Genomic DNA, 72,089 nt, shown 5'->3' with positions numbered 1-72,089 from the left:
ATAATCTAAACCGATTATTTCAAAGGGTCTAGCTTCTTCCACCCGCTCTTTAGGTAAGGGTGGTGGTGAAGGATAATGATACGGTCGTCCTTCTAACCTATTACATTTATAGGAGGATTTAACTGTAGATTTCACAACTTGTTGGCCTTTAGGGATCCAGAAGTTTTCTCGCAATTTGCACAATGTATCAGAAACACCACCATGCGAAGTGGTTTCATGAGCATATAGGACCAATAATTTCGTCAAATGTTGCTGTCTAGGCAACAACAGTGGAAATTTAGTGTGAAAGGGGAGACCAGCTTGGTCCAGCCTACCACTACATCTGATCAAATCATTGTGCTCAAATAAGTTTAAATATAGGACTACATAATAAATAGATAGATAAATAGATAGATAGAGAGACAGATAGAAGCAGGAAGTCAAACGATGAGAAGGTGTTGTGTTTGCGAGAAGCGAGCAGCGCTAAACGCTTACACGGGGGAAAGCTGACGACAGCGGCCAGTAAGATGATTCAGTTAGCTGTCAGCAGTCCTCTCGTGAGAAAGTTCTGTTGCCACGAGGAAGATACGTGACACACACACCCTACTACACGAGATGTGAGGAAAGAGAGTTTAGAAGGAGACAAGCGACCCTATAGAGAGGTCGAGACGGAGATTAGCTTGAGAACAGAGAGAGAGAGAGAGATAGCGAGACAGGGAGGTAGCTACCCAGGACTTATACTATTATACCTGTTTAATATTTCCAAGACAAATAAAGATAGTCCCATACTATTCTTTACCTCTCCCGTCACTACATGACATCTGGTGGGGAAACTACTACAAGATATAAAAGCCGCTCGACCACAAGTCTAACATATACTTCTCTACAATTAACTACAAAGTCTTTACGACATTTGGTAGCAGCGAACGTATACGAACCTCGTCTACGAATCAACATTAAATTCCTACAAAATATCAAGATTGACAACAACCAACAATATCAGCTCCTGCCCCTCCGTCTCCCAGATCATTACGCTGATGCAGAGGTCAAGAGATCACTCGACGCCTTGCAAGTAGCTTAACGACAAACCAGCAAATCTGCGGACATCGTCTCCGAATTAAAAGCAAATTTCTACAAAAGCAACCGAGACTACAAGGTTAGCTTCAGTTCTACAAAGTCTACAGCCATCTACAATCAACTACAGCCATCTACAATCAACTACAATTAACAACTCTACGAATAAATCACTAGAGAAAAGGACAGAGAAAACTTCCACATAGAATAAAGGGAACAAACAAACGAAGAGTGAGACACGATTTACAACTCATCTTACTCACTCGTCTTCACTCAAGTTACTCATCGCTACTCATTCACTCACCACAGCTACCAGTGTGGGAAGCCGACGTCACCATGTGCTGAGATGACATCACAACGCGAGTCTGCCATGCCAAGCAACGTGTGACGGACACCAGGCACTTCTCACCCACTACTCATTACTCATTATTCACATAGCTCCTACTCATATTCACTTATTTTCACAGTTAAGTTGGAAATTCGACGTTCTATGTTGAGGTTTGCCTGGGACAGCCGTTAACCACTACAAATACCAGGCCATGGAGTTTCCTGAGTAATATCGTCCATCAACACACCACTAGAATTATCAAGAGATCTTCAATCAAACCTGTATTTTCTTCCGAGATCGACTTTGGTATCGACACACCTCTACGATCTGTATCAAGTGGGTAAAATTATACTTGCTCATTTCTTCTCAGTGCTAAAATTAGCTATATTCAACTTATTTAATCATCTAGTTTGCTAGGACATAAATAAACAAGAGGCATATTTCATAACATCATATCTTAATGACAGGAATATTTTCGCAACCACCCACGTTAATACCAGATGACACACAAATTGCCACAACATCAGACTCACAATTAAGAGACAGCCCACCCATTGTACAACCCACACCACACGTTATAGATAAGGAAACAAATACGGGAGTTTCGGATGATGAGTGGGAAACCCCTTCAGATGTTGAGAGTATCGACTTCGCAGCTGCCTTAAATACGTATGCCAATATACTTAACAGGGTTCACCGGTCCGGTCATACATATTCTACCATTCCCTCACATAACGATAAACTCGTACAAGTTGAATTAACAGGGCAATCATTAAAGATGAATCAAGAAACAAATACTGCTGATCTAAAAACCACACCTCACGTTTTTGTGTATCACGAGGATAAGACTGCCCCAAAATTCTCTGGCACAGACAAGGATCGCATTGATGTCATTTCATTAATCAGTCAGTGCGAACAAATGTTCATCAAGCGCCATATACTAGATGAACAAGAGAAAATTGCTATTTTTTCATCTTGCATAAGCCAGGAAAGATGTCCAGCAAGCAATTTATTGCGCTCCGATAAGCTACATCGTGCTAGGACATATGATGAATTTAAAACTGAATTTCTGAAGAAATTTTCTGGAGGTATGAACTTCTTGCCAGGTATAATTCCAGAATTACATAAAATTGTAGATCTTGTAAGGGAGCACACTACAAACCATGTGCTCAGTGAAATAACTGCTGATGTCTCCACAATCAAGAGAACCCTATTAGCTACTCTGGAGAATTCTAAGTGGATAACAGATGATGGAAAGATGTCCCCAGACCTCGTCGTGGACATCATTGGTTATGTAGCTGCCTTGTGTAAATTACCTGATAGAACCCTTAAGATCGCCAAAACAATCGCGTACATCCCTGGAATGTGCTTACTAGACTTAATGAACGAGGTAGAGATGCAGTGCAGTAAAGCAGGTGTGGTCGACACACATGCACATTCTGGTAGAATCAGGGTACCTGAGACAGTATCAGCTGTGAAAACATCAACACCGACCCCAAACAGAGAACAAAATCGATCGCGACCTGAAATGAGGCAGCCCAAACAAGCAAAGACGCCTAGACCTCGTTCCCACACGCCTTCCTACAGGCAGTTTCATAAGTTTTCGCGCAGCCCGAGTAGGTCTCGCGCTATAAACAACACTTTTTATGGGAAATCACCTCGTAGGTCACAGTCAAGGGATAGGTCCATTCTGTGTCATTACTGTGCAAAACCAGGACACACAAGGTATGAATGCTTTATCAAGGCAAAAGAGGATAATCAAAAGACACAAGGGTTTGGTCCTTACTGTAGGCATCATAGATACCAAGGGCACTGGACTAGTGATTGCAAAACAGTAGAAAAAATTGTGTCTATGTTCAAATCGGGGGAAGACCAAGTCATGACAAAAAACGAACAAACATAAAAAAGAACAAGGTTAAACTTCACATAGGAGGCATGTTGGGAAATGAGTGTATCTTGATACCAGCTGTATGTGAGGATCAAAACGTTTCCTTATTTTTAGATACAGGCTCTCCAGTGAACTTAATAACACATGAAGAACTAAATAGAATTCTTAAAAATAAAAAGAAAGTAACTTTTTTGGATGAAGCTGATTTAGAATTAAACACAGTAGATGGTCAAGAGATTACAGTAAAAGGTATGATAAGATTAAATCTCAGTTTCACAGAAACTACAAGACCATTCTCTGCATTGTTCTATATCGTTGAAAACTTAGCAATTAAAGCTCATATGTTACTGGGCTTAAGATCCATGAGAACTGAGAACATAACTATACTCCCACAAATGAATGGAATAGACTTTGATAATGAATTTATAGAGGAAATACTTTCAGAGCCCTCACCGATTGGTAGAAGAGAGCCAAAAAGAATTGGTAATATTAAAGGCTTAAACAAACATACACAAACAGATGAGTGTATAGATCCACTTACACCAGCAACCCCATCCTCCAGAATTAGTGACCCAGCTAACAGTACTGATTTATCAATTTTTCCAGCCCATCTCACTAATGATTTGGTTATACCACCTAATTCATACATGAAGGTTACCATAAAGAGCAAATTACGGAATAGTACTGTTCTTGTCTTAGAAGAATTATGTAAAGTAAAAGGATTGTCAGTAGAAAACGCATTATGTCATACGAACGACGAAGGGCTAACTCAGATATTCATTATTAATCACATGAATGGGGAAGTTCAGTTGAAGAAGGGAACTTGCATAGTTAATATTGAAAAATGTTTCGCCCCTGTGAAGGAAATAAATATTGGTGGAGTAACAAGTGAGATAAAATCTACGGATAGAGAAAGAATAAAAGAGAATTTAATTCACTCAGGTGAATTTGACGAAGAAAATGATTTGTTAACCCTGCTGGAAACACACAGGGACACCGTAGCCTTGCCCGGAGAACGATTAGGGTGTACTAACTTGATTAATCACATGATTAATGTGCACCCAGAAACACCACCAATTTTCGTACCAGCTTATCGCATACCACACTCCCAACGTACACTTGCTAATCAGTATGTCGATGAAATGTTAAAGCTTGGAATTATTGAGCCTTCAGTTTCTCCGTGGAACGCTCCCCTTTTCTTTGTGCCCAAGAGAAATGGAGAAATGCGTGCGGTAGTAGATTACCGTAAACTAAATAATCACACCATCCCAGACAGATTTCCCATGCCATTGCTAAGTGATGTGCTACAGAATATTGGTCCTGAGAATAATATATTCTCGACCATCGATCTCCTAAACGGATACTATCAGATTCCGGTATCTCAGGAGTCACGTAAATACACTGCCTTTTCAACAAACAGAGGCCATTATCAATATACAAGAATGCCAATGGGACTGAGGACAGCCCCTGGTACGTTCCAGCGTCTTATGAATTACGTATTGTCCGGAATTTTAGGACAAGGAATATTTGTTTATCTTGACGATATTATTATCGCAACGAAGAATATTAAGGATCATCTCAGGAAATTAGACTTACTCTTACAAAAGCTTAGTGATGCTGGATTAAAAATTAAACTTTCTAAATGCAAATTTTGCTTTAAGGAAATAAATTTCTTAGGCCACAAATTAAGCTCTGATGGTATTCACACCACTGATGACAAAATACAGGCAGTGAGAGATTTTCCTGAACCCACTACGACTGACGAAGTTAGACAATTTTTAGGTCTGGCTGGGTACTATAGGTCCTTCGTACCACAGTTCTCTCATATAGCCTTCCCTCTATTCCAACTACTCAAAAAAGATGCTGTATTCCAATGGGAAGAAGAACAAAAAAGGGCATTTAACAATCTAAAAATTAAACTAACGAATGCACCTTGTTTAGCATATCCAGATTACACGAAATCATTTCTTATTTGTACAGACGCATCAGTTAAAGGATTAGGGGCTGTACTGATGCAGGAAGATAAAAGAGGAAAGAATCAACCAATTGCATTTGCCAGCAGACAAACAAGAGGTGCAGAAAAAAATTATAGCACTACAGACTTAGAGGCACTTGCAGTGATTTTTGCATTACAAAAGTTTCGAGATTTGGTATATGGTTACGAAATCCACTTATTCACCGACCATAAACCACTGGTGGGTATGTTTAAAGAAAAACTCCTTTCTGGGAGGAGAGCAAGATGGAAATGTACAGTTGAAAACTACAATGTACAAATACATTATATACAAGGTAAAATGAATATAGTAGCGGACGCATTATCTAGGAACCCGAACACAATTCAGGTTGCGGCGTTAGATCTCAAAGGAAATATCCCAAACCACGAGGATATCGCAAAGGCACAAAGACTTGACCCAGTATGGTCAAAAGTAATATACAAGTTAGAAAGTGGAGATGACATACAATTACCCAAACTGCATGTCCCACTTGAACAATTCACAATGGTCAATAATACATTATACAAAATTAACTCTAAACAACCAAAACGCCAAAGAAATACTAACCAGTTGGTAGTACCTAATGACATGATACCCCAAGTATTACGAATGATACACGACAGCCCACATGCAGGACACCCTGGAAAGGATAAGACATTCAACCAAGCCCAGCTATTATATTACTGGCCTTCATTACGAAGAGATATACACAATCATATAGACAGATGCGAATCATGTGCGAAACACAAAGGATACCCAATCACACCTGCACCGATGGGTAATTACCCAGTACCACATCAGCCATGGGACGTTGTCGCTGTTGATTTACTCAAGATGCCATTATCATACAATAATAACCTATACTTATTCGTAGCAACGGATCATTTTTCCCGTTATGTCATTTTAGCTCCAATTAAAGATAAGACAGCAGAGACAGTAGCAAAGGCAATAACAGATAATGTAATATGTCGCTTTACTACCCCAAAGGTATTAATAAGTGATAATGGAGGAGAATTTAATTCTGAGATCTTACAAGAAATATGTAAACAATACAACATTAAAAAGGTTAACGTTTTGGCCTATCACCCAGCATCGAATGGGTTGGTAGAGAGACAAAATAAAAGGTATTAGATGTGCTACGACACATTCTCAGTGAAAATTATGCAAGCTGGGATGATTGGATTCCCAGAGTAGAGGCCTCCATTAATGGGTCTATAAATAAATCCATTGGTGACACACCACATTTCATTATATATGGCACGGATAAAAAATTACCATATGAGCTCCTAGAAGGTGACAGCATGCCTATATACAATTACGATGATTACTCTAAACTCCGTTTACGTGAATTCCAGGACATACACAAAAGAGTGCAAAAACAATTAACGATGTCCAAGGAAGAAATGACGGAGGCATTTAACAAAAAGGCAAAAGATTCACCTATCAGCTTAGGAGACATTGTTTACGGAGTTATTCATACGAGAGACAATAAATTATCCCCTAAATTTGAGGGCCCATACAGAGTAATTAACATAAAGGCAAACAAAGTTTTAATTAAGTCACTTTCAAGTGGCGAGGAAAAACAAGTTCATATTGACCATTTAAAACGAGTTTCAAGGGAATTATCACATAATTATTCAGCCTCGGATACAACCGAACAGGTGAACGTACCTCAAGAAACCAAGCAAGAACACAACAATGATTACAAAAAGAAATTAAGGTCATATACCAAACAATCGAACATAGGTGCAACTATTCCAATGAAATCTACAGTACATCATTTACGAGAATTAAATATCGATTTAAACTCCTTCTATAAATGAAATAACAGCCAACCGTAACGCACATCATCACTATCATCAACCACAGCTTTATAGGAAATTAATAGATTTTTTTTTTTTTTCGGTAGGTTACGATGAAGGGACTTATGCTATGGATTCTCCTATACATAGTAAGAGTATATGCGCACCTAGACCCCAAGCATATAGTACGACAAGGATGCCTCATAGCTCCAACGGCCACGACTACAATCGTCAAGGATGTCATGAGTACTGAAATAAGTCTAGATTACTTGTATGACTTACCTACTTATATAGAAAGACTTGCGACGCCGATGCGAACTCTGGACTTCAAGATAGGGAATTATGTTTCACAATCACATATCACCAAGGAAGTGGATGAAATGGTGAAGTTAGCGAAATGGAAACTAGAACAGGCGAAGTCAACTATGCTCGTCATGATCCAAGATCTCCCATCTTCTGGAACAGAGGTGCTGAGCGACAGGAACAACATCACACGTACTCGCCAAAAGCGCGGTTTGTTCGATCTGGGCGGCGCAATTCTTGGGAACATCTTTGGATTGGCTACAGAGGATGACCTTAAAGAAATAAACAAAAAATTTAATAAGATAGCTCAGGTACTAACATACCAAGATAAATTCATCACAGGACAGAACTCAGCAATGAAAACAATTGTGAAAAATCTGAAACAAGCAGAAAACGTAGCTCTCGAGAGTATAGATAAAATAAATAACTTGGAGGGTAACGTTACCCTTTTCCAGCACTTCTCCATCATCACAGAACATATTGACACGATTCTACTACAATTAGAGAACACTAGAGATCATTTCAGGGCACTTATGCAAGGAATTTCGAATGCTGGTGATGGCAAGATCACAAATGACTTACTCCCAGTTCATGAGCTACGTCAGATAGTTAGTCAAGGCATACATACACATAAATTGAAGCCATTGTTCCGCAGTAGGGAATTTATGCAATATTACCCGTACTTGGAAGCAACACTAACACCAACATCAATGATAGTTCATGTACCATTCATCACGGAAGACCTGTTCACAGTATACCAAATACACCCCTTCCCCTATAGAAACAACAACACTTTAGTCATCATCAACATCAACACAGACACCGAACTCATTATGGTCTCCAAGAGACGAGACACTGTCACTTTCGCAAGTGAGTCAACGATTGAGCGAAAGTGCCGCACATCCTTACATGCTGTTCATCTTTGTCCTGCGTACATTTTCACGTTTCAGCCTACTGATACGGTCCCTTGTGAAATGGCTATCATCAGCAATAACAATATTCATCATCATTGCAACTTCACTTTTGCTCCAGATAAACTTGTACACCATCAACGCATTGGACACTCGCAGTTTTTTTATTTCCCTCATAACACATCAGTTTACATAGTCTGTCCAGATATACCACCATCTCATACATCAGCCTCAGGATTATACATAGCACCAGACTACTGTGCGGTATTTACACCATCCATGTCTACTTTTTCCACCATCAATCACTACGCCATCCTCAATCATACACACAAACATTTCCACCCACTGCCTGATATGGACTTAAACATGAGCACAAGTATTAAGCTGACTTCACCTAAGTTTGAAACTATGCAGCTGATCAATGAAACAATGAAGCCCTGGGAAGATTTGAGTTTGAGTATGTTCAACCCATATTATGTGTATAGCCAAGCACCTTCTGTCTTCATAATTATCTGCATTGTTGTTGCAGTATTGCTGTTGGCCATGCACAGAATGCATGCAAGAATTGCTAATTTGGAGTCATTGTTTAGTGGGGGGAGAGTTAACATCACAGTTAACCACCCTGAATGAAGTGTATATATTTTGTATATAGTATTAATTATATATATAAAAAAAAAAAAAAAAAAAAAAAAAATAATAATAATAATAATAATAACACAAAGAAGAATGACCCATATATGGCAGACCAGTACCATTATCTTTAAATGAAATATTAGTAACTCTTACAATATTCTTAATTTTAAACTATTTTTATTCTTGCATGTATGCAATTCACTATAATAACCCAAGTACATACTGTATTACAGTTAAATAATTTACTTTAATGCATTTATTCCAATATGTATTCAACTTATTTAAAATGTAATATTACTGAATAATCACTATTTACTATGCATAATATATGTATACAATATTCATACAATTATGTTACTTTACAATATTATGTATTTCACTTAATTAGCTTATAAGTTCATTATAATGTGTATGTAGTATGTATTAATATATTATAACTATTAAATGTCGATGGTACGTCATTTTCGCGCGGCCGAGCAAATATAGGACTACATAATAAATAGATAGATAAATAGATAGATAGAGAGACAGATAGAAGCAGGAAGTCAAACGATGAGAAGGTGTTGTGTTTGCGAGAAGCGAGCAGCGCTAAACGCTTACACGGGGGAAAGCTGACGACAGCGGCCAGTAAGATGATTCAGTTAGCTGTCAGCAGTCCTCTCGTGAGAAAGTTCTGTTGCCACGAGGAAGATACGTGACACACACACCCTACTACACGAGATGTGAGGAAAGAGAGTTTAGAAGGAGACAAGCGACCCTATAGAGAGGTCGAGACGGAGATTAGCTTGAGAACAGAGAGAGAGAGAGAGATAGCGAGACAGGGAGGTAGCTACCCAGGACTTATACTATTATACCTGTTTAATATTTCCAAGACAAATAAAGATAGTCCCATACTATTCTTTACCTCTCCCGTCACTACATGACATCTGGTGGGGAAACTACTACAAGATATAAAAGCCGCTCGACCACAAGTCTAACATATACTTCTCTACAATTAACTACAAAGTCTTTACGACATAAACTCTGAACCAAATCTGGCATCCTTGTTACAAGTGGTTTCTGAAAATATTGGTAAACTTCGGGGAAGCTACTCTTCTGTAAGTATAGCAACCAATATTGTTGGGGTTTCATTAGGTTTAGGGTTTTGTTCCCCCTAATCTTTTGCAAAAATTGGAAAACCAAACTGGTGATCTTTATTAACTTCTTCCAACTACCAACTCTTTCTGGATCAAACAAGGGTTCAAGTTCTTTTTCCTGAACTTCTAGGACAGTCAGCGCATTAGGCTCCATCTTTGTCTTAAATTTCTGTTCTGTCCAAAGATCTTTATTATTCAACCATTCCGGACCATGAAACCAGGAGTCACTATTTATAAATTTATCATAAGTTAGGCCTCTAGTTAACAAATCAGCTGGGTTATCTTTAGTTGTGAGATTGAGATAATAACAGTCAGGATCAGCATCTCTCATATCTTGTACTCGATTTTTGACATACAAGATGTTACTTTTATTGTTCACTACCCATTGAAGGGCTACTTCACTGTCTGACCATATATAGGTGGTATTAATCTTTATATTACTTAAGGTCTTCCTGATATACACCCCAAAATGGACTGCTACATACATGGCTGTTAGTTCTAACTGAGGTAAAGTTTTACCTTTTAGAGGAGCTACTCTTGCCTTAGAAGATAAAATTATAGGAACATCCTCATAATTACTGATGTAAGCAACTACTCCATAAGCCTTGGGTGAAGCATCACAAAACAGATGTAAATCATAGGAAGAACCTTCTTTTCCCACCATTCTCGGAAATTTAACACTTGCTAGGTTGTTGCATTATTTGAGAGGGTTTCCCAACTCTCCAGCAAGTCTGTAGGTAAAGGGTCATCCCAGCCTAATTTTCTGGTTCATGTTTGTTGAATTAGAATTTTTAAAGGAATAGTTAGGGGAGAAATTAGTCCTAGGGGATCAAAAATTTTACTAATGTTACTTAATAAAGATCTTTTGCTATCAACTGTATCCCACTCTACATTTTTTACATTAAGGACATCAATGTCTGGATCCCACCACAATCCTAATATTTTATTACAGACTTCAGAATCAGAATTTATTTCAGTGGAGTTAGATGTCCACTCCTGCAATGGCATGTTAGCCTCTTGCATAATCTTGTTGGCTATCAGATGAAATTTCTTTAGATCCTCCTCAGTATTTACAGTCCCCTGAAGATTATCCATATATAGCGAATCTTTAATTTGGTTAGCCACTTCTATATTTTCTTTTTGCTGCTCTAAGTGATAATTTAGCGTCATTTGCAACAAGAAGGGTGAGCTAGTGGCTCCAAAAAGGACTGATTTAAATCTGTAAGTTACCAGAGAACTGTTATCATCATGAGGATTACTTGGCCACAAAAATCTGGTGAAATCCCTGTCTTCTTCTTGAAGTCCTATCCGTAAAAACGCTTTGCTGATGTCTGCTGTAAAGGCATATTCATTAGTTCTGAATTTTAGCAGCACATCTAATAGATTTTTGGTTAGAGTTGGACCAGTGTACAAACAGTCGTTCAAGCTGTTAGTGTGGGAGCCTAATTTGGCACTACAATCAAATACTATTCGCACAGGTGTAGTCTTACTGTCTCTCATTACTGCCAAATGAGGAATATAATGAGTATTTTGTCCAACCTGTGCCTGCTTAACTTCCTCGATAAACCCCTTTTCTAAATGACTCTTGATTAACTGATCATATTTATCTAGTAAATCTCCTTCACCTTTAAGTCTCTTTAAATTTGAATTTAGGCGATTAAGAGCTAATTTATAATTTGTGGGCAAACTAGGTCGATTGACTTTCCAAGGAAGTTTTACCCAATATTGGTCATCATAGTACTGAACAGTCTTTTTATAATTTTCAATCACAAAAGCTTCTTCGTGAGTTACCTGTTCAGGTTTAATGCCAATGCTATCCATTTTCCACAAATTGGAAATGTCAGGCTCTTCTGAATTTAGTGAGGGCTGCAAGCATATATTCGTTACCATAGCAACCTGAATTGCTTTCCTTGTACTTACAAACTTGTCAGGAATATTGCCATATACAACTAATCCTCCTTGTACTTTTAGGAAATTTATGCCCTTGAATTTAATGAGACCATAAACTAATTTAGGATAGAAATCAGCACCAATAAGGAGATCTATTTTAACTATGTGATCAGTCAAACCAGGATCAGATACTTTAATTTGTTGATCTTTCAAATAGGTCAAACACTTCTCTAGACCATCTGTTCTTATGTTGTTAGGTAAGGTGTCTCTAACCACAGCCTCTAGTCTAGTGTACTTCCTGCCAGCTTTAACAGTAATCTTAACTAGCTGATGTTCTCTTCTCTGATCTTCACTAATGAAGCCGGACAGCTGTAAATTAATCGTACCACTAGGCTTTAATTTAAGCTTGTTTACTAGGTCCTGAGAAATGAATGTCCTCTGTGATCCTTGGTCATAAAGAACTTTTGCTTTAATTTGAGATTTATTCTTAATAATATGAACAGCTCCAACCGGTAAAGCAGTTGAGATGGTATGTTGATTTGTTGGAGTGACTGAGCAAATTTGTGAATTAAGTGTATTCAGCTTATCACACAAGACATTGTGATGAAACCCCTTTTTACAAAGGTCACATCTTTTCAAACTGAAGTTACATTGATCAGTCTTGTGCCTACAAGTACATCTACCACACCGTCCTATCTGTTCGAGTCTTTCTACACGATTAGAACGACCTGAATACGCCTCACATCTCTTGGACAGATGTGCTCCATCACACAAAATACACTTCAGCTGCTGAGCTGGCTGCTGACTAGCCGATGCAGAGGTTTGTGACTGAGCATTCTTGGGAGATGTGGGTGAAGATACTTGTTCTGAAGTGTGGTAAATCTTAGGAATTGATTTAGGAGATAATTTGACTTTATCAGGCTTCTCTTTAGTTAAAGCACCTTTAGTACTGGAATCTGATTTAGCTTCAGGCCCTTTGGACTCTAAATGATGAATAATTTTTAATAATGAGTCCCTAATTTCCTGTAGCTGGGGATAATCTTCATTTGTTACATGCTGGATTCTCTCAATAGTTTTACTGGGTAACTTTTTCATTACTAGTGGAGAGATAAGCCAACTGGAACTACTTAAATCACACCCCATTTTTTCCAATTTCCTAAGGGTGCATTCTAGATTAGCCCTAAATTCGGCCAAGGAATTACAAGTATGAATAGGAGTTTTAAGGTGTAGCAGTCGCATTGCAAGTTCGTGCTGTTTTCTCTTAGGATTATCAAAAGTTGCCTTAAGTAGCTGCACTGCACTGCTATATCCATCACTTTCCATACTGAAACCATCGATGAGTTTCTTCACGTCATCTTTTAACACTCCTCTTAAATAATTTAATTTGTCTACTGGACTAAGATCTTTTCTGGAATCAATACTGGCAACAAATTGATCCCAGAAGGAATTCCAATTAGCCGAAGTGCCATCAAACTCGGGTAGTTTAAGTGTGGGCAGCTTCGACTCAGCCCTTGGACAAGTTAAATGGGTAGACTCACTTTTCAGAGAGGAATTAATTTGAGCTATTAGTAGGCAAATTTTCTCTTCTTCGTTAGTCTTAGCTATAAAAATTTCATTAAATTCATCATCGTCCTTTGTGGCTTCCAATAAAGAATCATAAAGTGTTCCCATGACAGTCAACTGGTTCTGTAATTGCTGGCTCCAGGCCTTAAGTTTAGTGTAGTCTTTGTCAGAGGATTGGAATTCATCATTTACTTTACCACTGAGAGTGGTGACATAGGCCTTATGGCCTGCAATCCTCCTTGACAAGGACATATTGAACCAAGTCTGAAAATCAAAATTAATAGAATCACTAAATGTAGCCTACAGCAATGAAACCACTAGAATTAAATTAACTAAATATACATAGAAGAATTCAGCATCAAACAGCAATACTAAGAATGATACATAAATCTGAACAACTAAATTAATAGTACAATTAAATTTAGATTACAAATTAAAGCCTTCTAGGGGTTACTACAAAATTAATCCATATTTAGTTTGTGTTAGCAACCCACTGATCATAATGAAATTTAATAGCTCCTCGCACCTTGGCCCAAATTCTACATCTTCCTTCCCAAGTAGGGTGAATTTGGTCCATGACTCGTACCTCCAGAGGATAGGTCTTACCACCAAGCAAAATAATTTTCCCTTTTAGTTCCTTGGTTATTTTCTTATTAACCGCGTTCATGATCTAATATTAAACAATGGGATCCACATATCGAGGATGATTATGTGGATATTCCCTCTTTTCTACAGTGCATATCACACATTTAGCACCTGCATCTTCTATAGCCTCATTAATTTGTAGTAGTGTAGCCACTAAGTCCTGCACGTCAGTTGACTCATTAATATCGTTTCCCCCCAACATGACTATAACCAAATTATAGCCAGGTCTAAGTACTTCTGCAAATTCCTCGTACTCAAAAAACTTGTCTGCTCTGGCACCCCCTACTCTGATCATCTCCATGGTCACCAAGGGCCATGGTGAAGGCACAGACATCAAGGTGTCACAGGTGACCAAAGAGTGGCCTATATAAGCCACCCGATAATAATTTAATTCCAGAGCAGTCGCCATGTGGGAGTGTTAACAATCCGGTTCGAAGGACCACTTTGTTGGAGAAACATTAGAAAAATTTAGAATATACCCCCGGTAGTGTCGTAAATATTTAACTGGCTAATCACTTGCACTAAACAAGACAAAATAGGCCTACAACACTACATAATTTGTCCAGATATATATGTCTTACTCCCAGGACTCACCTGGATCGTAATGACGTGTAGGTTGTGTTCCCTACTAAGCAACTAAACGATCTATTTAAGGATCCTCAAATAAAAGCTGGAAACCCTGGTGAAATATTATTCGCCCAGTCTTTCGCCACTAAGGGTCATTTAGTTACTTAGCTTAAGAGTAGTAATGGAGAGGCTTGTAGGTTGTTGCCATATGGTCGGAGTTGTTGAAGATGTTGCTTGTTGCTAGTGCTTGGCGGATTACTGGAGGTTACGGCCTGGACCAAATACGTACTTTTTACGTAAGCATTACTATTTACACTATTTATAAATTAAAGTGAATTGATAATGTTCATTCCCATCTAGGAGGAAGCACTGTCGTAAATTAATTAATCAGTCCAGTCTGTCCCAACCGAATTCTCTCTCAATACCACGAGAGTGGTTAGACTGCTTCCAAGCGTGACTAAGGCATGACCGGGACTGCCTCTGACTCGACTCGAGATCATCTCAGACTAAGACTCAATGAATTAGGACTGAGAGCATGGTCGAGAGTCCGAGCAACTGAGGTCTCGAGACTCGTAATTGACCGAGGCCTAGCCGAGACTAAAAGTTAGACCTCTGGAGAGAAGAACAGAGGCGATCCACCAATCAAATAACTAAAAATGCATATGTGCACATTCCATCCATGGCTGGGAAAAAGACTATATTATGAACCATAGTATAAATATACGTAATCCTATATACCCATCACCCTGGGTTACGTATAATACATTATACTTCCAAAATACGACTGCCCATCACCAACTAAAATAGAAAATGGGAGGAATTATTCCTAAATTTCCGACAGTGAGTGGGGTGTGCCTGCTGAGGTAGATGAGAATGGGAGTGCGTTAGTGGACATTTGTGCTGGGAGGGGGTTGGTGATAGCCAATACCCTCTTCAGGCATAAAATGATCCACAGGTATACATGGCGAGTGATGAGAAGAGTGGGTGGTGAACTGAGTGAAAGGAAGGCAATGATTGATTATGTGTGTGTGGATGAAAGGATGCAAAGATTTATATTGGATGCAAGAGTTTATAGAGGTTGGGGGAGTTGACTTTCTGACCACTACTTGGTGGTGGCCAGAATTAAAGTTCAAGTAAGATGGAGGAATAGAAGAAGGGAAAGACGAGAGGAAGGAGTAGTTGCAAGGAGAGTGGAAAGGTTACAAGAGGATGAGAAAAAGGCAGAGTATAAGAGAGAAGTGGAGGAACGATTGGGCAAATATGAATTGGAAAGATGGGGGACGTTCAAGGTGTGTGTAGAATATTTACAGAAGAAATATGTGCAGCATGTGATGCGGTGTGTGGAAGGAAGAGAAGACGGAGGGGGGTGCAAGGAACAGCGTGGTGGACTGAAGAGGTGAAACGGGCTGTGACACAAAAGAAGAAAGCATACAATGAATGGATGAGAAATAGGGGCGTGGAAGAAGTTGACAGGCGGAAGAGAGAGTTATATGTAGAAAGAAAGAGAGAGGTGAAAAGATTAGTACGAGAGAGTAAGAAGAGAGTGGATGAGGAATTTGGAAGGAATTTGAGTGTAAAGTGGAGGAACTGTAAGAAAATGTTCTGGAAAGAGGTGAAAAGAGTAAGACAGGGTGGAAGTGAAGTTAGCAGGGGAGTGAAAGATAAAAATGGTAGATTACTAGTGGAGAAGGGAGAAAAAGTGAGCAGATGGAGAGAACACTTTAAGGAATTGTTGAACGTTTAGGATGGAAGTAATGTGAGTATAAGTGGTTGGGGAATGGCTGGGAGAAGGAGGGAGGTGAGAAGACAGGAAGAAATCAGTAGGATAGAAGTTGTGGAAGCAATGAAGAAAGTTAAATCAGGGAAAGCCCCAGGAATTGATGGAGTGTGTGGTGAAATGCTGAAGCATGGGGGAGAGATAGTAGTAGAATGGATGTGGAAGATGTGCAGATTGGCCTGGGAGGAAGGTAGAGTCCCAGAGGATTTGAAGTCAGGTATAATTATTCCCTTGTATAAAGGAAAAGGGGAAAAAGAAGTGTGTGGTAATCATAGGGGCATTTGTCTTCTTAGTATAATAGGAAAAGTGTATGGTAGGATACTTATTGACAGAGTTAGAGAAAGAACAGAGAAATTAGTTGGAGAAGAACAGGGAGGCTTTAGGAAGGGAAGAGGTTGTGTAGATCAGATATTCATTCTGAGATCTTTAGTGGAAAATTTTCTAGAGAAGGGAAAGAAGTTGTCTGCGGCTTTCATGGATTTGGAGAAAGCATATGACAGGATGGATAGACTAGGATTGTGGAAAGTGTTAAGAATATATGGAGTAGATGGGAAGTTGTTGAATGCTGTGAAGAGTATGTACGATGGTGCAAAGGCTGCCGTGCGTGTGGATGGTGAACTAAGTGATTTTTTCTCTTTGAAAGTTGGGTTGAAACAGGGATGTGTCATGTCTCCATGGTTGTTCAATCTGTACATGGATGGGGTAATAAAAGAGGTACAAGGTAGGGTAGTGGATGTTGGAGTGGCCCTGGTGAGAGAGGATAGTGTTTGGAAACTCCCTGTACTGTTGTTTGCAGATGATACTGTGTTGTTGAGTGAAGACGAAGGGGAGCTGCAAGGCTTGGTGGATGAGTTTGAGAGTGTGTGTAAGAAACGGAATCTAAAGGTGAATGTAGGGAAGAGTAAAGTGATGGTCTTTGAGAGAGGTGAAGTCAGTGAATGTACAGCGAGGTTGGATGGTGAGGAATTAGAAAATGTGAGTACGTTTAAGTACTTGGGTAGTGTGATGAGTAAGGATGGAGGTTTGGAGGGTGAAGTGCTTGAAAGGGTACAGCAGGGAAGAAAGGTTGCTGGTTCTTTGAAAGCAGTGATAAGAAACAGGGAAGTGAGCATGGAAGTGAAAAAGTTACTACATGACAGTATTGTGATACCAACTCTAACGTACGGAAGTGAAGCTTGGACGTTGTTGGAAGGACACAAGACAAGAGTGAGAGCCGTGGAAATGAGTTATTTAAGAGGAGCCTGTGGAGTCACATGGCGAGACAGGCTGACGAATGAGGATATAAAGGAGCGTTGTGGTGTTGATGTGGATGTGATAGGAAGCGTTATGAGGAACACACTGAGGTGGTTTGGCCATGTGGAGAGGATGGAGGGTGAAAGACTGACGAAGAGAGTGTATGTGAGTGACGTGGAGGGGGAAAGAGGGAGGGGGAGGCCGAGGATGAGATGGAGAGATGGGGTGGAGAGGTATATGAGAGAGGGGGGTGTGAGTTGGGAGCAGGGGAGTGAAATGGCGGGGGACAGGGCGACTTGGAGGCGATTTGTTTGTGGCCACCCCAAACGGGATTGAGGCGTCTGGCAATAGATAGATAGATTATTATTATTATTATTATTATTATTATTATAACCAGTTAAAGTACCTCATCCTTCAAAAGGGGTAAAAGTGGAGGATTTTTTTTTTTCTTTTGGCTGTGACATCTTTTATTTTGCCAAAGGGACCTGTAGTATGGGGCCTTCTGCTGATGTCTTATAGTTTATACTTGCAACCACCAGACTGTTATTAGGAGACAGCCCTCTCTGTGAAGAAATTAAGTCTATGTACAACCCCGTTTCCTACTACCTATTTATCTAAACTGCTATCTTTTCATATTCAGTCTTGAGTAGTAACAAAAGAGTAACACATGAATAATACTAGTCATTAAGAATTATGTAAATAATGCAGAACCATAGGATTGTCATGTTCTGCTGCAGTCCACAATCTTCCTTTCTGGGAATAAGGAAGTACATGAGGGACTATTACCAGGGAATTGAGCCAGACAAATGATGTAAAATGGATTTGTTCCTATTTGTTCTCATGTACTAGTAGCTGTAGTAGTTGCAACCCCAGGCCCATCAGAATATGAATTCAGTGGATGGCAGGCTGTTACCCTTCTGTAGTCCACCTTTCTCCTGTTGGGGGATAGGGAAGGCAATCTCCCCCCTTTCATCCTAGTAGTGCCACTCTAGCACCAATACATTAAGAGTTAACTAAGATCTGTATTGAACACCTCCACAGACAAAGAGTTAAATTATCAACAGAGCTGAGATTATCTCCTAAAAACCTGCCACATTTTCAGGGGCTGCCTGTGATACTCGTGTTGATGTTTCCGTTGTTGCTGTATTGGTGTTACCCTGCTGACGGGGTTAGTGATGCTGCGATTGATGTCGATGCTGCGATGGGGTTAATGATCGTGCGATTGATGTCGATGCTGCAGTGGGATTAGTGATGCTGCAATGGATGTCGTTGCTGTGATGGGGTTAGCGATGCAGCAATCAATGTTGATGCTGCGATGGGCGACAATGCTACATTGGGGTTGGTGCTGCAGGCTCCTTGTAACACAGTGGCCTTTAACCTGTGGGGAAATTAACTGGTCAGAAGAGGTTACCCTAGGGCATCTGTCTTCAAATCTTATCTACTGCTACTACTACACCTACCACTACAACTACGGTTATTACCGCCCTTCTGAAAAGTGAGTTAGAAAATTTTTGGTTTGTCCACCTTGACTTGGCAAAGATTTGTGTCATTTGCAGCCCAATCCCCAAAGCCCTGAAGCAGAGTAAGACAAGGATGGCAATACTGACTTTGCATCCTTTCTAAATCACTCTTAGCCAAGTTGAGATGTACAGAGTATTACAGTTGCTCCCCTACTTATGAAATTTTAATTGAGAATTCCTCACCCCATCCTTGGGTGGGAAAAAGAGGCAGAGCTGTTGATAATGATAATGCCTAATGATGAGATCTAATGATAATGCCTAATGATGATAATTAGGATTAGTGGCAGTGCCAGGCTCAGTAGGCTAAGTAGATCTTTCCACCACTAGAGTATACAGTGCCAGTTAACTTAATCTAGGTACTCATATTACTTACTCATTGACAACAGCGACAATGATGATGATGCTGATGATGATAGGATAGGATGCTGCAGTGCCAGGAATCAATCCCTGGCACTATGAGGCCATGAGCTTTGTAAGAATAATAACACAAGACCTAATAAAATCTCAAGCCTGAAGGGTGGTGGAGTGACTATTGTTGACTGGTTAGTAAGATTGTTGAATGTGTGCTTTGAGAAAGGTATGGTGCCAGTTGACTGGGCAAGTGCTTGTGTGGTCCCGTTGTATAAAGGCAATGGTGATAAGTATGAATGTACTAGCTTTAGGGGTATAAGTCTGTTGAGTGTTGTAGGTAAGGTGTATGGTAGAGTGTTAATTATGAGAGTTAGAGAGGGTACAGAGGGAGTGATTGGTGATGAGCAGTGTGGCTTTAGGAGAGGAGGGGATGCGTTGATGAGGTGTTTGCTGTGAGACAAGTGTGTGAAAAGTATTTAGCGAAAGGTAAGGATGTGTTTTGGGCATTTATGGATTTAGAGAAAGCGTATGATAGAATTGATAGGGAGGCTTTGTGGACTGTTTTAAGATTGTATGGACTTGATGGTAGGTTACTAAAAGGGGTGAAAAGTTTTTATGTAAAAAGTAGAGCGTAAGAGTTGGAAATGCTGTGAGTGATTGGTTTCCTGTGAGAGTGGGGCTGCGACAGGGATGTGTGATGTTGCCTTGGTTGTTTAATATTTACATGGATGGTGTTGTAAGGGAGGTGAATGCAAGAGTTTTAGGTGGAGGTCTGAGTCTGGAGAATGTTGATGGTGGAGAGTGGAATCTGAAGCAGCTGCTGTTTGCAGATGATACTGCACTGGTGGCTGATTCAGAGGAGAGATTGAGACAGTTGGTAGAGGAGTTTGGAAGGGTGTGTGAAAGGAGGAAATTGAAACTAAATGGGAAAAAGAGTAAAGTGATGAAGTGTACGAGGTTGGTAGATGGTAGGGGGATCAATATAGTTTTGAATGGCGAGTTGCTTGAGGAGGTAGAGTGTTTTAAATATCTAGGGTCACATGTTTCTGTGGATGGAAGAATAGATGCAGAAGTGAAGTTTAGAATAAATGAAGTAGGAAAGGTGCTGGGAGGAATGAAAAAAGTGTTTAGATGTCGTTTGCTTAGAATGGATGTAAAGAGAAGGCTGTATGAGGGTGTTGTGGTACCGACTGCATTGTATGGGGCTGAAACATGGAATATGGGTGTAGCAGAGAGGAAAAGTTTGAATGTAATGGAGATGAGGTGTCTGAGGAGTATGTGTGGAGTGACGCGTATGGATCGAGTGCGGAATGATGAAGTGTGAAGGAGAACTGGAGTTGTTCGGGAGATGGCTGGTAGAGTTGAGTAGAGGGTGTTGTGATGGTTTGGGCATATGGAGAGAATGGATAATGAGCGATTGGTGAAAAAGATAACTAGATCTGATGTGAGAGGTGTAAGGCTTAGAGGAAGACCACAAATAGGATGGATGGACAGTGTGAAGAGAGCGCTAGATGCAAGAGGGACGTCTGTTGAGCAAGGAAGAGTGGCTGTGCGTGACAGAAATGGGTGGAGAGAAATTGTGAATGAATAAGTGATGACGCGGCCCTGAAGGGATATTCTCCCCCATTTGGTCTGATCAGCTATTTCAGGTCAGGTGCGGGTAAGGGGATGAGTCTGTTATGATGTGGCAGGGGTAAAGCAGCTCTGCTGTCGGGCCCTGCTGCGGATGTCACTGATTGCATTGCGCAGTTGACCCTTGTGCAGTGTGGTGCGGTGAGGATCTGTCCGTTCTTCCCTTTGGGGCTAAGATGCGAATGAACGTGTTTGAATGGATGAGTAAATGGGGAGTGTGTCGTCCTGTCTCGGCTACCTCCCTTTCCTTGGGGGAAGCAGCCTAGGTATATAGATAGATTGATAGATAGTGTATCAGTGCCTGTGTGTATCAGTGCTTATTAGTGCCTGCGTGTCTTAGTGTGCGTGCATGCGCTGATCAGTGCTTGTATCAGTGTTTGCGTGAATGAATATGTGCGCACTCTTTCAGCCTCTTCCATTTTGGACTGAAAGAATCGTTCCATTTCCTCCACTTCCAAACCCCACATCCTCTCACGTTTACCTCATTCAGTTGCATGCACTCACCTCTGCATCATGTTCTCTGTCTCTGCCTCCTTCTCTCTGTCTCAGTCTCTCTCTCGGTCTTTCTACCCTTCTCCTTACCTGATTTCCTCTCCTCAGTTTTCCCTGTCCTTGTAACTGATCCAATCTCTCTCTCTCTAAAACTTACTCTGCCTGTGCCTCTGTCTCTCTGTTAGTCTCTGCTTCCGTCTGTCTCTTTCTTTGTCTGTCTCGGCAGTTCCACTTAAGGTGAAGAGTTGAGATGTCATAAGTTGAATAAAATCTCGTGGTAGTTGCAATAATTAAATCTAGTAGACATCGTATTGAAGGGGTTCATTATAGTGTGGATACCGACAAGCAATTTTATTCATTTAGGATGCAGACTTTCCTAATTGAAAGGGTGAGCTTTAGTCTTCACTTCCCCCTCATTACTGTTAGGTCATCGGATTGAAGGTTAGATGTCATAAGGTTTTGGCCTATATTATATGTGACTCTTGAGATTTCCTAACACGTTTTCCATAGCGAATTATTTTGTACATTACACCTTGGTGTCATTCTGAAGGTTACTGATGGAAATTCTCTATATGAAAACAATAAACGCAACATACTAACGAATCCTTAAGGTTTAATACACATAAATCCCTAAAAAAAAAAAAAAAAGTGCTATGAATCCTATGTCGCTTGGCACTGCTTCGGGAGTGTTTGTAAAGATATTATTGACTGACTTTAGTAAGTGGTTTGTCAGAACTGGTATGTATGTATATGTACTTGAATGTCCACACGTACTTGCTGCTTCTATCTATCTGTCTATCTATCTATCCATCATGCTATCTATTATGATTTGTAATTATAATATGGAGTCCTGACATATACACGCTACGTCTCCAATCCTGGCTGAAAGAATTAGAGGGTGTCAGTGTGGGTAGCACACACGTCTACATGTGTATTCTATTCACACGTACACACACACACATGCTACTCTACATATTCTGTTCACACACATGGTACTCTGTATGTGTATTCTGTTAACACATACAAACACATACGCACACACACACTACCCTATGTCTGTCCTGGCCTGAGTGTAAATGTAGTCTATTGATAAACCCACACACATAAACAACTACTGTGTGTGTCCTGGCCTTTGTGTGTATGCATGTGGATATCAGCCAATTACACACGTTTGCACACACACACACACACACACACACACACACACACACACACACACACACACACACACTACTGTTGAGGCATTTGTGTGTGCATGTGGGCATTACTCAAGTACACACAGCTTCAAGCACACACGAACACACACACACACACACACACACACACACAAAACCACGTCCACCTCGTGCGATACTTGACTTTGGAAGGACCGACCAACAAAAGACCGCAATGCATAAACCACTTTGACAATGCAGTAAATTTAGGCGTTTCGACAGGGACCAAGACTTTTACGAGAGAGTGAAATAGGGAGAGAAAGACTGAAGCCAAGACGTAGGTCACAGAATCAGATGGGAGGAGGGGGTTGTGTTTATAACGTTTTCTGAATCTTATTTTAGGCCAGTCTCGCCTAACCTATCCATATTTGCTGGAACTGAACCTGGCCCAACCTCGAGTGACCTAATTCAACCTAAAATAACCCAAACTAATCTAACTTAACCTCACCTAACCCAGTCTAATTGTATTTAACCTCACTATCTCACGTAACCTCCCCATACCTAAACTAACTAATTCTGATGCAGCCTGACCGCATCTAACCCTGCCTAATCCTACCCAGTCTCACTTAACCATACCATACCCGACCTAACGAAACCCACTCAAGCCTCAAATGACCAAATCCAACCAAACCTAACCCAGCCTAATAGAACCCGACCCAAAATATATCAAAACCGACCTATTCTAAAGCAATCTAACCTAATCCGTCTATATCTAGTCGATCTGAACCCAACCCAACCAAAAATTATCTAATCAGACCAAACCCTGCCCAAAGTGACCTAACCTAACTTTCGGTCGCCCATAAAATCGCTATATAAGAAATTATGCTCTCTGAAAGTCTACGGGTGTAACAGTCCAAGTTTCGCCGGTTCTGTGTACAAGTAGAAGATGGTGTGTGTGTGTCTGTCTATGTGTGTGTGTATCTGTGTGTGTCTGTGTCTGTGTCTGTGTGTGTTTACGGTGTGTGAATTGTGTTCGGTAAAGAAAAATTTATACTCTCTCTCTCTCTCTCTCTATGTATATATATATATATATATATATATATATATATATATATATATATATATATATATATCTTTACTCCAGTTCAGTTTAGAAGTGCATGTGTAAGTCTGTGTCTGACCTTTTACCATATACGTCTGTTTGATTCGCAACGGCTTCAATATATCATCTTGCCTGGTCATTACTTACAGCCTCGTATCTGCATCATAAACCGTGAAATATTGTAACTGGCGGACCGTGGCAGGAATACGAGAGAAAAAGAGGTGGGATAAGAGATAAAGAGCAGAGAGTAAAAACAAAAAGAACAGAGTATGAGATAAAGAGAGCAAAAGATTGAAACAAAACGCAGAAAGGCATGAATGGGGCCAGAAAAAGTGAAAAAAAGAAGAACGATAAAAAGAACACAGGATAACAGTAATATACGGCTTGGATAGGTAGCTCTGAGCTCTGATTAGGACTATGAGGAGTGCAAGTATAAGCAGACGAGACTACGTGGTTCAGAGGCTGATGAAGGCTATGAGAAGACCATGCATGATTTGAGAGAGTTGTCATCGTATAATCAGAGAGGACGTGTACGACTCCCAATATGGTGTATGTCTATCTATCTATCTATTGCCAGACGCCTCAATCCCGTTTGGGGTGGCCACAAACAAATCGCCTCTAAGTCGCCCTGTCCCCCGCCATTTCACTGCCCTGCTCCCAACTCACACCCCCCCTCTCTCATATACCTCTCCACCCCATCACTCCATCTCATCCTCGGCCTCCCTGTCCCTCTTCCCCCCTCCACCTCACTCACATTCACTCTCTTCGTCAGTGTTTCACCATCCATCCTCTCCACATGGCCAAACCACCTCAGTGTGTTCCTCATAACGCTTCCTATCACATCCACATCAACACCACAACGCTCCTTTATATCTTCATTCGTCAGCCTGTCTCTCCACGTGACTCCACAGGCTCCTCTTAAATAACTCATTTCCACTGCTCTCACTCTTGACTTGTGTCCTTCCAACAATGTCCAAGCTTCACTTCCGTGTAATCATCAGTAAAAAGCCTTGCACGAGGGTGGTCGGAATCTAAAAACATGCTCTTGACACATCACTAATAAGAGGAGTGTAATAGATAATAAACACCGTTGCACGAGAGACAGGTGGGAGGCTTTGAAAAACATACCATCAATAGATTACCAATAGGAGGTGTGTAATAGACACCCATGTAACAGACACGAGAGTACACCCTTGCCTGAGAGATGGGGATCTGTAAACACACCAGTGATGTTACCAATTGGAAGAGTGTAATAGACAGTAAACATCTTTACTTGAGAGGAGGCGGAAAGCTTTAGAAACATTCCAGTGATATATTAATCTCCATATTAAAGAAAGCACTGAGATATCTATTAACGCTTACCTTAAAAGAATGAACCTGAGTCTGTTATCTCGCAGCCACATACGAACAGACATAAAACAAGGCATATCCAATGACTTTCAGTACAGCAACGTCTCTTCAAGCTTAGTCTTACTTCAGACGATTTTATTCAACTTGGACAACGTATCTGCTAATGAAACTTGGGCTGGATATCTGGTAAACAAGGCTGTATCTACTGCATTTTTTCTAATTCCAGTATTTTCCACGACGCTCTTATATAATCGTCCACAGAGCGAAATAAACTGAAAACATTTGCTGTATTCATGAAGAAGCAATGGTATCCATAAAAGGAACTGTTCTTAAGCAGTTCACCTTTAGTCACACGAGACATACAAGCATATAAAGCTGCAGTAACACAAAGCACAAACAAAATATATAAAACAGACGAAAAACGCAGCAACAGTTACAGAAAACACATGGAGCACACACACACACACACACACACACACACACACACACACACACACACACACACACACACACACACACACACACACACGTATCCTTCCCCGCGCACACACAATCTGGCTGCAGCAGTTCAGTTTTTCTTCCTTTACTTTCAGCAACACTGATGTGGTTTGGTCATAGGAAGGTAATGGGGAGTAAGAGATTGGCGTGTAAAGAGAGGTGGACCAAGAGCAAGGTGGAAGGATAGAAGTGAGGGAGTACATAAGAAATATATATGAAAGTGGGATAACAGAGAGAAAGGGGACGAAGGCAAAGAACAAACTGAAGTGACAGTGTTCGATAATGAAAGTTCATGACTGCATTTAATACTTTCTGAGATTTGCTCCAAAAATAAAATCTCTGCGCCCGCCCAAGCGTCCCAACTCTACGGACGGACACCAGTAATAACATTACCCTCCACTGACTTTGGTGGAATAGATGTTCTGCTGTGGGATAGATAGTTGGGAGGAGAGACAGATTATAAATAATGAGGTGGTGGACAGACAAAAAGTCCGTGAGGGAAGGTGCATATGAGTGATGAAGTATAAAGGACAAAAAATAGTTAGGCCAATAACAACGTGGATGGAAAGAAAAGCCAAGGAGTACATGAAGGAGAGAGCATGTGAGTGAAGAAAGATGAATGAAAAGTTGGCAAAGAACTGGGTGAACAAACAATGTGAGATAGTACAGCACAAAGAGAAGTATGTATGAGAGTGTAGTGGTTGGAAGAAGAGAGGAAGGCCAAGACGATCGTGGATAGAACATGTAGGGAATACACAAGGGAAGATGTAGAGTGGAGTAGTTGCGAGGAGAAGAAAGGTTAATCTAGATCAAGGATGATGAAAACAGATGGGTAGTATAGGACGGAGAGGTGGACGAATGGTTGATGAAGAGGGACAGAGATGAAGGAGCTTTTTGGTTCGGATCACATTTCACTGGATGAGGTGTCAGACAAAAATCTCTATATATTCACAGTTCCTTGAACAACAGAAGGAAACGCTAAATAATTCGTCAAGCTGAAAGGTAGGCTGTTATTTCCAGCACAGTATCAAATCTGTTATATTCTGATCAGCCTCTAAGAATATTAAGCACATCGCTGCCGTGGATGCATCTGGGTATTTTAGTCAGGCTAATACAAGGTTATTCAGCTCTGAGAAGTCTGTCAGTATAATCGTTGTTAACTTTCGATTATCCTTAAGCTGGTATGGACACAACTATTGTATTCAAATTAACATCAGGTGATTATTTTTACCTGAGACAAGTCATAACATTCCAAGGATAGATCGCCGCAACTTACACAGATTTCGTAATTATAAATTCCATCAGACTACTCACAGTTTTTTAGGTATTTCTTTCTATTTGCAGACGATTTTATCCAACTGAGAATACCGTTGGATTTTTTTTTTTTTTTTTCTTGGGGAGGTGTTAATGAAGGTTATACGAGTATCAAACCCCTCTTGAAAACTCTCTCCCAAACTGAACCATATCGTTTGAAGTTAGTAAAAATAAATTAATTGGATACAAATATAATAGATGCTGGAGCTTCAAGACCCATTGATTATGCCTTTGGCATCATGTGGTAAGAGAGAGTGGCTTTGGATGGTGTGGTGTGGCCTCGCTCATGTCGCCGGGAATGAAGTACCTCGCATCCCAAAACGTTAATGAGACAGACACACACAACCTTTCCTTGAGATGCTATCGCGTCCTTTTTAAGCACTCCGGCCTGAAAGGATTTTACCTCTCCTGTGAGATGACATTTTTTCTTTTATTCCACTCTTACTGTCTCCATATGATGGCTTTGAAGAGACTTTTAGATATGAAAGGGTTTCACACACACACACACACACACACACACACACACACACGAGACCGTACTCTAAATGGCACTCCAGCTTTGTAGCACACGTTTCTTGGTGATCTGTTTGGCCCGCTACACTATGACATTATCTTCTTTGTTATTTGTGTTGCTTTAATATCAACACAATTGCATTAGTAGTATATATTAATGCAGTTGAGGTGTGATGTGCAGAGTAAATCACTAGATATGCTACAACATCACTAAAACAACTTATAATACGACGGCAGTGGTCTGCAGCATTTAGAGAGGTAGTTGGACAGACATACAGGCAACTCCCAGGAGAAAGAGAGAGAGAGAGAGGGAGGGAAAAAACGAGGCAGGATATTCTAGGTTAGTTAGAATTGCCAGAACGTGACACACATGTTCAGTGACAGAAAATAGTTGGACGGTGAAACCAGTAGCGAAAGGAAAGAAGTAAAAAGTTGGAGCTCGTAGAGTAAGGGGAGACTTAATTGAGGTTTTTAAGTGGATGAATGGTATAAATAAGGGAGATATTAGCAAGGTACTTAAAGTGAGCATACAGGATAGAACTAGAAATAATGGTTTCAAACTAGAAAAATTCCGTTTCAGAAAGGAAATCGGTAGAAATTGGTTTGGTAATAGAGTAGTAGACGAATGGAATAAGCTGCCTAGTAAAGTAGTTGCTGCCTCTTCCATTGAGAGTTTCAAGCATAGGCTAGATAAGCATATGACAAATAAGGGGTGGATATAGAATAAAGAAAATATTATAACCAATACTAATTCAAAAATAAATTTTCTTTTCAGGTTACACTATGATAGTCTCTATTCTCCTTTCACACTTTCCTGTAAAATGTCCACGCCAGTTTTTCTATACGGCGTGGTGTTCTTTCTGACTTTTTCCTGCCGGCTTCGGCTGGAGGGTTTGGAGGGCGGGGGAGAGCCTTCTTCTTTGCTATCCTTATCTCATTCTAGTAGTTCAGTTACTCTTCTAGGAGCTGCCTAGCATGGGCCAACCGGCCTACTGCAGTTATCCTCTCTTCTTATGTTCTTATGTTCTTATGTTATACATTTATCGCCCCGAATTTCTCACATGGTTCTATACCCTATGTCCTCTCTCCACCAGATGCATATATTCATAGGTTCTCCCCTCACTCACATGTACAGGCTACCCCGTGGAGAGTGTGCCAAAAATCAGGAAGTTATGCTTGGACTAATTTTGAGTCATAAATGATATAAGAGCGTGAGTCTAGTTCTTAACCTGTACAGAGAGCTATGATTTCGCCAAGACGAGCTTCAGGATTGGCATATAATTTTTACATTCAACGACTTCAGCAAGCCTCATAGCTCCAAGATACTGACGTGATGCTCTTGAACAACCAGAACTAACTACCCTATTTTAGCTCTTCCGCTAGTTAAATGGTGGGCTGAAGGTTTGGCAAGTGAATAAAATCCTCTATTCTGATTAAAATTATTCTATCAGCAATATGGGCAGACTCGACACATTACGTTTAGTTATATTACTCTCATGTAGCACAAACTTTGCCTTATTCCAGTGTTCCATGTTCGGTATCAAATCCATGTTGCACAGTTGCATTGTTGAGATTAAAAACTCTCATATCATATTTATTTTCCTTTAACCTTTTATCAACCCCCTAAAAGTCTCTCCCACACGTACGGTACCTTTTCGCAATCTTTGCACGGAATTTTATACACACCTGCTTTGTTTTTTACATATTTGTTAGTTTTCTGACTAACTTGCCCACAGTCGTCTTTCCTGCTCTGACTACCTGTATTCCTGCCATATTCATACAGGGAGAAACAGTGTCCGCTACACAGGGTGTGAGTACTGTACTATTATTCTTTTCTCAGGTTTTTCTTTTTTGTATTTACTCATGTGTATTTTAGTGACACTCTTTCTAGTTCTGTGGATAAAATATGGAGGGTATTTTAGATCACTAAGAGCTTTAAAAATGTAAACATGTTCATCCAGTGAGGATCTGTCCCTTCTCCCCCTTGGGTCTAAGATACGAATAATTGAGTGTGTTTGGATGAGTAAATTAGGAGTGTGTCGTCCTGTCTCGGCTACCTCCCTTTGTGTGGGGGAAGCAGCCTAGGTATATAGATAGCTAGATTAGTTAAGTTTAAATGTAGATATTGTATTTGTGTGTGTGGTATGTATGTTGATTTGTGAAATTATAGGAAGGTCTTTGTATTCAGGGGTGTGTGAACCCTGAACGTGACCAAGGCTGGGTGGGGGACTATTTTAAACGTAAAGTGTGGGGGTGAACCCGTTGGTGTCCCACGCCACAGTGGACACCTGCTGGCTCCCACACACCCTCACACCTCCACACCACAGCATCCCACCACACCACAGCAAACCACACCACACCACATCGTACTGCACCACACATCACACCACTACACCAGACTGTCACACAACATCACACTACACTGCCTCACACCACACGGCACCACGCCACTAGGATAAGCTCGCCTCAGCGCAGTACCACATCACTAAACTCACCCCAGCGCCTCACCACACCACACAGCATCCTACCACAATTCACCGCTCATACCACCCGCATGACACCACACTCATCACACCACACCACACGCCATTGTACCACAGTGCACCACACCACATCACGCGACATCACATCAAACTAACCTACACCACTCCTCACCACACCACACTTCAACACGCCTGACAATACCTCACACCACCTCACGACACCACAATACAACACACTGACCTACACCACGCTCCGTTACAGCACACCACACCACACTACACTACAACACGCCACTGTGCACTACATCACACCAGGCTGACTACACCATAAAACACTGCTCAGCACCATACAATAACGCACCAAGCCACACCACACCAAGCCATATCACATCATACTCTACAAACCACACCACACCACACCGAACCGCACCACACTGAACTGCACCGCGTCACACCACACCACTCCACACTGCGCCACACCACGCTGAACCATACCACGCTGTACAACACCACATCACACCAAACACCAAACCACACCAAATCAAACCACGTCACACCTCAAAACACCACACCGCAACGCACCACACTGCACCAAACCGCATGTCATTGTACCACACCACAACACAGAACAACACAACACAACACATTGCACTAAACAGCATCACACATCACCGCTCACCCCGCCCACATCACACCATACGTCTCACCTTGGTCACACCACACTACACTGCGCAGCACCACACCATACCACACCCATACCACACACCATACTACACCACACCACACATACCACTCATCACGCATAAGACTGTATCGACTGCAATCTTTGTAATTCTAGTACTTTCCAAGAAAGTCTTATACAATCGTCCAGAGAGCGAAATACACTAAAAACATTTGCTGTATTCAGGAAGAAATAATCGTTACTATAAAAGGTACTTCTCTTAAGCAGTTCACCTTCAGTCACACGAAACATCTATCTATCTATCTGTCTATAGCCCGACGCCCTAATCCCGCAAATAGTGGCCGCAGACAAAACGCCTCCAAGTCGCTCTGTCACCCACCATTTGACTACCCTCCCCCCAACTCACGCCTCCCTCCCTCATATACCTCTCAATTCAAGCACATAAATCTGCAGTAACACAAAGCACAAACAAAATATATAAAACAGACTTAAATCGGAACACAATAAACAGAAAATACATGGAACACGAAGCACACACACACACACACACATATATATATATATACATATATACATACACACACACACACACACACACACACACACATACAAACAGGCACATGTTCACAAACACAGACACAAAGACAACCTAACACAGAACCACACCAGCATCCCACCACACGTCCAGGCACACAGCCACACCTCTGCAAAGTCTCGCCTCCAAGGACACACGCCATCCCTCCACACAAACACCCACTCCTTTACATATCCAAACCTCCACACGTAGCCCTATCTCCACCTACGTAACCCCAACCTCACTTCCACACACGTAGGTCCACCTCAACAGACGTAACCCGCATCTCCAATCATTTCTACACTATGACATCTCCACAAATGTTGATTCATATACACATAGACATCCATAAATCGACACACAAAGTTCTATTTCTATATACATAGCTATACCTTCATATACATGCAGCTGTCCCTGAACACATAAGGCCACACCGTCCCACACACTACTGCACTTACACACATGCTGCAGATTCACCTTAGAAACTGCTATATCTCCCCCCCACACACACACACACACATTTATTAACATGCATACCCAAACCTCCATCCACAAAGGATCACTATGAACTCGGCCATCCCTCCAAACGCAGTGTCCCTCCACGACGCATACACAGGCTCTCCTGCATACACACAGACAATTCAACACACACACACACACACACACACACACACACACATATATATATATATATATATATATATATATATATATATATATATATATTGCCCAAGGTATTCTGTTGAAGGCTTACATGTTTTTATGCTCTCGAGTTCCTTTTTCTTTCTCTTTTTTTCCACAGTGTTGTAGTTCTCGTTGGCTTTGTGTTTGGTTTTTGTTCTCTCTCTCTCTCTCTCTCTCTCTCTCTCTCTCTCTCCCTTTTGGGGTGTTTATGCTCCTCTCCTGAACAGCTGTCTTCCTGAACTAAATCAAACAGAAAGGTAACGAACTCTCTCCCATCCATGAAACTGAAACCAAACAGTATATTCCCATACATTTCAGCGTGTATGATAGTTCTGAGTAGCCAGAATATATGTTTATGCTAAAAAAAAAAAGTTTAAATATAATACATTTCTTGAAATGTGAGGTGCATAGTTATTTCACAGCTCTGTCTTCTGTTCAATTGTTAAAATTTAAACAGAAAGTGTTGTATTTCACAGCTCTTCGCCTTACTTCAGAATGCAAAATATAGTGGGAGTGTAAATATTCTTTGTTTACCTCGCTATCACTGTTCAGATTTCACTGCCTGACGTCTGTGTTGGTACCAGGACACTATCAAGCATTGTCTTGCCTTCCATGTATGCATTTCCTGCTTTCAAATCACTATTTTCCACTGCTTCCCATTAATAATCTTTTGTCTTCCTGTCTTCCACATTTGCATTTCTTACTTCAATTCACCATCTTACACTTGGTCATTAAGTAACTTATTTTCTCCTTCCTCTTTCTTGCTCCCATCATGCGCACTCTTTCAGCCTCTTCCATTTTGGACTGAAAGAATCGTTCCATTTCGTCCACTTCCAAACCCCGCATCCTCTCACGTTTACCTCATTCAGTTGCATGCACTCACCTCTGCATTATGTTCTCTGTCTCTGCCTCCTGCTCTCTGTCTCAGTCTCTCTTTCTGTCCTTTTACCCTCTCCTTACCTGATTTCCTCTCCTCAGTTTTCCCTGTCCTTGTAACTGATCCAATCTCTCTCTCTCTAAATCTTCCTCTGCCTGTGCCTCTGTCTCTCTGTTAGTCTCTGCTTCCGTCTGTCTCTTTCTTTGTCTGTCTCGGCAGTTCCACTTAAGGTGAAGAGTTTTGAGATGTCATAAATTGAATAAAATCTCGTGGTAGTTGCAATAATTAAATCTAGTAGACATCGTATTGAAGGGGTTCATTATAGTGTGGATACCGACAAGCAATTTTATTCATTTAGGAAGCAACCTTTCCTGATTGAAAGGGTGAGCTTTAGTCTTCATATCCCCCTCATTACTGTTAGGTCATCGGATTGAAGGTTAGATGTCATAAGCTTTTGGGCCATATTATATGTGACTTGAGATTTCCTAACACCTTTTCCATAGCGAATTATTTTGTACATTACACCTTGATGTCATTCTGAAGGTTACTGATGGAAATTATGTCTATATCAGGAAACCATTTACTATACTGGGTTGTAACCATATAACCAGATTTTGGCGCCTGGTGGGTTAGTGGGTAATTGTGATGTTCCAATTGGATTGAGCCGGTGAAGGTTTATATCCAAGGGGTGGTTGGTGTTGATTGCTTATGTAATGCCACTCAGGAATGAGTGAGGCTGGTCACTCTCATCTTAAATGTCGGAACCAGTTGCCTAGCCCTGGGCTCCTATGCTCCACATGGGGCAATGTAGGATTGGATGATGGATAGATGGATGAATTATTATTAAAAACATCTTTTTTGGTATTGACAAGTTATTTAACTCATGTTGTCTCCAGATGATAATATTCTTGCTGCCAACAAGCTACTTTTGTTAATCAAGGTTTGAAGGAAAGAACTAATGTATAGTATATTTTCAGGTGTGTGAGTTGACTGAGCCATGGAAACCGCCTACAGAGAGGGAGCAGGGGGGGGAGAAGAAAGCCAAATTAATACCAACCAGCTGCCACATAAATACCAGCCAGCTGCCTGGACAGGAAACCAGAAGTTTCCTTTCTCCTACGGTCCACCATCCTCCTCATTTGGCATAGGGAGTTGAGGGAGAAGGAAGGGGAGACTGAGGATAAGGTAGGAATGGAGAGGTATATGAGAGGGGGGGATCAGTGAAATGGCAGGAGACAGGGTGACTTGGAGGCAATTTGTTTGTGGCCACCCCTTACAGGATTGAGGTGTCCTGCTATAGGTAGACAGGTAGTGTAGATTTATTCAAACCAGAGACCAGTATCTCATTTTGGTGTGTGTTTGATTTTTTTCTGAGCAGATAGATGATGATTGGATGACATTTGTATGGGGAGTACATGATGAGGGTTGACAGCACTTATTTAACTTGAAAAGTTGGATGGATTATTGGATGGGTTTTATGAAATGGATGTGTTTCGTTTTCGTTTTCGTTTTTAAAGGCTCCAACATGCTTGCATGTGTCGACCTTGGTCACCTAATGGAGGCTCTCCACACTGCATGATCCATTGCAGCCTCCCTGTTCAGTCCCTTAACCCTAAGGTCACACTTCATGACCTCGTCCCATGTCTTTCTCGGTCTACCCCTCATAACCCCACCCCTAATATTAACACTTCTCACCTTCCTCACCCAATTATCATCCCCCATCCTCTCCACATGTCCAAACCACCTCAAGCTACCTCTCCTCATCACAACACCAATTCACTCCAGTCCCATCCTACCTCTCAACTCTTCCATTGTAAACCCAGCCCCTCCAGGCCTTGGACGCAGGGATGCACTGCAAATCCACCTAATCATTGTCATTTCTGTATGTCTGAGCCGGCGAATGTCTTCCTCCTTCACTGCCCAGGTCTCACTGCCATACAGCATTACACTCCTAACACATGCTGCATACAAAGACCCCTTAGCACGTAGGGAGAGCCCTCTCAATGTCAGGAGAGGCAAGAGCTCCCTGAACTTCTTCCAACCACTTCTCACCCTAGCCACAGAGCTAGCTCCAGCCTCACCTCCAGCACACAACATGTCTCCCAAATAACAAAACTCTTCCACACACTCAAGAGATTCACCGGCAAGTTCAATCATTTCACGTCTAACAATCTCCACTTGCTCACCCCTGCACGCCGTACACATAAAATCAGCATTATCTCGCAGTCTACCTCTGATACCACTACATCTCTTATGCACCCATTTATCACACACACCGCACAAGATGGAATTACTTCCCCACGCCCTTATGGCAAACTGCACATGGCCACTCTCCCTCGTCTTTGACAGTACCGCCACCAACCCTAGATATCATCACTTTTGTTTTATCTGCATTTACCCTTAAACCCTTTTGCCCCATACTATCTCTCCACTTCCTAAACCTTTCCTCCGCCTCCCTTTCATTCTCTGCAATCAACACCAAATCATCAGCATACAACAACTCCCACGGTAGTCCATTTCTAAAGTCACGTGAAAGGGCTTCAAGTACCATGATAAGCAACATGGGACTCAAGACTGACCCCTGATGCACACCAACATTCACGGAAAACTCATCACTCAAATCTCCATTCACTCTCACCTGGGTGTGAGCACCCACATACATGGCCATAACCACCCTAACCAGCCACTCCTCGAAGCCAAGCTTTCTCATTGCCCACTTCACCACCTCTCTAGGGACTCTGTCGAAGGCCTTTTCCAAATCAACAAAAACGAAATAAAGATCCCTTCTCCTACCAATGTATATTTTTCCTGAAGCTGTCGAACAAAGAATATGGCATCAGTGGTCCCCCTACCTGGCATAAACCCAAACTGCATCTCATCAATATTCACTCTTTCTCTAATCATACCTTCTAAAACTCTCTCCATTACCTTCATTATCTGATCTAAAAGCTTTATACCTCTGTAATTTCCTCTTTCCAGGGCATCACCCTTCCCTTTATACACATTTACAATTACACACTTCAGCCAATAATCTGGGACAACACACTCATAAATAATCCTATTTATCAGGTCAGTGACTAGACTCACCCCTATATCGCGTGAGGCCTTCAACATTTCGGCAGTCAACCCAGACACACCTGCTGCCTTCCCCACCCTCATCCTGCCTATTGCCTCACTCACAGTAGCAGTATCAATGAAAGGCCAAGATCCAGGCTCCAAACCTCCCTGTCCCAGTCAAACTCCTCATTCAACAACAGGTTATAATGCTCTCTCCATGCATCTTTAATATCCTCACTGTTCACCACTACCTTTCCTTCATCATTCTTCACACACTGCTCACCTATGATATCCCGATTATCTCTCTTCACCTGACCTGCCACCCTAAATATATTTTTCCTTTCCCCATGATTTAGGTTATCAAGTAATTGTCTGTGTGACTCAGACTTTGTCCTGTATACCTCTCTCCTAGCCCTACGCTTGGCAGCCAAATATTCCTCTTTGCTACCACCCTTCTTCCATTCCCGGAAAAGCCTTCTTTTCTCCTTAATTGCAGCTTCTACACCCTCATCCCACCACCAAGTTACTTTATGTCTTGGTGGTCCTCTTGTCCAGCCGCATGTTACATCAGTAACTCTCAAGAACTATTTCTTGAGGGCTCTGTACTGTTTATTAACGCCTCTGTCTACAGCTCCCTGTTCAGCCACCACTCTCCTCAACTCGCTATAGAAGGCATCCCTTACTACTTGGTTTTTCAGCTTCCATATTTTCCTCCTAGGTACATAAGTCCTCTTTTTCATCACTTGTTCTTTAAGCACCATATCACAAATCAACAGTTTGTGCTGCTGCACACACTCCTCACTTCCTATAACTTTAACATCCCTCATTAACCTCCTATCAGCCCTCCTAACCAGAAAATAATCTATCTGACTGCTATTTCCCCCAGACTCATACGTAATTAACCTACTGTCTCTTTTCCTAAAATATGTGTTGCACACAATCATGTCCGTTGCCTCCCCAAACTCGAGTATCCTTTCCCTTTCTGCATTCCTTATACCATACGCACATCCCCCATGCACTCCTTCATAACCTTGTGCTGCTTCACCTACATGACCATTTAAGTCCCCTCCCAAAATCACTATCTCATCATCCCGCATACCACCCACTACACGTATTAAATCATCCCAAAATCTATCTTTCTCTGATTCATCCAATCCTGCCTGTGGAGCATATGCCGATATAATCACAGCTATCTTTCTTCCCAACAGAATTTTCACTACCAATATCCTATCGCTTACTCTCAAAACATTCATAACATATTCCACTCATTTCTCCGCAACCATCACACCAACACCTCCATATCCATCTGTCCCCCCCTGCCAAAACAACTTATAGCAACAGTCCTTCCCAACAATCTTTCTGGCTGATCCACCCCTGTACCGAACTTCCTGCCAACACGCCACATCCACCCACCTCCTACTGAATGCCTCAACGACTTCCCCTGCTCTTCCCCTCAAACTTCCCACATTCCATGAACCCACCCTCATCCCCATGGATGATTTACTGTCCTCAGGCTTGCTTTGAAACTTATTTTGTTTTGTCATCTTCATTATTAATAAAGGGGGACAGACACAGCACAGGTCCCACTCACTGCACAGTCCCAGGTCCAGGCAATGGATCTGGGACCCCTAGCCCACCAGCTTACCAGTGGCTGTGGTAGTGGCCTCGGGCACCCTGCCAGGACAGCTGCAGGGACACCCTCCAAGCGCGTCTTGGCACTGCAACTATCCCGCCATTATACACCCACTGATAGGGCAGCCTCCTGGGGCGCTACTCCCAGGTTCGGGCCCCTCTCTATTGGGCGTAAGTGGCAGCCTGGGAACCGCAATGCCCTGTACCCTCTAGCACAGGCCCGAGCCCCATCTCGCCCTGGACCCATAATCTATGCCGGCGGAACCCCTGCCACACCTCCTCCCAGAAGTCCACCACTAGGTAACGGGGACGAAGTTTTCTGGCCGCATGCCCTTGCTGGCGCCAACCCCTGTAACGTAGTGGGATACGTTGTGTGAAATGTAAAGTGCATGTGGTGTAGTGCATAGATAGTTAGAGGAAATGTTTGGGAGAGTATGCTGGTCTACTCTCCACGTTACTGTCACACTGAAAAGGTCAGCAAAGGGGGATGGTTAGACAGCTAGTGAAACAGGAGCTCCAGCTCTCCCTATCACCAGCAATCCCATTCCCCTCGGGAGTACTACCCTGTTCAGCCCGTGCTACGGCCTCCTCCTGTGTGTGGATAGTTATGCCTGTGTTGTGGTATCAGGATTTCAGGGGCTTGAATGATGTGTGGGGATGTGGCCCATTAGGCATGCCATTGAGACTTAGAGTAGTTCTCGTTATTCTTAAAGTAGTTATTATTATTACTATTATTATTATTTGTGGTAGGTGGGGGCACTCAACATCCACTCACTCAATGTAGCGCTGTTCTCGGGTGTCTGCCCTTTCCTCTCCTCCATCCTTCTTTCCTTCTATTCTCTTCTGTCTTTGTTTCCTTCATTCTTTCCTTGTCCTTCTGCCTACGGGTGACTTTACATTCCCTCTTCTGTCTTTCTTTCCTTCATTCTTTCCCCTTCCTTCAGCCTGTGGGTGACTACACTGAGTGACAAGTCAAATGGTTTCCTGTGCACCAGGAAACCATTGACTATGATGGGTTGTAACCATATAACCAAATTTTGGCGCCTAGTGACTTAGTGGGTAATTGTGATGTTCCAATTGGATTGAGCCAGTGAAGGTTTATATCCAAGGGGTGGTTGGGGTTGATTGCTTATGTAATGCCACTCAGGGATGAGTGAGGCTGGTCACTCTCATCATAATTGTCGGGACCAATTACCTAGCCCCGGGCTTCTATGCTCCACATGGGGCAATGTAGGATTGGATGATGGATGGATGGATGAATTATTATTAAAAACATCATGCATTTGGTATTGACAAGTTATTTAACTCATGTTGTCTCCAGATGATAATATTCTTGCTGCCAACAAGCTACTTTTGTTAATCAAGGTTTGAAAGGAAAGAACTAATGTATAGTATATTTTCAGGTGTGTGAGTTGACTGAGCCATGGAAACCGCCTACAGAGAGGGAGCAGGGGGGGGAGAAGAAAGCCAAATTAATACCAACCAGCTGCCACATAAATACCAGCCAGCTGCCTGGACAGGAAACCAGAAGTTCCCTTTCTCCTATGGTCCACCATCCTCCTCATTTGGAATCGGGAGTTGAGGGAGAAGGAAGGGGAGACTGAGGATAAGGTAGGAATGGAGAATTGTATGAGAGGGGGGGGATCAGTGAAATGGCAGGATACAGGGTTATTAAAGTACTTATTATTATTACTTTTATTATTATTTGTGGTAGGTGTGAGCACTCACCATCCACTCACTTGATGTAGAGCTGCTCTCGGAGGTCTGCCCTTTCCTCTCCTCCATCCTTCTTTCCTTCCATCCTCTTCTCTCTTTCTTTCCTTAATTCTTTCCTCATCCTTCTGCTTACAGGTGATTTTACACCCCCTCTTCTGTCTTCCTTTCCTTCATTCTTTCCCCTTCCTTCTGCCTGTGGGTGACTCTACACTGAGTGACAAGCCAAATGGTTTCCTGTACACCAGGGAAACATTTACCGTGCTGGATGGTTGTATCGGTACACGGCTAGCACTAAATATCGTGCCACCACTAGCACCAATAAATATTATGTGTTCTGCTGTTTTAGTATAACTAGACCACCGTGTTGGATCAACGACACTGTCTGTAGTACACGTCAGCTACTCGCCGTCATTGCCCGACACTTCCCACCAAAGGTCCTCTGCCACTAGAAGGTGGAAGCTGGTCTGTTATTAAGTGGTAGCGTAAGGTGACAGAAATGAGCAGATTAAATCTCTCTTTATTGGGTACAGAATAATATAACTGCGACCCGAGAGCTATGTAAGAGTGATACCACCTCCCTTTATAACTATAAAACGGCTTCTGACGCTGAACGCTTTCCGAGCCGACTAGAGTGCGGTGCTGAGGTCAGCTAAAAAGTGAGGTGCCGAGCATTTACATATACTCTGGGCTTATGCAAAAAGTAGAGATAAATGACAACTCTACTAGCACATTATACACCTCTATATAATGGTATTAAGTACATTCACATATACCAACATAATAGATGGTTCCCCAGGACTTTACACTTACGCACTATTCAGATATCTTTTCACTTCTCCTAACCTTCATTTTATAATTGAAACAGGGTGGCCCTTATGGTCTGCCATCCACCTTCTTTCTATACCACAGCTAACAGCGAAATGATATTTGGTTGTTCATCATTCACACTTCATTACACACTGTTAATTATGACTAAACAGCTCTAAAAATTATTATGTACAATGTGTGATACTACAACTTCATAGGGAAAAAGATGTTGACACCAGAACATGGTAATCATATAACCAAATTTTTGTGCCTGGTGACTTAGTGGGTAATTGTGATGTTCCAGTTGGATTGAGCTGGTGAAGGTTTATATCCAAGGGGTGGTTGGAGTTCATTGCTCACGTAATGCCATTCAGGGATGAGTGAGGCTGGTCACTCTCATTTTAAATGTTAGGATCAACTTGCCTCATTGGCCGATGTAGGATTGGATGATGGAGGATTTATTATCATTATTATTATTATTATTATTATAACCAGTTAAAGTACCTCATCTTACATGGGGGGAAAAGTGCAGGATTTTTTCTTTTCTTTTGGCTGTGACATCTTTTATTTTGCCAAAGGGACCTGTAGTACGGGGCCTTCTGCTGTCATATAGTTTATACTTGCTACCACCAGACTGTTTTATTCATATTAGGAGACAGCCCTCTCTTTGAAGAAATTAAGTGTGTCTACAACCCCGTTTCCTACTATCTATTTATCTAAACTGCTATCTTTTCATATTCAGTCTTGAGTAGTAACAAAAGATTAACACAAGAATAATACTAGTCATTAAGAATTATGTAAATAATGCAGAACCATAGGATTGTCATGTTCTGCTGCAGTCCACAATCTTCCTTTCTGGGAATAAGGAAGTACCGTACCGTACATGAGGGACTATTACCAGGGAATTGAGCCAGACAAATGATGTAAAATGGATTTGTTCATATTTGTTCTCGTGTACAAGTAGCTGTAGTAGTTGCAACCCCAGGCCCATCAGAATATGAATTCAGTGGATGGCAGGCTGAGTTACCCTTCTGTAGTGCACCTTTCTCCTGTTGGGGGATAGGGAAGGCAATCTCCCCCCTTTCATCCTAGTAGTGCCACTCCAGCACCAATACATTAAGAGTTAACTAAGATCTGTATTGAACACCTCCACAGACAAAGAGTTAAATTATCAACAGAGCTGAGATTATCTCCTTAAAACCTGCCACATTTTCAGGGGCTGCCTGTGAAACTCGTGTTGATGTTTCCGTTGTTGCTGTGTTGGTGTTACCACTGCCGACGGGGTTAGTGATGCTGCGATGGGGTTAGTGATGCTGCGATTGATGTCGATGCTGCGATGGGCAACAATGCTACATTGGGGTTGGTGCTGCAGGCTCCTTGTAACACAGTGGCCTTTAACCTGTGGGGAAATTAACTGGTCAGAAGAGGTTACCCTAGGCCATCTGTCTTCAAATCTTATCTACTGCTACTACTACACCTACCACTACAACTACGGCTATTACCGCCCTTCTGAAAAGTGAGTTAGAAAATTTTTGGTTTGTCCACCTTGACTTGGCAAAGATTTGTGTCATTTGCAGCCCAATCCCCAAAGCCCTGAAGCAGAGTAAGACAAGGATGGCAAAACTGTGACTTTGCATCGTTTTTTAATCACTCTTAGCCAAGTTGAGATGTACAGAGTATTACAGTTGCTCCCTTACTTATGAAATTTTAATTGAGAATTCCTCACCCCATCCTTGGGTGGGAAAAGGAGGCAGAGCTGTTGATAATGATAATGCCTAATGATGAGAGGTAATGATAATGCCTAATGATGATAATTAGGATTAGTGGCAGTGCCAGGCTCAGTAGGCTAAGTAGATCTTTCCACCACTAGAGTATACAGTGCCAGTTAACTTAATCTAGGTACTCATATTACTTGCTCATTGACAACAGCGACAATGATGATGATGATGATGCTGATGAAGATAGGATAGGATGCTGCAGTGCCAGGAATCAATCCCTGGCACTATGAGGCCCTGAGCTTTGTAAGAATAATACCACAAGACGTAATAAAATCTCAAGCCTGAAGGGTGGTGGAGTGACTACTGTTGACTGGTTAGTAAGATTGTTGAATGTGTGCTTTGAGAAAGGTATGGTGCCAATTGACTGGGCAAGTGCTTGTGTGGTCCCGTTGTATAAAGGCAAGGGTGATAAGTATGAATGTACTAGCTTTAGGGGTATAAGTCTGTTGAGTGTTGTAGGTAAGGTGTATGGTATAGTGTTAATTATGAGAGTTAGAGAGGGTACAGAGGGAGTGATTGGTGATGAGCAGTGTGGCTTTAGGAGAGGGAGGGGATGCGTTGATGAGGTGTTTGCTGTGAGACAAGTGTGTGAAAAGTATTTAGCGAAAGGTAAGGATGTGTTTTGGGCATTTATGGATTTAGAGAAAGCGTATGATAGAATTGATAGGGAGGCTTTGTGGACTGTTTTAAGATTGTATGGACTTGATGGTAGGTTACTAAAAGGGGTGAAAAGTTTTTATGTAAATAGTAGAGCGTAAGAGTGGGAAATGCTGTGAGTGATTGGTTTCCTGTGAGAGTGGGGCTGCAACAGTGATGTGTGATGTTGCCTTGGTCGTTTAATATTTACATGGATGGTGTTGTAAGGGAGGTGAATGCAAGAGTTTTAGGTGGAGGTCTGAGTCTGGTGAATGTTGATGGTGGAGAGTGGAATCTGAAGCAGCTGCTGTTTGCAGATGATACTGCACTGGTGGCTGATTCAAAGGAGAGATTGAGACAGTTGGTAGAGGAGTTTGGAAGGGTGTGTGAAAGGAGGAAATTGAAAGTAAATGGGAAAAAGAGTAAAGTGATGAAGTGTACGAGGTTGGTAGATGGTAGGGGGATGAATATAGTTTTGAATGGGGAGTTGCTTGAGGAGGTAGAGTGTTTTAAATATCTAGGGTCACATGTTTCTGTGGATGGAAGAATTGATGCAGAAGTGAAGTTTAGAATAAATGAAGTAGGAAAGGTGCTGGGAGGAATGAAAAAAGTGTTTAGATGTCGTTTGCTTAGAATGGATGTAAAGAGAAGGCTGTATGAGGGTGTTGTGGTACCGACTGCATTGTATGGGGCTGAAACATGGAATATGGGTGTAGCAGAGAGGAAAAGTTTGAATGTAATGGAGATGAGGTGTCTGAGGAGTATGTGTGGAGTGACGCGTATGGATCGAGTGCGGAATGATGAAGTGCGAAGGAGAACTGGAGTTGTTCGGGAGATGGCTGGTAGAGTTGATTAGAGGGTGTTGCGATGGTTTGGGCATATGGAGAGAATGGATAATGAGCGATTGGTGAAAAAGATAACTAGATCTGATGTGAGAGGTGTAAGGCTGAGAGGAAGACCACAAATAGGATGGATGGACAGTGTGAAGAGAGCGCTAGATGCAAGAGGGACGTCTGTTGAGCAAGGAAGTGTGGCTGTGCATGACAGAAATGGGTGGAGAGAAATTGTGAATGAATAAGTGATGATGCAGCCCTGAGGGGATATTCTCCCCCATTTGGTCTGATCAGCTATTTTAGGTCAGGTGCGGTTAAGGGGATGAGTCTGTTATGATGTGGCAGGGGTAAAGCAGCTCTGCTGTCGGGCCCTGCTGCGGATGTCACTGATTGAATTGCGCAGTTGACCCTTGTGCTGTGTGGTGCGGTGAGGATCTGTCCATTCTCCCCTTTGGGGCTAAGATGCGAATGAACGTGTTTGAATGGATGAGTAAATGGGGAGTGTGTCGTCCTGTCTCGGCTACCTCCCTTTCCTTGGGGGAAGCAGCCTAGGTATATAGATGGATAGATAGTGTATCAGTGCCTGTGTGTATCAGTGCTTATTAGTGCCTGCGTGTATTAGTGTGCGTGCATGTGCTGATCAGTGCTTGTATCAGTGTTTGCGTGAATGAATATGTGCGCACTCTTTCAGCCTCTTCCATTTTGGACTGAAAGAATCGTTCCATTTCGTCCACTTCCAAACCCCGCATCCTCTCACGTTTACCTCATTCAGTTGCATGCACTCACCTCTGCATCATGTTCTCTGTCTCTGCCTCCTTCTCTCTGTCTCAGTCTCTCTCTCGGTCTTTCTACCCTTCTCCTTACCTGATTTCCTCTCCTCAGTTTTCCCTGTCGTTGTAACTGATCCAATCTCTCTCTCTCTAAATCTTCCTCTGCCTGTGCCTCTGTCTCTCTGTTAGTCTCTGCTTCTGTCTGTCTCTTTCTTTGTCTGTCTCAGCAGTTCCACTTAAGGTGAAGAGTTTTGAGATGTCATAAGTTGAATAAAATCTCCTGGTAGTTGCAATAATTAAATCTAGTAGACATCGTATTGAAGGGGTTCATTATTGTGTGGATACCGACAAGCAATTTTATTCATTTAGGAAGCAGACTTTCCTACTTGAAAGGGTGAGCTTTAGTCTTCACTTCCCCCTCATTACTGTTAGGTCATCGGATTGAAGGTTAGATGTCATAAGGTTTTGGCCCATATTATATGTGACTCTTGAGATTTCCTAACACGTTTTCCATAGCGAATTTTTTTGTACATTGCACCTTGGTGTCATTCTGAAGGTTACTGATGGAAATTGTGTCTATATCAAAACAATAAACGCAACATACTAAAGAATCCTTAAGGTTTAATACACATAAATCCCTAAAAAAAAAAAAAAAGGGGGTGCTATGAAACCTATGTCGCTTGGCACTGCGTCGGGAGTGTTTGTAAAGATATTATTGACTGACTTTAGTAAGTGGTTTGTGAGAACTGGTATGTATGTATATGCACTTGAATGTCCACACGTACTTGCTGCTTCTATCCATCTGTCTATCTGTCTATCTATCTATCCATCATGCTATCTATTATGATTTGTAATTATAATATGGAGTCCTGACATATACACGCTACGTCTCCAATCCTGGCTGAAAGAATTAGAGGGTGTCAGTGACGTCTACATGTGTATTCTATTCACACGTACACACACACATGCTACTCTACATATTCTGTTCACACACATGGTACTCTGTATGTGTATTCTGTTAACATATACAAACACATACGCACACACACACACTACCCTATGTCTGTCCTGGCCTAAGTGTAAGTGTAGTCTATTCATAAACCCACACACACAAACAACTACTCTGTGTGTCCTGGCCTTTGTGTGTATGCATGTGGATATCAGCCAAGTACACACGTTTGCACACACACACACACACACACACACACACACACACACATACACACACACACACACACACACACACACGACTGTCCTGGCCTTTGTGTGTGCATGTGGGCATTACTCAAGTACACACAGCTTCAAGCGCACACGCACATGAACACACACACACACACACACACACACACACACACACACACACACACACACACACACACAAAACCACGTCCACCTCGTGCGATACTTGGCTTTGGAAGGACCGACCAACAAAAGACCGCAATGCATAAACCACTTTTACAATGCAGTAAATTTAGGCGTTTCGACAGGGACCAAGACTTTTACGAGAGAGTGAAATAGGGAGAGAAAGACTGAAGCCAAAACGTAGGTCACAGAATCAGATGGGAGGAGGGGGTTGTGTTTATAACGTTTTCTGAATCTTATTTTAGGCCAGTTGCGCCTAACCTATCCATATTTGCTGGAACTGAACCTGGCCTAACCTCGAGTGACCTAATTCAACCTAAAATAACCCAAACTAATCTAACTTAACCTCACCTAACCCAGTCTAACTGTATTGAATCTTACTATCTCACGTAACCTCCCCATACCTAAACTAACTAATTCTGACGCAGCCTGACCGCATCTAACCCTGCCTAATCCTACCCAGTCTCACTTAACCATACCATACCCGACCTAACGAAACCCACTTAAGCCTCAAATGACCAAATCCAACCGAACCTAACCCAGCCTAACCCAACCCAATAGAACCCGACCCAAAATATATCAAAACCGACGTATTCTAAAGCAATCTAACCTAATCCGTCTATATCTAGTCGATCTGAACCCAACCCAACCAAAAATTATCTAATCAGACCAAACCCTGCCCAAAGTGACCTAACCTAACTTTCGGTCGCCCATAAAATCGCTATATAAGAAATTATGCTCTCTGAGAGTCTACGGGTGTAACAGTCCAAGTTTCGCCGGTTCTGTGTACAAGTAGAAGATGGTGTGTGTGTGTCTGTCTATGTGTGTGTGTATCTCTGTGTGTCTGTGTCTGTGTCTGTGTGTGTTTACGGTGTGTGAGTTGTGTTCTGTAAAGAAAAATTTATACTCTCTGTTTGTCTCTCTCTCTCTCTCTCTCTCTATATATATATATCTTTACTCCAGTTCATTTTAGAAGTGCATGTGTAAGTCTGTGTCTGACCTTTTACCATATATGTCTGTTTGATTCGCAACGGCTTCAATATATCATCTTGCCTGGTCATTACTTACAGCCTCGTATCTGCATCATAAACCGTGAAATATTGTAACTGGCGGACCGTGGCAGGAATACGAGAGAAAAAGAGGTGGGATAAGAGATAAAAAGCAGAGAGTAAAAGCAAAAAGATCAGAGTATGAGATAAAGAGAGCAAAAGATTGAAACAAAACGCAGAAAGGCATGAATGGGGCCAGAAAAAGTGAAAAAAAGAAGAACGATAAAAAGAACACAGGATAACAGTAATATACGGCTTGGATAGGTAGCTCTGAGGTCTGATTAGGACTATGAGAAGTGCAAGTATAAGCAGACGAGACTACGTGGTTCAGAGGCTGATGAAGGCTATGAGAAGACCATGCATGATTTGAGAGAGTTGTCATCGTATAATCAGAGAGGACGTGTACGACTCCCAATATGGTGTATGTCTGTCTATCTATCTATTGCCAGACGCCTCAATCCCGTTTGGGGTGGCCACAAACAAATCGCCTCTAAGTCGCCCTGTCCCCCGCCATTTCACTGCCCTGCTCCCAACTGACACCTCCCCTCTCTCATATACCTCTCCACCCCATCACTCCATCTCATCCTTGGCCTCCCTCTCCCTCTTCCCCCCTCCACCTCACTCACATACACTCTCTTCGTCAGTCTTTCACCCTCCATCCTCTCCACATAGCCAGACCACCTCAGTGTGTTCCTCATAACGCTTCCTATCACATCCACATCAAGACCACAACGCTCCTTTATATCTTCATTCGTCAGCCTGTCTCTCCACGTGACTCCACAGGCTCCTCTTAAATAACTCATTTCCACTGCACTCACTCTTGACTTGTGTCCTTCCAACAATGTCCAAGCTTCACTTCCGTGTAATCATCAGTAAAAAGCCTTGCACGAGGGTGGTCGGAATCTAAAAACATGCTCTTGACACATCACTAATAAGAGGAGTGTAATAGATAATAAACACCGTTGCACGAGAGACAGGTGGGAGGCTTTGAAAAACATACCATCAATAGATTACCAATAGGAGGTGTGTAATAGACACCCATGTAACAGAGACGAGTAAACACCCTTGCCTGATAGATGGGGATCTGTTAACACACCAGTTATGCTACCAATTGGGAGAGTGTAATGCACAGTAAACATGTTTACTTGAGAGGAGGCGGAAAGCTTTAGAAATACTCCAGTGATATATTAACATCCATATTAAAGAAAGCACTGAGATATCTATTAACGCTTGCCATAAAAGACGGAACCTGAGTCTGTTATCTCGCAGCCACATACGAAAAGACATAAAACAAGGCATATCCAATGACTTTCAGTACAGCAACGTCTCTTCAAGCTTATTCTTACTTCAGACGATTTTATTCAACTTGGGCAACGTATCTGCTAATGAAACTTGGGCAGGATATCTGGTAAACAAGGCTGTATCTACTGCAGTTTTTCTGATTCCAGTATTTTCCACGACGCTCTTATACAATCGTCCACAGAGCGAAATAAACTGAAAACATTTGCTGTATTCTGGAAGAAGCAATCGTATCTATCAAAGGAACTGTTCTTAAGCAGTTCACTTTTAGTCACACGAAACACGAAACATACAAGCATATAAAGCTGCAGTAACACAAAGCACAAACAAAATATATAAAACAGACGAATAATGGGGCACCAGATACAGAAAACACATGGAACACGAAGCAAACACATGCGCTCACACACACACACACACACACACACACACACATGTATACATAAAATATTCACACATTCACTCACACGTGCACCAGGCAAGCATATATATAAAAAAAAATGTTAGTGTACACCATGCATGAGATAACATGTACGTGCAGAGATATTCGCAAAGTGGAATGACAATTTTTTATGCCTTATTCTGAGAGAAATCCACATTTATAATATTAGTTTTATGTAGCCATATAATGTGCAGTTATACTAATCATTCCATTTTCCTTGCAGGGACAGTGTGTACCGTCCTCCTCTGTTTTCACCCATCTCAGGATCTTTGGTGAGTACAATGAATATTGAGAAAACTACTTCATTATATAGCACAGTACCTAGTAAGTAAGTAATTGATTTATAATAAGTTAATTCTGATAAATATGATGAGTATGCCATTAGTTCGTCCATACATACTTAGATATTTGGGTTTATATATCAACATAGGAACTAGATGAGAGTCGTGTTGTCCTGGTTAAAACCCATAAAGTACATGTATAAGATATCGTTACAGTACGTCTTAATTCTGATCAGTGTGACAGATATGCCATTAATTCAGACATTATGTTAAGCATTTGGAAGCTTCCGGTGTTGCTGTTTGCTGATGATACAGTATTGTTGAGTGAAGATGAATGAGAGTTGCAAGGTTTGGTGAATGAATTTGGGACAGTGTGTAGGAGGAGGAATCTGAAAGTTAATGTAAACAAAAGTAAAGTTACGGTATTCGAGAGGAATGAAGTCACAGAGTGTGCAGTGAGGTTAGTTGGTGAGGGTATGGAGAATGTGAGTGCATTCAAGTACTTGGGTAGTGTGATGAGTAAGGATGGAACTTTGGGGGATGAAGTGCGTGAAAGGGTACAGCAGGGAAGGAAGGTTGTTTTTACACTGAAAACAATGATGAGAAATAGGGAGGTGAGTATGGAAGTTAAGAAGTCACTGCATGATAGTATTGTGATCCTTACCCTGACGTATGAAAGCGAGGCGTGGACCTTGCAAGAGGGGAACAAGTCAAAAGTGAGAGCAGTGGAAATGAGTTACTTGAGAGGAGCATGTGGAGTGACGTGGAGGGACAGGTTGACGAATGAAGAAGTGAAGGAACGTTGTGGGGTGGATGTGAATGTGATTGAGAAGATTAGGAGAAATGCACTGAGGTGGTTTGGACATGTGAAGAGTATGGAGAAAGAAAGACTAAGAGGGTGTATGTAGGTGTGGTGGAGGGAGGGAGAGGGAGGAGTAGACCGAGGATGAGGTGGAGGGATGGAGTTGAGAGGTATATGAGGGAGGGGGGGGGGTGAGTTGGGAGGTGGATAGTCAAATGGATGACAGAGCGACTTGGAGGCGTTTTCTCTGTGGCCACCCTTTGTGGGATTAGGGCATCGGGCTATAGATAGATAGATAGATGTTAAGCATTTGGGTTTACATACCAACATAGGAACTAGACGAGGCCCATGTTCACGATATAACCATCTCAGTGTAAGATGTCGTTACAGTAGGTCTTGATTTCACTGTGTCGATAACTATTCATATGGAAGAATACGATTCTGGTCGGACTTAATTCGTTCTATTATGGCACTTCCGACAATTTCACTGTGTGGGTACAGTATCTTTTATAAGTTACAGTAGGTTTCTTTTGTGTGGATAATAATGACGTAAAAAAAAATAAGAGGAATGGGGAGACTGTATTAGAACACACACACACACACAAAACTATCTATCCGTCTACTTGTCTATTTCTACCTATATCTATCTATCTATCTATATATCTATCTATCTATATATATATATATCTATCTATCTATATATATATATATCTATCTATCTATCTATATATATATATATATATACTGTATATGAGAGAGGCAAATAGACATAGAGAGAGAGAGAGAGAGAGAGAGAGAGAGAGAAAGAAGGGGAGGGGTGGATGTAGGGAGTGAGGACAGGTGAGGTGAGGAATGGCTCCCAATCCCCAAGGAATTACCTACTCAGGTCATTTTGACTAGGGCAGACACACACACATACACACACACACATATATATATATATATATATACCCAGGATGCTTCCCCCAAGGAAAGTGGGGTAGCCGAGACAGGTCGACACTTACTCATCCACTCTAACACGGTCATTCGCATCTTAGCCCCAAGGAGGAGAAGGGACAATTCCTCACCGCACGAGGGACAATTGCGCCGTGCAATCAGTGACATCCACAGCAAGGCCCTACCGCAGAGCTGGTTTACACCTGCCACATCATAATAGACCCATCCCTTTACCCTCATCTGCCTGATCAGCTGATCAGACAAATGTAGGAGAATATCCCCCCAAGGCTGCGTCATCATTTATTCATTCACAATTTCTCTCCATTCATTTCTATCACGCACAGCCACTCTTCCTTGCTCTACAAACATCCCTCTCACATCCAGGCAGAGGAACTCCTTGAGAGTGAAATGGCTGGGAAGCATGCCGGCACGTGACTGGCTACAGCATAGCTGGGTCTTTCGGGTGTGGGCAATCAGGCAAGTTAGCTGCCTACTGCGACTGCAACACAATGGCGAGGTGTTCAGGAAGTTAGCCAAAGAAACCTTGATGGACTCTGAAAGAACAATAATGGCCCCCAGTCCCGTGCAGCCCTTAAATGGGCAGGGGGTGCTAAGAATCTCACGGTTGCCTCAATTACAATCTAATTCCTTTGTTAATGCAAAAAATACAATTAAAATTGGTAACTGGAATGTGAGAACGCTAAATCATGACGGTAAAATCGATGAGTTAGTGAAGGTTTTTCAAAATTACGGACTTGATATTTGTGCTTTGACAGAAACTAGATTAACTGGAGTCGATAAGTTGGATTTGGAGGATGGTATACGTTTATTGATATCTGGCCGACAGGACGGAATGCATTATCAGGGAGTGGGATTGTTGCTGGGTTGTAAGGCAAATAAGGCTTTATGTGGGTGGGATCCTATAGATGAGCGATTGTTATACGCACGGTTTAAATCAGATCATGGCAACATCAGTCTGTTTGTGTGTTATGCACCTACTAATGATGCACTCGATGAAAGGAAAGACACATTTTATGAAAAGTTGCAAGAAGGAGTAGGAAGGGTACCTAGACATGATGTTTTGATCTGCGTTGGAGTCTTTAATGCAGTAATGGGCTGTTCAAATGAGGGATTTGAGGCATGTATGGGTAAGATGGGAGTTGGTAGTAGGATGAGTGAAAACGGAGTGAGGTTTGAAAGCTTCTGTCTAGCAAATGACTTAGTCATCGAGGGCACACTCTTTCAGCATTGCAATATACACAAGACAACTTGGGTGTCGCCATGTGGAAAATATAAAAATCAGATTGATCACATCGCTATCAGTAGGAGGCATAGAAGTTCTCTGCTAGATGTTCATGTTAAACGGGGAGCGGATATTGGTAGTGACCATCAACTCAGCATTGCAAAAATAAGGTTTAAACTTAAAAATCAGAAGAAGGAAAAATCTGGTGTTGGTAGATACGATATTGTTAAGCTTAGAAGGGAAGGAGAAGAAAAGGAGGAATTCAGATTAGAATGCAGAAATAGGTTTTTGGTGTTGGAAACGTTGGAAGAGGGGGAGAGAAGTGTAGATGAGATGTGGGAGGATGTGAACAAAGTTTTGCATGAGACTGCTGAATGTACGATTGGAAGGAGACATAGATTCAGGAGAAAGAAATGGATATCAGAGGAAACGTGGGATATGATAAAAAAGAGAGGTGAGGCTAAATTGAGGAGTGAGATGCAATGCGTTGATGAACGAGAGATTGAATTAGCAAGAGCTGCGTACTGGAGTTTGAATTCAGAAGTAAGAAGGTTAGCTAGGAGAGATAAAAGAAGATGTGTGGATGAAAAGGTTGCAGAGACTGAAATCTTAATAAACAAAAATGATGGACAGAGTCAAAGAATAGCATATGAATCGATTAGAGAACTGAGTGGTAATGCAGGTAAACGCAAGGAAATACCAGTTAGAGACAGGGAAGGAAATTTATTGACCAAAGATGGAGATATTAAAAATAGATGGAAAGAGCATTTTGAGACAGTTCTTAATAGACCAATACCACCAGAAGAGGATATACCGTCTGCTCAGGAAGATTTAAATATAGAAACAGGAGAGTTGAGGCTTGCAGAAGTGGAGAAAGCAGTAAAACAGTTAAAGAATAATAAGGCACCAGGGGAGGATGGTTTATTTCCGGAAATGTTTAAAGTGGAGGGCATAGATTAATAATGATCTTGACCAAGCTATTCAATAAGATATGGGTGACGGGGTTACTACCATCAGTTTGGAAGAATGGTGTAATTGTTAAAGTTCCGAAGAAGGGAGACCTGAGTGAATGTGGCAATTGGAGGGGAATCTCTTTGTCACCGATAGCTTTGAAAGTTTTCAGTAGAGTGTTGTTAAATAGGTTGGAGCCGGTGGTTGAGGGTATTCTGAGGGATGAACAGGCTGGTTTTAGAAAGGGACGTGGTTGCAATGATCAGATCTTTATAGTTAGGCATTTGATGCAGCAAGTTAATGAAATGAGAGTACCGTTAAGTCTTTGTTTTGTTGATTTTGAAAAGGCTTTTGATAGTGTTTCGAGAGAGACTATGGGGAAGATCATGAGACATTATGGAATACCAGAGGAGTTTGTGAGGGTCATTATGAACATGCATGAGGACACATTTTGTAAAGTGATGGTTGATGGTTGTCTGAGTGATTCGTTTGAAGTCAAGTCCGGAGTAATTCAAGGTGGTGTTCTATCGCCTTTACTATTTATATTGGTCATTGATTACATTATGAAACGCGTTGGAACAGAAACCGGTGCAGGGATACTTTGGGGAGAGAACAGGAAACTTTTGGATTTAGATCATGCAGATGATATAGTTTTGATTTGTGATGGGCCAGAAGAGATGCAGAGAGTGTTGGACTGTTTGGTGAGTGAAGGTCGCAAGGTGGGTTTGGTTATTAATTGTGGAAAAACTGAAATAATCAATATGAATATGGAAAATGCGCAGGAATGTGTAATTGGAGGTATGGTTGTAAAGCAAGTTGATAGGTTTAAATATTTAGGTACTTATTTAGCCAAGGATGGTTCTTTGAACTTTGAATTCGAGGAAAGGTTAAAGAAGGCTAATCAGGCAAAGGGAATGCTTAAAAATATTTGGAATAATAACAATTTTTCTCTGCATACAAAAATCAGACTTTATAAGGTAATGGTTAGGAGTATCTTAATTTATGGACACGAGTCTTGGTACAGCACAGTGACTATGGAAAATAAATTCTTGGTGTTTGAAAACAAAGCACTTAGAAGAATATTAGGAGTTAAGTGGTGGGAAAGGATACCAAATAGTAGAATTAGAGAAATAACGGGAGTGCAGCCGGTCGATGAATATGTTAGGTTCTCACGATGGAAGTGGCTAGGACATGTGTATAGGAGACAGGGAATAGTTCGAGGTACACCAGGGTGGGTGGCACTTGGTAGGAGAGGTAGAGGAAGGCCAAAAGAGACGTGGGTGAGGACAATGAGACGGGAAGCTGGAGATGAGTGTTGGGGAGATCTTGAGGGGTTAGCACAAGATAGGATGTGATGGTGTGAGTTCATCGAGGCCCTATGCATCCCCGAGGGTGCCACAGGAACTGATTGATTGACATAAATGTAAGATGTGTTGTACTTCATGAATATAGGATATGGCTGTATGATAGGCCAGCCAGTTGCAAGTAATGGTGTGTGTGTGTGTGTGTGTGTGTGTGTGTGTAATTCACCGGGTCGGTCAGGATCACTTGATGGTCGTGATCGTCAGCTTCTACCCTCCCGGAAGGGAGCTGAGAGCTCATATAGTCCGATCTAAGGGCAAGGCTGTGACCACACACGCACACACCAGTCCCCTTGCTCAAGGGGGACAGTAACCACCCACTTCGTCAGTGAAACTTTTCGCAACGTGTGTGTGTGTGTGTGTGTGTGTGTGTGTGTGTGTGTGTGTGTGTGTGTAAACTTAACCCATTAGCTGTGGTGGCTTCTCTTCAGTTAACATAAAATCGCTTACTGTATGCTGAAGTATATATACATATATATTTATTTTCCGGTCACAGCGTTCATCTAGCACGTCATATACTGTTCAGTTCTGCCGAGTTGCTCTTAGCTGAACGTATCGATGTAACGTTAGCCAAAACAAAATACCGTCTTTGTAACTAATTCGCATCTTACAGTTTCGATATCTAATCTCATTGTTCGTACATCACGATACTTTAGGCAGACAAGAAAATAATCTACCGAAATAGAAAACGCTAGTTACATGGATAACTGATATATTTTTCGTTCCTGGACTAGGCACATTTTACCCCTCTCCTATTCTGTCCTACTTTAGCCTAAACCAACCCATCCTAACCTACTTTTCTCTGCCCTACACTACCCTACCCCAGCCTACCCTGCCCTAGCGTTCCCTACCCTATCCTACCGCTGAGGTCTCCTGTAGGGATACTCGTTCTTCGGTTTTTGCCAGGCTTAGGGAGGTGGAGGAGATTAAGGTGTTGGACATCCGTTCTGGGGGCGGAGAGACTTACAACATCCCTTTGTCTTGTTGTAAACTTTGGTCTACCCTTTCCCTGTCATGACACTTCTCCGGAGTCGATAATATTCCCCATGCAGTGCTGAGGTACCTGGATGATGAAGCAGTGTCCTTCCTCCTGAGTCTTATAAATAGAATTTGGAGAGATTCGTCCACTCCTGCTTCTTGGTGGGGGGCTGTTGTCCTACCGTTTCACAAGCCAGGTATTGCAGGTCACCATCTTTGTTTGCGTGGTAGGTTGCCTTCACTGATTATGGAATTTTTCCGTATTGGTGCCACCTTGTTTCCCTCATATCCTCAAGAGGAGGGAGTGCCTCAAACTAGTGTCCTTAGTGTCACCGTCTTTGCTAAAGTTCAGGAAGATTTTGTTGGCTCTGTTCCGGAGGGAGTGTCTGCCTCGCCGTATCCTCCCTATCCACATCCGTTTGGGTACAGGGTGAAGGCTGCCATGGGGGATGTGGATGTTCCAACCTTTCTTGTTTGTCCTGTGCGTGTACCAAGGATGGCTCCCTGGCTCCTCTCAGGGGTGCAACCGTGTGTTTACTTTCCTGAGAGAGGGGCCTTTCTTTCCTCACAGGCGGCTCTTTGCTATTTTTTTAGAACATGCTTCCTCTCACAGTGTCTCGATTCTCGTATGTACTGATGGATTGAAATCCCGTGAGGGGACAGGCTTGGGTGTTATATTTCCCGATTTCATTCGTGGTAGGAGTCTTCCCCCCATCGTATCTACTTTTATCGCAGAACTTACTGCTATTTTACTCGCAGTCAAATTGATATTTAGCTTCCCTCCTGTTTGTTATACGGTTTTTAGCGACTCTGCCGATCTCCATTTTGTGTTTTCCCGTCCAATCCTCTTTTGTTGTCTACAGTGTTTTAGAATGGCTGTGCTTGCTAGGGACTGCTTTGTGGTTTTGTACCATTGTGGGCAATGAGCATGCTGACGCTTTGGCAAAGGCTGCTGCCTCTCGCCCATCCTCACCTCTCCCCTGCCTCGCTCAGTGATATTCATCTAACCACTCACTGTTTGCTCCCACTGGCAGAGTAGGTGGGATGCGGTGGGGGCCAACAAAATGTGTGATATTTGTGGGTAAACGGGCCCCTTCATTTGCCGAGGTCTGAATGCAGGTGGGAGACGGCTTTATGCTGGCTCCGAATGGGCCATTCCTGGTTCTCTCATTGATTTTTAATGGAGGACTCTCCCCCTACTTTCTGTGTGGAATGCTTCGTCCCCCTGACTCTTCGGCTTTTGCTGATGGTGTCCACTGTTGGGGAATTGCGCCATCGTTACCTCTCTGAGCACCGGGCAGGAGAGGGATTGTAGTCTTCTGTTGGTACTTGGAGAGGATGCTTGTTGTGGTGGAGGGGGAAACCTTTGCTTGGTGTAGGCAGCTGCACTACCGTGTAAAATTTAGTATACAGTGGTTTTAGTGTTCTTAGTGTTTTTCTTGTTTTAATTATGAATTGTATTTTGTTTGTGTGTGTGTGTGTGTGTGTGTGTGTGTGTGTGTGTGTGTATTTCAGCTTTTCGAGTGCTTTTATTCTCGTTGTCGTCCGGCGGCATATGACCCTGGTTGTTGTATCGCCAGATTTTATTGTATATACTTATTAAGTTCAATTTACCCTACCCTACTCTTCTCAACCCTACACTAGCCTACCTCAGCCTACCCTACCCTACCCTGCCATTGCCGACCCAACTCTACCCTACTTTAACCTACCCTCCCCTGTACAGCCCTTTCACCACTACATTACTTTTCCTGTTTTCTTCTCTCTACCTTCGGATGATTTTCTTCACCTCTACAGTAGAGAGAAATTTCGAACTGGAAGGGTTAAATACTGCCATCATCAACCCCATCTCTATCAGGGGATCTCCTAAGCTGAATAAAATCATGCGGTCAGCTAGGACAATGTAAATAAGTTGTTCTCGGCTTGAAAGATTAAATGATTCTGTCCCGTCATCCTAAGAGGGTTTTCTGAAGCTGTAGGATATCGTCAGAAGCTAGCAAAGAGTAAAAGTGACATCCGCAAACCGAGAGCTCTGCGTCCAGCGCTCCGCGGTTCAAGTCCCAGAGGTGGACAGATGTTTTGACGTGTAGACGTTACCAGGGCGTAGCTTGGTGGCCTACCCTTTAATATTCTGGACTAATGGTGGTCTAGCCTCGTGCCTCTGCGCTCCACCTAAAAAAAAAAAAAAAAAAAAAAAAGGGAAAGCCAAGGGTCATGAATGAACTAAAGGACTGAACTAAGCGGAGAAGAACAAAAATCGTAGAGAAGATCGCCCCAAATTTGATGAGACAGTGTAGTATAACTGAGTGAAATAGGCGTTGGATATGACGGAACTAAACGGCAGTTATACCCACCTCTCTTCTGTACCCTACACTACCCTGATTCAGCCTACCCTACCCTACCCAGCCCTACACTACCCTACCCAGTCCACCACCACCCAGCCCTATCTTACCCTGCCGTAACCTATCCTACCCTCCCAAACGCAACCATAACCTACCCATGCTTACCCTCGCCTGCCCAAATCGACCCACCTCTATTCAACCCTACCATAACCGACCCATCCCTACCCCACCCTGCCAAAACCGACCCAATCCTACCCCACCCTGCCAAAACCGACCCGATCTTACCCCACCCTACGAAGACCGACCCATTCCTACCCCACCCTACCAAGACCGACCCATTCCTACCCCACCCTGCCAAGACCGACCCGTCCCTTCCCCACCCTGCCAAGACTGACCCATCCTTACCCCACCCTGCCATAACCGACCCAAATCTTACCCCACCCTGCAAAAACCTTCCAAGTCCGACCCCACCCTGCAAAAACTATCCCAGTCCTACCTCACCCTGCCAAAACCGACCCAACCCTACCCCATCCTGGCATAACCGACCCAACCCTACCCTGCCCTAACCAAACCAATCTTATCTAACTCATTTTTCACTCTAACACTTTCTTCAGTTTTCTTCATTCTTTCTCCAGACGATTTTCTTCAGCTCTGGAGAGGAATTTTGAATTTGAGGGGTTAAATACGGCCAGCATCAACCCCTTCTCTGTCAGGGGATCTCCTAAGTTGAATAAAATCGTGCGGTCAGCTAGGACAAAGTAAATAAATCGTTCTTGGTCTGAAGGGTTACATGATTCTGTCCCGTCATCCTAAGAGGGTTTTCTGAAGCTGTAGGATATCGTCAGAAGCTAGCAAAGTGTAAAAGTGACATCCGCAGACCGGGAGCTCTGCGTCCAGAGCTCTGCGGTTCAAGTCCCAGAGGTGGACAGATGTTTTGACGTGTAGACGTTACCAGGGCGTAGCTTGGTGGCCTACCCTTAAATATTCTGGACTAATGGTGGTCTAGCCTCGTGCACCTGCGCTCCACCACATAAAAAAAAAAATAAAAAGGAAAGCCAAGGGTCATGAATGAACTAAAGGACTGAACTAAGCGGAGAAGAACAAAAATTGTAGAGAAGATCGCCCCAAATCTGATGAGACAGTGTAGTATAACTGAGTGAAATAGGCGTTGGATATGACGGAACTACAGTATTATGATTTGTAATTATAATATGGAGTCCTAACACCCTGTCCAAACCGACCCAATCCTACCTCACCCTGCAAAAACCGACCCAATCAAACCCCACCCTGCCAAAACCGACCCAATCAAACCCCACCCTGCCAAAACCGACCCAATCAAACCCCACTCTGCCAAAACCGACCAAATCCTAACCCACGCTGCCAAAACCTATCCTATACTCTGTCATAACCGACACAATCCTACCTCACCCTGACAAAAGTGACCCAGTCCTACCCCACCCTGCCAAAACCGACCCAACCCTACCCCACCATGCCAAAACCGACCCAACCTTACCCCACCCTGCCCAAAAAAACTCAATCCTACCCCACCCGGCCAAAACCGACCCAATCCTACCCCACCCTGCCAAAACCGACCCAGATCGAGTCCCGGAGGTGAACAAAGGTTTTTATATCATATAGACGTTTTATATTTTATGTTTTGCAACTTTCAGAGGCATTTACTCAGCTTTAGGAGTCTTATGGATAGGCTCAATCAAACGTATCGAACCTCCCATGTTAGAAAAAATAGCTTACAGAAATGCGTCCTCGTACTGAAGGGGCGGAATGGACAGCTCGAGTGACTAAGATATTGAATTATGTATAAGACTGGTTTTGTTGTTATTTCTCTTATTATTATTATTATTATTATTATTTCAGGCAAATGTCCCAGGCTTCTAGACTGGCTGACTAGCGAATATTATTAAGTCTCCCGTGGCTCCGTGCTCCTTCCACTCAAGAGCCTGCACTTCACGCATTCCACGCACAAGATGGCGCCACCGCTGCATTCCTGCGAAGACGAGAGGTCAAGAGGACGACACTTGCTTTTTGTTTGTTTGTTTACTGTAATTGCTTAAAGTTGTGATCCCTCCAACTTGAATGCTCAGTTGTAACTATTGATAACTAGAATACGATGCTAGTCACGAAGAAGGGCTATGAAAAGATACAGAGCTCGTAGTATTGGCTGGATGAATCACTCTTGCGTGATAATCAAAGACGGTGAATAAAACCCACACTTGTAGACGAAAAATATAATTACCAAACAGTTTCGGTGGACACTGCCACCATCTTCAGTGGTCAAGATAGTGAGAGGGAGTGACATACTGACTCTACAAGGGTTCCTTTTTATGCCTGTGTGTGTGTGAAAGGGTGGGGTAAAGGTGAGGTGGGGTGGGGTAGATTGGAAGCGGGGATTAACCCAAGGGGGATTTTGGGGGGGACATTACCGGACAGGTCAGGTGTAATTCCTATCTGACCTTACCTGTGTCGTAGTCCCTTCCTGCTATGACACAGGTAAGGTCAGATAGGAATTACACCTGACCTGTCCGGTAATGTCCCCCCCAAAATCCCCCTTAGGTTAATCCCCGCTTACAATCTACCCCACCCCACCTCACCTTTACCCCACCCTTTCACACACACACAGGCATAAAAAGGAACCCTTGTTTAATCAGTATGTCACTCCCTCTCACTATCTTGACCACTGAAGATGGTGGCAGTGTCCACCGAAACTGTTTGGTAATTATATTCTTCGTCTACAAGTGTGGGTTTTATTCACCGGCTCGTAGTATTTTTTTTCTTTTAACTAAAATACATGAAATAAGCTGCAAAAATACGAAAATACGAGCTTACTTAATGTAAATGAAGTATAGTACGTTCAGGATGGAGGGAAGGCATTTTGTATTTTGTTTGTGATGTTATAGTGTCTCTCAGGATCCTAGGATCCTGTCTCGGCTGAACCAAATTGTCTGGCGTCAGCTGGAACATGATGCTGGAGTTATGTCGGTCGTGAGGGGGTTAATGGTGACGGTATTGACACTGTCAGGCTCCTATGACTCACTCAGTCGAATAAAATCGTCTGAGTCAGCTGAAATGGGGTACTAGAGTTGTCCCAATGCTTGGGACAACTCTAGTGTTCCATTCCAGCTGACAGACGATTTTGTTCGGCTGAGTAAGTCATAGGAGCCTGACAGTTACTACACTGTCACCATTAACCCCCACATGACTGGCATAACTCTGGTATATCATGTTCCAGCTGACGCCAGACAATTTGGTTCAGCCGAGTGGGTCTGGGGCCTGGGGGGCACTAAATGAAAATATCCAAAATATATTAAAGGGGGGGCTATATCAATTTTGCCACAGGAGGTATACCAAAATTGGACTTTTTAATAAAACCCCCTCCTCTCTCACTCCCTGTGTTTTGTATATACCCCTCTCTGTCTGCCTGTGGTGTGTCTGTCGGTGCACCCTCTGTGTGTGTGTGTGTGGTGTGTCTGTCCCACCCTCTGTGTGTGTGTGGTGTGTCTACTGTGTGGTGGCTGTGTATGTGTCTTGGTGTGTGTATGTATGTAGTAGTGTGTGTGTGTGTACTGTGTGAAGGTGGCTGTGGCTATGTACGTGTATTGTGTGCGCGTCTTGACGTGTTAATGTATGTAGTAATGTGTGTGTGTGTCTTGATGTGTGTAGTAGTGTGTGTAAGTGTCTTGGTGTGTGTTAGCTGAATTGTAAGTAAGGGGCCTTGTGGTTTTAAGGAAAGCCTGCTACGCAAACTTCCCTCAGCCACATTTTAAAGAAACCTCTATCACACCGGGACTTGAACCCGGGTCCTCCTGATCAGCAGGCCAGCATCTTACTGACTATGCTACCGCGCCCCCATTGGGATACCGGCTAAAACTTCTACTGTATTTTATTTCTTTACATGTTACAAAAAATGGGAAATTGGACTATCATGCACAGACTAAACTAAATTGTCATGTACCTATTAATGTCGCTTTAGGAGGAGATATTTCGAAATTTCCTGAGCTACTTGGAATACCTAAGCCTGCAGTTTAATGCTAATCATGAACAAGTGCTATGGAAAGAATATAGAGCAGTTGCTACTTATATAAAGGGAGAAAGTAAAAACTGCAACTTAGACTGCTATCCAACGGCAAGACTTAAACGATTAACCATACATTACATAAACTTAACACACTGAGTGACACAGAAACTAAACATATGATACAAATTCTTTAATGAAACTTATAATGAGAGTACAAATGACAAAATATACACTGCACACGAAGACAGTACAGTACTCAGTGGTCATACTCTGAGAATGAAAGCCTATCTGTTGTACCGATTTATAAACGGAAGAGATGAATCGCTAAATTTGATCCACAGTAAAAAAAAATAATAATAATAATAATGAATACATAAAACAATAAAGACAAACCATATAGACTACATGTCCACCCTAAACTGACAAAAACCTGGCATCTCTCCACCTTGAATGCTGAGCTGTTTCTAGAGATAAAGACTAGATTATCATGCAAATCACAATGAAGATCTATGGGAAGGATGCAAAACCATAATACTGTCTTATTCTGCCACTTAGATACAGGAACTAAGCAGCAGAAGGACTAAAATTTGTCAAGGTGAGCCAACTACAATGACACAGATGAAGTCTGAGATTATATAATGTGTAATCATGAACTGTTTGCATCATTCAGTAAAGATTACAAAAGGAAAAGCTATCAAATCTGAAAGTGTAAGTACTATACAAGATATGATTAACCTTGTACATCCATATTCTGAGATATGCTTCCTATATCATAGCCTACACACAAATTCATCCCCCTCAACAGTAATGGTATATTCCTGCTGTCTTCTGACTTCCAATCAACTTATGAAACCTCTCTCCTAATTACAGTACAGTAATATGTTAATGAAGGCTGCTAGTAATTACCTTCAGTATGATAATTCTTATTTAAAGGTAGCAGCAATGGCTAATGAAGGATGTTAGGTATGCAGTCCTTCCAGTTCAGTATACTATATCTCCAATCAGGCTTTATCCAGTGTCTCTCCTACACATGTTAATACCTTCAGTCTTCACTAGTTTAACTCACAGAGCAGGGATTTTTTTTTTTTTTTTTAATGCCATCTCATGATTATATTTAGCTTTGTATAGACTTCTGGAAGTGTAGGGGTTAGGCACAGCCTCACTGAACTCCTGCAATAGCAGAGACTTTGCATAAGTTGAATAAAACTGCCTTCTGGCACTATGAATAAACTGAAAAGGGCATCACCGGGATTGCAAGAGTTAAAGGGACTCGCGGAGTTTATATCCCCGATGTAAACAAACTACCCATTAGTTTTTACACACATCCCCTCATTTTTTCCAGCCAATTAACCTACTATGCCTGCCCATGTACAGGATCACATTCGACCTTAAAACCTAAACAGATGGTGTGAATATCGGGGATTTAAGTAGCACTGCTTACTCGAGTTTAAAGGGACATCTTGGTCACCTGGAGATACACACCGCCGTATATCATCCTTATAGCTAATAATTACAACTTACATCAGCCGACTACACCTCTCGATAATGACAGCAAACACTGATAAACACATGGGCATAAGAATTACCATAATAAGAAGTAGACTAACACCGTAAAGAATAAAATCTTCACTCATCTCCAGCATCTCTCAACGTTGCTCCCATAATGCACCAGTGACGTCACACTTCAAATTAAACATTTACTTATTAAATTTTAAGAAGAAAATTTCGTGAATATATTATCAGTCTTTTAAACATTAATTTTCGTGCAAACTGAATAGAGAGGTAAGTAACGTGTTTCTTGTTAAATTAAAGATAACCCCATGAATCAGTGGCATCATCATCTCTCTCTCTGAAATTCCATACAGAGTACCAGAGTAGGATCACTATTTACTGTCCTGCCGATATATCTCTACAGTTTTACAAGGGGATTTAAAAATAAACGGCCTGGTGGTGGTGGCAGGGGATAAAATTTTGCGATACCAGTCTCTAATCTGCTGCCATTCCCTACAGAACCTGAGCATAATAGAAGAGAAATTAGCCCAGGTTGATGCAGCAATTCTTAACTCAAAATTGCCCCAAGAACAACTTTCTGAAGATTGTCAAACATTTCATGCAACACCCTGTATGGGAAATTTGGATAAAATATTGGTGAAAGAGAGAGAGATTGTCCAGGTGCTTGAGGGTGCGAAAGTGGATGTATGTGGAATAACTGAAACAAAATGGTGAGGAGAAAGTGTGAGAGAATGGGAGTATGGATGGGGTATATGTGCAGGAGTAGGTGAGAATGAGAGGGCAAAGGAAGGAGTATGTATAGTTGTGAGTAAAAGATGGAAGAGTAGCATAAGACAGTATGGATCAGTTGGGTCAAGGATTGTGTGGGTAAAGTTGAAAGTTGGAATACAAATGTGGGCGATTGTGTGTGTGTATGCACCAACGCAAGATCGTGCTAGAAGAGTGAGAGAAGAGTTCTGGACAAATGTGGAAGTGTGCATGGAAAAGTTTGGAAGGAATGAGAGAGTGTTTTTGATTGGTGATATGAATGGTAAAGTTGGGAATGTGAAGGTGGATGGAATAGTTGGTGAGTGGGGTGTGCCTGCTGAGATAGATGAGAATGGGAGTGCGTTAGTGGACATTTGTGCTGGGAGGGGGTTGGTGATAGCCAATACCCTCTTCAGGCATAAAATGATCCACAGGTATACATGGCGAGTGATGAGAAGGGTGGGTGGTGAACTGAATGAAAGGAAGGCAATGATTGATTATGTGTGTGTGGATGAAAGGATGCGAAGATGTGTAAAGGATCCAAGAGTGTATAGAGGTTGGGGGAGTGGACTTTCTGACCACTACTTGGTGATGGCCAGAATTAGGATTCAAGTAAGATGGAGGAATAGAAGAAGGGAAAGACGAGAGGAAGAAGTAGTTGCAAGGAGAGTGGAAAGGTTACAAGAGGATGAGAAAAAGGCAGAGTATAAGAGAGAAGTGGAGGAACGATTGGGCAAATATGAATTGGAGCAGATGGGAGACGTGGAAGGTGTGTGTAGGATATTTACAGAAGAAATATGTGCAGCATGTGATGCGGTGTGTGGAAGGAAGAGAAGACGGAGGGGGGTGCAAGGAACGGCGTGGTGGACTGAAGAGGTGAGACAGGCTGTGGCACAAAATAAGAAAGCATACAATGAATGGATGAGAAATAGGGGCGTGGAAGAAGTTGAGAGGCGGAAGAGAGAGTTATATGTAGAAAGAAAGAAAGAAAGAAAGAGGTTAAAAGATTAGTAAGAGAGAGTAAGAAGAGAGTGGATGAGGAATTTGGAAGGAATTTGAGTGTGAAGTGGAGGGACTGTAAGAAAATGTTCTGGAAAGAGGTGAAAAGAGTAAGACAGGGTGGAAGTGAAGTTAGCAGGGGAGTGAAAGATAAAAATGGTAGATTACTAGTGGAGAAGGGAGAAAAAGTGAGCAGATGGAGAGAACACTTTAAGGAATTGTTGCACATAGAGGATGGAAGTAATGCGAGTATAAGTGGCTGGGGAATGGCTGGGAGGAGGAGGGAGGTGAGAAGACAGGAAGAAATCAGTAGGATAGAAGTTGTGGAAGCAATGAAGAAAGTTAAATCTGGGAAAGCCCCAGGAATTGATGGAGAGTGTAGTGAAATGCTGAAGCATGGGGGAGAGATAGTAGTAGAATGGATGTGGAAGATGTGCAGATTGGCCTGGGAGGAAGGTAGAGTCCCGGAGGATTGGAAGTCAGGTATAATTATTCCCTTGTACAAAGGAAAAGGGGAAAAAGAAATGTGTGGTAATCAAAGGGGCATTTGTCTTCTTAGTATAATAGGAAAAGTGTATGGTAGGATACTTATTGACAGAGTTAGAGAAAGAACAGAGAAATTAGTTGGAGAAGAACAGGGAGGCTTTAGGAAGGGAAGAGGTTGTGTAGATCAGATATTCATTCTTAGATCTTGAGTGGAAGAGTTTCTATAGAAAGGAAAGAAGTTGTATGCGGCTTTCATGGATTTGGAGAAAGCATATGACAGGGTGGATAGACAAGGATTGTGGAAAGTGTTAAGAATATATGGAGTAGATGGGAAGTTGTTGAATGCTGTGAAGAGTATGTACGATGGTGCGAAGGCTGCAGTGCATGTGGATGGTGAACTAAGTGAATTTTTCTCTTTGAAAGTTGGGTTGAAACAGGGATGTGTCATGTCTCCATGGTTGTTCAATCTGTACATGGATGGGGTAATAAAAGAGGTACAAGGTAGGGTAGTGGATGTTGGAGTGGCCCTGGTGAAAGAGGATAGTGTCTGAAAACTCCCTGTACTGTTGTTTGCAGATGATACTGTGTTGTTGGGTGAAGACGAAGGGGAGCTGCAAGGCTTGGTGGATGAGTTTGGGAGTGTGTGCAAGAAACGGAATCTCGAGGTGAATGTAGGGAAGAGTAAAGTGATAGTCCTTGAGAGAGGTGAAGTCAGTGAATGTACAGCGAGGTTGGATGGTGAGGAATTGGAAAATGTGAGTACGTTTAAGTACTTGGGTAGTGTGATGAGTAAGTATGGAGGTTTGGAGGGTGAAGTGCTTGAAAGGGTACAGCAGGGAAGAAAGGTTGCTGGTTCTTTGAAAGCAGTGATAAGAAACAGGGAAGTGAGCATGGAAGTGAAAAAGTTACTACATGACAGTATTGTGATACCAACTCTAACGTATGCAAGTGAAGCTTGGACGTTGTTGGAAGGACACAAGTCAAGAGTGAGAGCAGTGGAAATGAGTTATTTAAGAAGAGCCTGTGTAGTCACATGGAGAGACAGGCTGACGAATGAGGATATAAAGGAGCGTTGTGGTGTGGATGTGGATGTGATAGGAAGCGTTATGAGAACACACTGAGGTGGTTTGGCTATGTGGAGAGGATGGAGGGTGAAAGACTGACGAAGAGAGTGTGAGTGAGGTGGAGGGGGGAAGAGGGAGGGGGAGGCCGAGGATGAGATGGAGGGATGGGGTGGAGAGGTATATGAGAGAGGGGGGTGTGAGTTGGGAGCAGGGCAGTGAAATGGCGGGGGACAGGGCGACTTGGAGGCGATTTGTTTGTGGCCACCCCAAACGGGATTGAGGCGTCTGGCAATAGATAGAGATAGATAGAAGATTAAATAACTAAAGCTAACACTGATTTGAACTAATACACATCTGGTCCACAGGTCGTGCTGGAGTCTGCTGCCTTGTTGCTGCTTCCTTGCCACACTGGTCATACCCTGCTGAAGTTTGGTCTGCCCTGCCGTGAGAAGCCTGACGGTGGTGTGGTGTCTTCCCCTACTCTGAGATGCCTGGTGGTGTGGTGGTGGTGGTGGCGGCGGCGGCGGTGGCGGCAGGGTGTCGTGTCTTCCCCAGCCGTGAGATGACTTGCTGCTGCTGCTGGTGATCTGCCCTGACCTGCCGAGAGAAGCCTGGTGGTGATGGTGTGATCTGCCTTGCAAGTCCAGGATGTTCTGTGGACAAATGCTACTTTTGAATGCATATTTTATATTGCTGTCTCTGTTAATGTATTTTGTACTGAAGTATTAATAATGAAAACTTAAATTTTCTGTCTTGTTTCATTACCTTTTTAACTGTGGCTTTGACTTAATATAGGTGATAAGTATATTGCGCTCTGCAGTCTTGTGTGTTGTGGGGACGGCTTTTGTGATGAGCTAAGACATTCTGATCGCTTCACCAAATTACTACTCAGCCTTGTGATCGTGGACATAAAAGATTATACAATACAATGATATACAGCTAAGCATAAAAAAGGTTATGGGAATTCTCCACCATGCAATCAATGGACCTAAATTAAAGCCTATATTATAAAGCTAAGCCTGAAGAGGGTTGTGGGAAGTAGATAATGATGCAGGGTAGACACTGGTAATGTTCACTGAGCCGTGCCCGCAACACACAAGAACTGGGTGGCGTAATATATGGACCACCTTGTATAATGAGAGGCCGTAAGTGTGTGCTGACCCACAAACTTGCCATCAATGCCCCGTCATAACTATTACTGTGTCTTATAGGAAGCACAAAGAAAACAGGCCACAGAATACCTCCTTGTCTTTCGTTCCTCCTACACAAACATACACGCCTTTCACTTTAACTTGACACAGAGTTTCATTTAAAGCATATGAGAATGTCACGCAGATCAGTAGCAGAAACAGCCAATACTACAGCCCAACATCCTTTCCACGGCACTCATTCGTGACTACCATCATATTCTAGTGATAACTATCGCTACTACTCGGCAAACCGTTTGGAAGCTATAAGCTATCTGTCTATCCATCTATCTATAGCCAGACGACTTAATCCCGTAAGAGGTGGCCACAAACAAGTCGCCTCTATGCCACCCTGTCCCCCGTCATTATGCATCACTCCCCCTAATTCACACCCTCTCTCATATACATCCCAACTCCATCCTCCACTTATAAGTAATACATTAAAACAACCGTGAATTACTGCCGCACAAGCTGAGCCCTAATCATATCCAACACAAACACGATGGAGCTTTAAAGAACAGAAAACAATACCTTGATAGCAGAAGACACTAAGACCACAAGTACTGACAGCCTACACCAAGAAACATAACTAATTTCAGTCAGAGACCAAGTGAATATGAGAGGCACACAGTTCATCACTTCAGCTCAAGATCCGTCCCACCTTTGTAACCTTATGTTGCATCATCCTCTCCACAAACAAAATCGAACAACCGCCCAACACTACACAGAGTATCTTTGCAACATATCCCCTCCTCCACCCGACTCTACACTTCCCAGACACATACATAAACTCACAAACACCCCAGTCAGCCAAAACTTTCTATACCAAACACATACATAAACACACAGACACCCCAGCCAGCCAAAACTTTCTATACCAAACACATACATAAACACACAGACACCCCGGCCAGCCAAAACTTTCTACCAAACAGCATCCTTCATGTGCCACCACCAGACATACACCCTTCAGACACTACCGAACCCAGAGACACGAGTACACCAACCTTCCCTGCTACAATACTAACACAAAATATAACACACATACAATCCCCTGTGCTCATACTGCAAAGTGGCACCCCCACACCACAGCACACCCACTCACTTCCTGCACCACACCACCACAACACAGACAATCCTTCAACATAGCACTGGGTTCACATCCAGAGGAGCCTAAGATGTAACAAGAACAACAAAAACAACTCAGGCCAACTTAAGGTGAAACGAGTATAGTTACGAAAGGAAAATTATTTCAAGTTATTTTGTAAGCGCTTCGGGTACATAGAGTTACAAGGCCGCAGGGAACGAACTGCATACCGAGGGTTATAATACTACGGCGGCTTAGGGGGCTTTATACCACCTTTTCTTCAGTGATTTATTGTTCAACCGAGCGAGCGTAGACAGCAAGCAAGCGAGAACACTATATGACATGGTATAATAGGGTGGCAGAGAACAGCGCCAAGACTGCGTTGTCTAGGAAACTATTAAAGCCACAACGGATCTATGGACAGCATTAGAAACCTAGTAAAAAAAATAATAGGAGTTACTTGAGGGACTTTTCTCAAAATTTGCCGCGTCAGTTCTGATAAAAGGAAAATAAACGTACCAAACTGAGCACCAGAACCGAGTTATTTTAGTTTTTAAAACTACTGCTGATCTGTTCAGACAGCTGGAAAGCTTATGAAGAAGCAATTGATACTAAAGTTAAAGAGACGCATGGTCAGTGTAGCGGGGTTTCGCCACTCCGCCCCCCCGTAGGCCGTATGGCGTGAGTGGAAATACGTATATAAATGAAGCCAAGGCATAAATATATATTGTGTGAAAGATACTGTGGATGGCTTGGTGAAATTATGGAGCCAGCAAGCGTTACGTACGGCATGAAACAGTGTTGTGAAGGGGCAAACCTGAAGTCGGGAGGGGAGAATTACCGGTGTTTTAGGGCTGGAATTATTGTGATTCTGATAGTGTAAATGCGTATGGAATTGTATGAAATATACGTCAAACAAGCTGCGAGTTTCCGTGAACGAGTGTGGTGTGTGCTGAAAATAGCGTTGCCTCATACTCTCAGGGAGAAGCTGACTCACACACACACTACATAACTCCTCATCTTCAAATCCCTGGTCTAACTGGACAACACCCCTGGAGGAAGTGAGTTCTGCAAATTTTGTTGATATATATAATAATCTATTACCATTACCTCTCCAACTTTCAGACAAATAACCATTTTCTCCTACAGATTACACACATGAAAGAAAGTAAATCTCCACAGCAGTAACTATAGAAGAGTTATGTTTATGTGTTGTAGGTTATAACAATAGGAAAACATCCATGGAAGTTGTAACAGTCTGTACAGATAGGGGGGAAAAAAGTTGGTAGCATAGTCTTCAGGCAGGTGTGCAAGGAAAAAACTGTGTAAAAGTTGGTAGCGATCGGAAGAGTAACCTCACTTTGTCGGCCAATTACTCGAAAACTATTAGACTTATCGATTTCCTGTTACAACCATCATCAATACCACTAAATTCTACGTAAGATCAATACCAGAATGTAAGCCTTTGGTAGCGTTTTGGGGGGTAAAAGGCGAGAGAAATGTTTTTGTTTCTAGCGGTTGTTGTGTGACAAGCGCTCGGAGTAATAACATCATTTTGTCGGCCAGTTACTCGAAAACTATTAGACTTATCGATTTTCTGTTACAACTATCATCAATACCACTAAATTCTACGTATAATTAATACAATTTAAGCCTTTGGTAGCGTTTTGGGGGGTAAAAGGCGAGGGAAATGTTTTTTTTCCTCGCGTTTGTTATCAGTGACATTCGCTCGGAGTAATAACATCATTTTGTCGGCCAGTTACTCGAAAACTATTAGACATCGATTTCCTGTTACAACCATCATCAATACCACTAAATTCTACGTATAATTAATACCTGAATGTAAGCCTTTGGTAGCGTTTTGGGGGGTAAAAGGCGAGTTTTTTTTTTTTTTCCTCGCGTTTGTAATCAGTGACAAGCGCTCGGAGTACTAACCTCACTTTGTCGGCCAATTACTCGAAAACTATTAGACTTATCGATTTTCTGTAACAACCATGATCTATACCATTAAATTCTACGTATGATCAATACCAAAATGTAAGCATTATGTTACGTTTTGTGCGAGAAAAGGCGGTGGAAATGAGTGTCTCTTCGCGGCTGTTACCATTGATTAACGCTCGTAGTAATACTCTCACTTTGTCGGCCAATTACTCGAAAACTATTGGACGTATCGATTTCACGTTTGAACCATGATAAAGAGCAGTAAATTCTACGTATGTACAATACATAACTATGTAATATTTATGATAAGAATTCGTTGTTACGTAGGCGGGAACATTGAGTACGCCGTGCGCGCATCACGAAAGTCAATCACGGACGGAGTGCCGAGTACTTTCGATTTACTCGAGAACTATGAGGCGTATGGGGTTCTTCTTTGAGATGGGGAAAGCTGGTGAATTTGGGCATATTACTATGTAATAAAAACATAAGGTGTATGGGAAAATTTAGCTATCAGAGGTCAGTGAATTTTTTCCGAAAATGGCTTTCAGTTTTTGGCCATTTTCTCGAAAGGTATACATCATATCTCAACCGGATTTGTTTCGTTAGAAAGCTGATGAAATTCTCTATAAAAACTTATTAGATCATTTTCCTGTATGATGGAAAACATTCAAACGGCGATGTTGGGAAGTGAAAACAGTTTACTCGACCATGCTTGCAGGGCTAATAACTTTTTTTGCTGGTGTTTTCCTGTGTTTTGGTCCTGTTTATCAGATAGAACAAACATCGATGCCTACCTTGAGAAAGGTTTCATGGGAATACATGGATTTTTGGGTGGCGAAAATAAGGCAAGAATGTGTTTCATTCTCAAATTTGCCGCGCGCGCGCTCCCCGGCCGGGCGGCTTCGTTGTATAAAATCGTGAGCCAGAAAGCTTACTAAAACTTATCGTGTGCGAGAGGGTTAACATCAAGCCAGATGGATGGATGGATGGGTGGATGGATGGGTGGATGGATGTGGAATCGTGGATGCTTGGACCGATGGTAGAGTTCCTGCTGTTTCGTCCTTCCACCTGCCGACAAAAATCATCAACAATATCATCATCATCATAATCGTCATCATCGTAGTTGTCGTCCTCATTACCACCACCATCATCATCATCATCATTATTTACACCGTCATTCTCATTATCATTACCATTCTCCTCCTTCGCCTCCTCCTCCTCCTCATCATCATCATATTATCATCATCACCTACCTTTCTATCTATATCTGTTTATCTATAGCCAGACGCCTTAATCCCGTAAGGAGTGACCACAAGCAAATCGCCTTCATGATGTACTGTCCTCTACCATTTAGCTCAAGTATCCCAGTCATATGTTTCTACTCTTTCCCTCCATCTCATCGTCGGTCTCCCCATCCCCCTCTATCCTTCCAGCTAACTCATGTGCACTCTTCTGGTCATTTTCTTATTCGCCATCCTCTCCACATGGCCAAACCATCTCGAAGTGTTTCTCTTAACGCTTTCAGTCTCATCCACATCAGCATAACGACGCTCCTTCATCTGCCCATTTGTCTGTCTGTCTCTCTATGAAACTCCACATGCTCCTCTCAAGTAGCTCATTTCCACCGCTCTCACTCTTGACTTGTGTCCTTTCAACAAGATCCAAGCTTCACTTCCATACTTTAAAGTGGGAATCACAGCATGCAGTGCCCTTTTTTTTCATACTTTCATCCTCAGTTCCCTCTTCCTAATCACTGCTTTTTAGAGAACAAGCAACCCTCCTTCCCTGACGTATCATTTCAGTCACTTCATC

General features: G+C 42.3%; 1 long non-coding RNA gene across 1 annotated transcript; it reads left to right on the top strand.

Moving 5' to 3' along the window:
• The first annotated feature begins 34,043 nt into the window (after nt 1–34,043).
• On the top strand, nt 34,044–59,454 carry LOC145389970 (uncharacterized). Its single transcript, XR_013895552.1, has 4 exons — nt 34,044–34,134; nt 41,378–41,677; nt 48,554–48,602; nt 59,097–59,454. It is a non-coding gene; the product is annotated as an uncharacterized LOC145389970 (long non-coding RNA).
• The last annotated feature ends 12,635 nt before the right edge of the window (nt 59,455–72,089 follow it).

This window comes from Coenobita brevimanus, unplaced genomic scaffold (genome assembly GCF_032717465.1).
Source record: "Coenobita brevimanus isolate Jiangsu-jjx unplaced genomic scaffold, ASM3271746v2 jjx.HiC_scaffold_2664, whole genome shotgun sequence".
Classification (NCBI taxonomy): Eukaryota; Metazoa; Arthropoda; class Malacostraca; order Decapoda; family Coenobitidae; genus Coenobita; species Coenobita brevimanus.
The sequence above is the reverse complement of the archived record's forward strand: the minus strand, read 5'-3'. Positions and strand labels throughout refer to the sequence as shown.